Source organism: Scyliorhinus canicula, chromosome 8 (genome assembly GCF_902713615.1).
Source record: "Scyliorhinus canicula chromosome 8, sScyCan1.1, whole genome shotgun sequence".
NCBI lineage: Eukaryota > Metazoa > Chordata > Chondrichthyes > Carcharhiniformes > Scyliorhinidae > Scyliorhinus > Scyliorhinus canicula.
The window spans coordinates 158209276-158270223 of NC_052153.1; the positions used below are offsets into that span (position 1 = coordinate 158209276).

The window sequence follows — 60948 nt, forward strand, 5'->3', positions numbered from 1 at the left end:
CTGTGATTTAGATTCCCCAACAGGAGAAATATCCTCTCAGCATCAATCCTGTCAAACCCCCTCGGAAGCTTGTGTCAATAAGATCACCTCCCATTCGTCTCAATTCCAATTAGTATAGGCCCGCCCATACTCAATATTTCCTCATTAGATAAACTTCTCAACCCAGGAACCAGCCCAGTGAAAATTCTCAGAACTGCTCCATGGGAACACAGGAACAGGAGTAGGCCATTCAGCCCCTCAAGCCTGTCCCACCATTCAGATCATGGCTGATCTGTGGTCTAACTCCATGTACCTGCCTTTGGCCCATATCCCTTAATATCTTTGCTGAACAAAAATCGATCTCAGACACAGCTGATCTAGCCTCAACTGCTGTTTGTGGGAGAGAGTTCAAACCTCTAGCACATTTTCAGTCAAGATGTGTTTCCTAACATCTCTCCTGAACGGTCTAGCCCTAATTTTTAGACTATGCCCCCTAGTTTTAGACTCCCCAACTAGTGGAAATAGTTTATCTTTGTCTACCCTGCCTTTTCCTGTTAATATCTTGAAGACTTTGATCTGATCGCCCCTTAAACTTCTATATTCTAATGAAAAAAGGGTGATTTGTATAATCTTTCCTTGTAACTCAACACCTGTAATCCAGATATTGTTTTGTAAACTTACGTTACGCTCCCTCCAAGACCAATATATCCTTCCCAGAACTGCTCACAATACTCCAAGTGAGTGAGGTCTAACCAGGGTTTTGTATAACTGCAGGATATCCTCTGTGTCTTTATATTCCAATTCTCTAGATATAAAGGTTAGCATTCCATTAGCCTTTATCATTATTTTCTGCACTTTATGAGGCATTTTAAAGATCTATGCACCTGAGCCTCCAAGTCTCGTTGGATATCCACTGGATAAGCTCACATTTGCTTACACTGAATTCCATTTGGCAAAACTTTGCCCATTCACCTAGTCTGTCAATAGCTCCTTGCAATTTTATGTTATCTTCTAGACTGTCTACAATGCCGCCTTACTTTGCATCATCAGCAAATTAGGATTTTTGACTTTCTAAACCATTATCCAAGTTGTTAAGAATAATGTGAATCAACATTTGTAGTTTGGTGGGGAGGGTGAAAGCTGTTATGGCAAGGTGGGATGGTCGCCCTCTGTTACTGGCGGGTCGGGTACAGGTGGTTAAAATAAATGTCTTTCAAACCCCAAAGTGAAGGGGCATACCCGTGTGGCGGCCGCACAGCGGGCGATCATGGCAGGGGGCCCCCTGGGCAAAGGGAAGCCCAGGAGCGCAGGGGCTCGACCGCATGGACAGAGCAGTGACAGCGGCCATCCTGGACGGCCCCCTAACAAAGGGAAACCCCAGAGGGCAGGGGCGCATACACCAGGTGAATATGGTTAATCCCACAGGGGCGAGGGGACAGAAGCACCCCCCCCACCAGGATAGTCACCTGGAACGTAAGGGGACTCAACGGCCCAGTGAAAAGATCCAGAGTCCTCAACTACCTAAGAAACATGAAGGCCGACATAATCTTCCTTCAAGAGACGCACCTGAGAGAGCAGGACCGACTGTGGGTAAGAAAGGTTGGGTGGGACAGACCTACCATTCCTGCTATGGGACAAGGGCCAGGGGGGTGGCAATACTGATCAGCAAATGGACGATGTTTAGGGTGACAAAGACGGTTGCGGACCCAGGGGGACGGTACGTCATGGTTAGCGGGACCCTGGATGGGGCACTGGTCGTACTAGTTAACATGTACGCGGCCAACTGGGATGACACAAGCTTCATCAAGAAGACCGTAGCAGAAATCCCTGACATAGCGACGCACCGGCTAATCATCGGGGGGGTGACTTCAACTGTGTACAGGATCCAACGACTGACAGATCAAACCCCAAGGTGGGGAAAACCGCAAACATGGCAAAGGAACTCAGTCACTTTATGGAACAGATGGGAGCGGTGGGCCCCTGGAGGTTCACCCACCCAGGGGAGAAGGAGTTTTCCTTTTGCCACATGGAGGTTGGATGTTGCCCTACTAGCTGACAAGGCTTTCAATGAAAAGATATCGCGGGCCATAGCAGAATGCACGGAGAACAATCAGAACGGGGAGGTCTCACCCTCCACATTCTGGGAAGCACTAAAGGCCGTACTAAGAGGGGAAATCATCACTTTCAAAACGCAAAGAGATAGTGAGGAAAGGGCGGCTAGGCAGCAGCTGGTTGACTCCATACTGGAGGTAGACCGTAAATACTCCGCGGCCCCGACCATAGAGCTCCTGGCGGAGAGGAAAGAGCTACAAAGGAACTTTGATCTGCTCTCCACTAGGAAATCAGTGCTTCAACTCCGCCAAGCATGTGGGACCCTATACGAACACAGAGACAAAGCCAGCCGCCTGCTGGCACACCAGCTGAGAAAGCAGGCAGCCACCAAAGATATTGCGCAAATCAGGGATACTAGAGGCGCATTACAAACAGAGTCAGAAAAGATCAACGAGGCATTCAGGGCCTTTTACCAAGCGCTGTACACCTCAGAGCCCCCAATGGGGGAGGCCGAGATGAAACGGTCCCTTGATGGACTGGACATTCCAGTTGTGGGGGAGGGCAGAAAACAGGGCCTGGAAGCACCACTAGTACTGGGAGAGATCATGGACAGCATAAGCTCCATGCAGGCGGGGAAGGCACCGGGACCGGACGGATTCCCGGCGGACTTCTACAAAAGATTTGTGACAGCACTGGCCCCGGACCTGCGGGGGATGTTCACAGACTCGCTAGCTAGGGGCACACTGCCACCCACGCTAGCACAGGCCTCAATCTCGCTGATAACTAAGAAAGATAAAGACCCAATGGAATGTGGGTCATACAGACCCATCTCACTGCTGAATGCAGATGTCAAAATACTGGCCAAGGTTCCAGCCAAAGGGCTAGAAGACTGCATGCCAGAGGTGGTTGCAGAAGACCAGACGGGCTTTGTCAAAGGTAGACAGCTTACCTCCAACATCAGGCGCCTGCTGAATGTGATAATGACCCTCTCCGGGGAGAGAACACCAGAGGTGATCGTCTCCCTAGACGCAGAGAAGGCCTTCGACAGAGTTGAATGGAAATACCTCAGAGGTACTGGAGCGGTTCGGGCTTGGAACAGGATTCACCTCCTTGGTAAAGCTCCTATACAACGCTCCCATGGTGAGCGTACGGACAAACAACACCAACTCCCAATACTTCCAGCTGCACAGGGGCACCAGACAAGGATGCCCACTGTCCCCGCTGCTGTTCGCCCTAGCGATCGAGCCACTAGCAATTGCACTCAGAGGGACAAAAAGCTGGAGGGGGATCCGAAGGGGAGGCAGAGAGCACAGAGTCGCACTCTATGCGGATGACCTGCTCCTCTACATCTCGGACCCACAGAGCAGCCTGAACGGAATCATCGCGCTCCTGAAAGAGTTTGGCGCCTTCTCGTGCTACAAACTCAACATGAGCAAAAGTGAGATCTTCCCGGTACACCCACAAGTAGGAGAGGCAGCACTAATGGGGCTGCCGTTTAAACAAGCCCGCCATAAATTCCGCTTCCTGGAAATCCAAATAGTTCACGACTGGAAAGGGATCCACAAAAGGAACCTCACCAGTCTGACAGAGGAAGTAAAAAAGGACCTGCAAAGATGGAACACACTCCCACATCTCCCTTGATGATCAAAGTGAACGTGCTGCCCAGGTACCTCTTCCTATTCAGAGCCATCCTGATCTACATCCCCAAGGCCTTTGTCCAAACAGTAGACAAACTAATCATGGTGTTCGTATTGGGGGGGGGGGGGGGGGAGAATGCTAGGATCACAAAGCTAGCCCTCCCAAACCTACAATTCTACCGCTGGGTGGCGACGGCCAAGCGAATAAGGGGATGGATCAAGGAGCCAGAAGCCCGGGTGGGTGCGCATGGAGGAGGCCTCCTGTAAGGGGACCTCCGTCCAGGCCCTCGCCACAACGGCACTCCCATCCCCACCTAAAAAACATTCCAGCAGCCCAGTGGTGATAGCCACCCTCCAGTCCTGGAACCAGCTATGGCAGCAATTTGGCCTGACCAAAATGTCAGACAAAGCTCCCATCTGCAACAACCATATGTTCCCACCAGCACTGACTGATGCCACCTTCAAAAGGTGGAGACAGGACGAGGGGACACTGACAGTCAGGGACCTATACACCGACGGCAGGGTTGCGACACTGGACGAACTGACGGAGAAATTCCAGCTGGCCAGGGGGAACGAGCTAAGGTACCTGCAGCTCAGAAACTTCCTACGAAAGGAGACAAGGACTTACCCACAACCGCCACAACAGACATTACTGGAAGAGTTACTGGATGCAAGCAGAGAGAGGAAACTGTAACGACATGTACGACTGACTGGTAGAAGGGGCTGACACCATACTGGTCGCAACAAGAAGGAAATGGGAGGAGGACCTGGGGATGGAGATAGGGTGGGGACTCTGGAGCGAAGCACTGCATAGGGTCAACTCCACCTCCACGTGTGCAAGGCTCAGCCTGACGCAACTAAAAGTGGTACATAGAGCCCACTTAACAGGAACCCGTATGAGTAGGTTCTTCCCGGAGGTGGAGGATAGATGTGAACGGTGCCAAGGAGGCCCGGCCAACCACGCCCACATGTTCTGGTCCTGCCCCAGACTTGTGGAGTACTGGATTGCCTTCTTCGAGGCAATGTCCAAAGTGGTGGGGATGAGGGTGGAGCCATGCCCGAAAGTGGTGGTCTTCGGTGTTTCAGACCAGCCAGATCTATTTCTGGGGAGGAGGGCGGACGCCCTTGCCTTTGCCTCCCTGATCGCCCGCCGTAGAATCCTGTTTGGCTGGCGGTCAGCAGCACCGCCCAGAGCTGCAGACTGGCTGTCCGACCTCTCAGAATCTCTCCAAATGGAGAAAATTAAATTTGCCATCCGAGGGTCAGACGACGGCTTCCACAGAACGTGGGAGCCATTCACCTTTCTGGGATTTGTTTGTGGCCAACAAACAAGTGGAAGAATAGCCAGGAACCAAGGGAAAGCAGCCAAAGCATGAGAGGGAGAGATAGAAGGGGAGGGGGGTGGGAGGGAGGACAACTCATTCTAAGAGGAAGAAAAGGCGAACCACGGGGGGGGGGGGGGGGGGGGGGGGGGAATCGATAACCAACTGACATCCACAGGAACAGAGAAAAAGGAGAACGTAGGCGGAGGACGGGAGGGCCGGATGAAGCGGCAGCATGCACGGGAAGACAATGGCGGCAAAATCCGACCGGGAGAAGCGAGGGGCAATGCCGGCACCAGACCCACTCAAGGGTTGCCCTCCGGAAGTGCCTCGCCGGCACGAACGGATGCCGATTTATGTATATATACATATATCATATCCTGTCTAAATAACGACAAAATATACTCTGCAAAAATCCAATAAAAAACATTTTATAAAGATGAATGTGTTTCCGCGATTACTGGTTATTTTCCAATGCCTGCCGATTTTCCTGCCAAAATTATTTTTTAGAGAGATTGAAGGGATGATTACCTCGTTCATATGGGTGGGAAGGTGGCCAGAACTAAAAAGGTGCTACTACAGAGAGGAAGGCAGGCAGGGGGTTTGGGGCTTCCGAACCTGATGGATTATTACTGGGCGGCGAATGTGGAGCAGGTACGGAGCTGGGTCAGAGGGGTTGACTCCCAATGGGTCAGAATAGAGGAGAGTTTGTGTAGGGGGTCGGGATTGAAGGCGCTAGCAACAGCTCTGTTCCCGATAGCTCCGGGGAAATACTCAGGGAGTCCAGTAGTAATAGCTTCGTTGAGAATTTGGAGGCAGTTTTGACAGCACTTCGGGTTGGGGGCAGGGTCAAGAGAAATGCCGATTCGGGGGAACCATAGATTTGAGCCAGGGAAGTGGGACGGAAATTTTCAGAGATGGGAGGAGTAAGGAATTAGGGCACTAAAAGATTTGTTTCTTGGGGTCGGTTTGCAGGATTGAAGGAGCTGGGAGTGAAGTATGGGTTGGAGCAGGGGGAAAGGTTTAGATACATGCAGGTTCGAGACTTTGCCAGAAAGGAGAAACAGGGCTTCCCAGTAGAACTGGCTTCCAGATTGCTGGAGGAGGTGCTGACGACAGGGGGACTGGAGAAGGTGGTAGTATCGAAGGTTTACGGTGCTATTTTGGAAGAGGGGAAGGCGCCGCTGGAAGGGATCAAGGCAAAGTGGGAGGAAGAGTTGGGAGAGGGTATGGAGGAGGGGTTCTGGTGTGAGGTGCTCTGGAGGGTGAACACCTCCAGCTCGTGTGCGAGGTTGGGGCTGGTACAGCTGAAGGTGGTATATAGAGTGCGCCTTACAAGGGCGAAATGAGCCGACTCTTTGAGGGGGTAGAAGATGTGTGAACGTTGTCGGGAGGGGGGGGTGGCGCAACTCACGTTCATATGTTTTGGTCCTGCCCAAAGCTGGCGGATTACTGGAAGAAGGTGTTTAGGGTAATCTCTAAAGTGGTCCACGTGAAACTGGACCCGGCCCCTCGGGAGGCCATTTTCGGGGTGTCGGACCAGCCGGGGTTGGAAATGGGTGCGGAGACAGGTGTTGTAGCCTTTGTCCCGTTGATCGCCCGAAGCGGATCCTGTTAGGAGATCCATCCTGTACTCTGGCATGGCGAGGGGACCTGTTGGAATTCTTGACTCTTGAAAAGGTCAAATTTGAACTGAAGGGAAGGGTGGAGGGGTTCTACAATTCATGGCCGTTATTCATTATGCACTTTCGAGAATTGGATTACATCGAACATTTGGGTGGGGGGGGGGGGGGGGGGGGGCTGGGAGGGTTGGGGGGAGGGGGACTGTATGTGTTAATGGTGACTATGGAAGATTCCTGATTCCTTTTTGTTTATGTTAACATGTGGGCTAATGTTTGGGGGTTTGGTGGAAGGATGGCATCGTTGTTATTGATATGGGGATTGACATTGCATTCGTTACTGATTATTGTTTATTGTTGGGTGTAAATTTGGGAGAAAGTGTGAAAAAGGAGAATACAAATTTTTTTTTTTTAAAGAATAATATGAATTATTGAGGCACCCGTGGTACACCACTAGTCACATCGTGCCAATTAGCCCCACTCTTTGTTGCTTGCCACTTAACCAATTTCCTAAACATGTCAATAATTTGCCCTCCAACTCCATGGGCTTCCACCTTCGTTAACGGTCTTATTTGAGACTTTATCAAATGCCTCCTTGAAGTCCTTATAAATAACATCCATAGACATTCATTACCCTGTGATAGTATTTCTAATCCGTAAGGCTACTCCACCCCCTCTGCCATCTTTCCTGTCTCTCCTGTAAATTTTATAACCAGGTATATTTAGTTCCCATTCTTCAATGCAATGTCCCTCTTCAAGTGAGTTGACCAAAACTGCATACAGTACTCTAGGTGCGATCTCACCAATGCCCTAAACAGTTGTAGCAAGACCTCCCTACTTTTATACTTCATCCCCTTTATGATCAAAGCCATTTGCCTTCCTAATTTCCTGCTGTACCTGTGAGTTGAACTTTTATACATCGGGGACAAAGATATCCAAGCGCACCTGTACTGTAGAATTCTATAGTCTCTCTCCATTAAAATGCTATTCTACATTTCTATTCTTCCTGGACAAAGTGGACAACCCCACACTTTCCCCAATTACTTAACCTGTCTATATCCCTTAACAGACACTTTGGCCGAGATTCTCCGATACAGGTGCGCCCCACCACCGCTGCCAGCGAGAACGGAGGATTTGGCGGTCAACTTAAACTCCGCAGTGGCGCAGTGGTTAGGGTTAGCATTGCTGCCTCACTGCGCTGAGGTCCCAGGTCCGATCCCGGCTCTGGGTCACTAAATGTGTGGAGTTTGCACATTCTCCCCGTGTTTGCGTGGGTTTCGCCCCCACACCCCAATGATGTTAAAGGTAGGTGGATCGAACACGTTAAATTGCCCCTTAATTGGAAAAAATGAATTTGGTACTCTAAATTTATTTTTTAAAACGTTGCACTCGAGAAATATGATGCCTCTGGCACTTTCCTCTGCAATGCGGGCCAACCTCCAAACCACTGCCCTCCCCCCCCCCCCCCCCCCCCCCCCCCTCCCCCCCCCCCCCCCGGGCACACCACGTGCAGGTAATGGGTGTGAGTGAGCAATTGGCAGATAGGCAGGAGTCAGAATATGGCATATATTGAGGAGCATCAGCACTCAGCTCCCAGCAGGTTATCATCACCCTTCTGCCCTCGACAGTGACCCGCTAACAGTGCCAACAGAGTCCCATCATCCTGGAGGGATGTTACACAGAGCCTGGAAGGGTGGAACAGGGTTTGTGGGCAGTGGGGGAAATGGAGGGGAAGAGGGGGTGGGAGGGGAAATAGAGAGGGATGGGGCAAGGAGAGGGGAGGGTGAGGGAGGGGAGGGGGATGGAGGGAGGGGGAGGGAGGGAAGGAGAGGAAGGGTGAGGGAAGGAGGTGTGGTTGAGGGGTGGGATGAGGCCACGTCCTATGTGAAGTGGGTAAGGATGACGGCCTTCCTGGCCCTCATGGGCTTGCCAGACTGTTACCTCTGCCACCTGTCCTCCATCCTCCGGCTGGTCCTGCCGCTTTGCCCTGGGCTCATCCTCCAGTCCCTCCTGGTCCGGTGCCTCCTCATCCTCCTCCTTGGAGGTGGCCACATATTCCTCTCTCTCCACCCCCAGCACATCGCTCTTCTGCTATGCCATGTTGTGGTGGGAGCAGCAGACCATCACAAAGCAGGAAACCCAGTGCGCCAGCGGAGTGGTCGAGGCATTGGAAGCACATTTTGAGGAGTCTGATACCACACTGAGTGACAGCCCGGATTGTCTCATGGGTCTCGTTGTATCGGGTCTCTCCATCTGTCATTGGCCTCCACACTGGCGCCATTAGTCAGCAGGTATCCCTCATTCCCCAAGAGCCTACTAGCCATCCTGGGGTGGTCCTCGGAGAGGCTGGGAATGTCCGACTGCCCCAGGATGTAGCTGCCATGCACAATCCCTGGGAAGTGTGCACACACAATCATGATATTGAAGTGGTCGCACACAAGGTGGACGTTCAGGGACTGCTGTGGGAAAAATGTGAAGACTTTAGAGAGGATGCAGAAAAGATTCATGGGAATGGTTCTAAGGATAAAGGACTTCAGAGTTACTTGGATAGATTGGAGGAATTGGCATTTTTCTCTGTAGAGAGGAGAAGGTTGGAAGGTTATTTGATATAAGTTTTCAAAAGTGTTCGGGGTCTGGGATTGATCAACAAATGCTGACCTTGCCAACGACACATCCCATGAAAGAATTTAAAAAGGGAGATAGTGAGGATCTGTTCTCAATGGAATTGTTGTGAACCAGATGAATGGCGATATGAGGAAAACCTTTTTTGTGCGGCGAGTAGTGGATCGCACTACCTGTGGTTATGATGGAGGCAATTATAATTTTGGCTTTTAAAAGGAAATTTGATAAGCATCTGATGGGGGTTAGGGAAATGCATGCCGAAGAGGAAAGACGGCGGTGTGGAACTAACTAAGCTACTCTTACAGCGAGCTGACATGGATACGATGGGCCAAATAGCCTCCTTCTACATAAGAGATGAGAAATAGGAGCAGGAAAAGGCCATATGGTCACTTGAACCTGCTCCACCATTCAATAAGATCATGGCTGATATGTACCCGACTCCAGTTACTTACCTGTTCCCCATAACCCTCGAGTCCACTCTAATTCACAAATCTGTCTTTTAGAACAGTACAGCACAGAACAGGCCCTTCAGCCCTTGATGTTGTGCCGAGCAATGATCACCCTACTCAAACCCACCCTATACCCGTAACCCAACAAACCCCCCCCTTAACCTTACTTTTTAGGACACTACGGGCAATTTAGCATGGCCAATCCACCTAACCCGCACATCTTTGGACTGTGGGAGGAAACCGGAGCACCCGGAGGAAACCCACGCACACACGGGGAGGACGTGCAGACTCCACACAGACAGTGACCCAGCCGGGAACCAAACCGGGGACCCTGGAGCTGTGAAGCATTTATGCTAACCACCATGCTACCGTGCTGCCCCACCATCTATCTCAACCTTGAATATATTCAATGGTTCTTTCTTCACAGCTCTCTGAAATAGATAATTCTAAACACTTACAACTCTCTGAGAGAAAGAATTCCTCATCATCTCCATCTTAAATGGGTGACTCCTTATTTTGAAACTGTGCCCCAATACTAGATTTTCCTAACTGCAGGGAAGCTCCTGAGAATACGCGGATCATAAGATCCCCAACCTGTTCGGCCATTCCTCATAAGACAAGCCCTTCATCTAAAGAATAAACCTAGTGAATCTCTCTGAACTGCCTCCAATGCAAGTATATCCCTCCTCAAATAAGCAAACCAAAATTATGCAGGTGTGGTCTCAATAATTCCCTGTAACTATTCTGTTCTATAACCATATAGGTGTCATATGGCTAAGAAAGTTTGGTCCTGATTAGTCATTCTTCCATGTCTGACATCCCCTCTCTTCATGCAGCCGTCCTCCAGTTATTAAGCAATTAATTACTTTTAGAAGTACAGCTTCTGTCAGCAATTATAATAGTCAGATAGCTCACAGCAAACTCCCACAAATAGAAATGGGATAAATGGCCATTTTATTTTTTTGATAATGATGGTTGAGAATAAATGTTAGCTAGGATTCCATGGGAAGTAAACAAGGATATGGGAGCCCTAGTTTGACACATTCACCCAAAAGAGGCCACAGTGCAGTGCTTCCTCATTATTGATTGAAAGAAGTAATCACAGGTATTTGAATATTGAAATTTTTTTATACTTCTGTTATTGCATCATATATCCAAACTTGTTCTGAAACAAACAAATCATAAATTATAATCTTGAATTAACTGCCTTGGAAGTTTGATGGTTCAATCAGGACATTCAAGGGCAAAGGATTATTTGAATAGAAGCAAAGTGCAGCGTTACAGGGAAAAGGCAGCGGAATGGCATTGCCATCATCTGGAACTCTCCAGCAGTTCATGCCAGCAGGATTCCCTGGTCCTGCCAGCAGCGTACCACCTCCCACGGGTTTCCCGGCAGTGTGGGGTGTCTTCAGTGGGAATTCCTATTGACAGCAGCAGGAGCTGAGAATCCCTCTGCCAGTGAGTGACGCACCATCTGACACTGAAAAGACTATCAGTCTAAAATCCTGGCGGTTGCATTCATTGAACTTCATTGGTTCCGTGTGCATTAAGCAACTGCTGCAACTATCCAAATGGCAACAGTGACTGCCAATAGTTGCCAGTGGAGCAATATGGGACATCTTGGAAGATGTTATAAGGTCTTTCTTCAATTGGTGTCAAACATTTTTTTTTTAAAGACTTGTTTGCCTTGTCCGTGGCCTTTGATCTTGTTAAGAGCAGCAAGGTAATGTGGTGGTTATTAAAATTCTGCTGAATGATCTGCAGCAGAATTTCATCCAATATGAGTGGCACGGTGGTTCGCACTGCTGCCTCACAGCGCCGAGGGTCCAGGTTCAATCCTGACCCCGGGTCACTGTCCGTGTGGAGTTTGCACATTCTCCCCGTCTCTGCGTGGGTTCCACCCCCACAACCCAAACATGTGCAGGGTAGGTGGATAGGTTACGCTAAAATCGCCACTTAATTAGAAACAAAAAAACAGAATTGGGTAATTTAAATTTATTCTAAGAAAGAATTTCATCCAACAATGTGGCAGAAGAGTTGCTAGCATCACATTGTTGCCTAGGACCCTGCTCAGATACTTCTTACCAGTGCGAGTTACTCTGGTGCGACCTCAGTTGTTCAAGTGTCCCTCAATCAGATGATATCAATACGGCCCACATAATCAGTTAATTGTTTCACCTAATTTGTTGCAACCAATACCAAAAATCCAGCGATAAACTACAAAGAACTGTTCATTGTATTATTACTCAAAGATCTAAATAATCTTTCTGTGTTTATTTTCAGTTTATAAATGATTCTTTAGTATTCCGAGGATTTTGAGTGTACGTTTCTTAAACTGATGAAATAGTAACCTGTGTAACTGAATAGAAATGCGTTAGCCTCAGTGGATTAAAGACATAATCAGGCTCCTTAGCTATTAGAATAATGGGCTCCATCTTCACACCATGTTACATTTTTGAATTTAATTTATTTTACTTTAGCTCTCGCCGCCTGTTGGTAAAAAGGCTGCAAACAGAATGAAAAGGAGAACATTTCGATAAAGATGTTAGTAATCACATTTGCTTTTATTTTCCTGCAGCTGTTCTGCTGCTTTGTGTTCACACACAGCATGTCAAATTGCCCCCAAAAAAACAAATTCTACAGCAGTAGAGAGGCATTCACACTTCACTGACTATTGATTTATTTCATTTATTGACACAAGATGGACTTGAGGTAAGCACTTAGTTCCTCCATTTCCACTAGTCTCCAAGCAGCGGTTCCGAGTAATCAGAGCAGTATTCCTAAACACATCGGGTCAACATTTGCTATGGTTCCCTCATCACTGTGTGAAAAATTACCTAATGAAGAATAGGTTGCACAGACCTAACAAATTAATTGGTTGGGGCGAGACTGAAACTAATTGTTGGAGTTATATAATATAATTCTGCACCTGTTTACGTGCAACCCGAAGCTAGTGCAAGCAGAAAAGCCACTAGCTTGGATTTTAAAATAAGAATAATGCTGATGATATCTGCACCCACTGTTACTGAGGAAAACAATCGGACAACACTTCCTGGGGTCTGCACATGCGCAGTTAAATATGGAGATCAGGAATATTGCTGTCCACTTTGCCCTGCTCTTCCACAAGCTTTACTACACCAATACCTCACCAAGACTTGTGGTATTCAAACACATGATAAGTGCACATTTGCTGTGTTTAACCACTGTTACATTATTTTTAAAAGTCTGAGTGACTACCCAATTGAATATGACTTTAATAGAGTGATTGTGGAATGCAGCGGTACAGTGGGATCTGGATGGCCTTGCACATTGATAACAAAATGTCAGTCTGCAGGTACAACAATTAATTAGGAAGGTGTATGGAATGTTGGCCTTCATTGCGAAAGGGTTGGAGTATAGAAGTAGGAAAGTCATACAGCTGTACAGGGCATTGGTGAGGTCACATTTCGAGTAATGTGCCTAGTTTGGGCTTCCTTATTTAAAGAGAGGTTTAATTACATTAGAAGCAGTTCAGGGAAAGTTCTCGCGGCCAATTCTTGAGATGAAAGTGTTGTTTTATGAGGAAAGGTTGAGTCTGTACTCATTGGAGTCTAGAAGAATGAGGAGTATAACCTTATTGAACTATGTAAGGGTCTGAGAGATTTGACAAGGTGGATGCCAAGAGGATATTTCTGCTTGTGAAGAAAGCTAGAACTAAGGGGCAGAGTTTCAAATTGAGGGGCCTCCCATTTAAGATGGGAATGAGGAGGAGTTTCACTGAGTCATAGAACAGAGAACATATAGTGCAGAAGGAGGCCATTCAGCCCATTGAGTCTGCACCAACCATTTAAGCCCTCACTTCCACCCTATCCTCGTAACCCAGTAACCCCTCCTAACCTTTGTGGTCACTAAGGGCAATTTACCATGGCCAATCCACCTAACCTGCACGTCTGTGGACTGTGGGAGTGTTATAACCTGCCTGCTTACCGTTGGCTGGGGACTAATGGCAATCCCATAATCCACTGGGAGTATGAGCTTCCCAATGAGGGGGCAGAGAAATCATTAGCAGATTCCCTGCATAAATAAAGCTGGCGAGTTTGGAACTGGCTAGAGAGGAGTGAGCAGCAAGTGAAGCTGCTGCTGCTGCGGCGTGGCCCTCACAAAACTGGCGATGAGGGTTAAAGTGAATAGCTGTCTACACTGCTGAAGCCACCTCACTAGATTTTTGTTGGATACAGGTTGGAAGTTGTTTTCTATCACACCATGACTCTGTATGGACGTGTGGATGTTTTTGATGCTGCGCTGGAAAGCTGGAACCAGTACGCACAATGGATGTGTTACTATTTCCGGGCAAACACCATCACCGAAAACGAGCGCCAGGTGGTGATATTGCTCACCGCCTGCGGCCCGCATACATTTGGGGTGATTAGGATCCTTACATACCCAGCTGCACCGGACACCAAAACGTTTGATGAACTTGTGAACTTAGTGGGGCAACATTTTAACCCAACCCTGTCCACGATAGACCAGCGTTACCGGTTTAATACCTCTGAGAGGACCCCAGGAGAATCCCTTATAGAGTTTATATCCAGGCTACGCAGGATTGGGGAGACCTTATCAGAAATGTTACGTGACCATTTGGTTTGCGGTATTAACAATGCGGCCAGAGAAAGTTGTTAGCTGAGTCAACATTGACTTTTCAACAGGCCATTCAGATAGTATTGTCCCGAGAGAGCGCAGAACAGGGAGTGCAGGAGCTACAGGGAATGGAGGTGCATGCCTTGAGGTGCAACCCCTTCCGTCCGAAAGCGTCCCCCTGCACCCCTGCGGAGGCGACGTCCGGATCGATGCCAGTGGCCGTCTGACATTCCTCCCCGAAGGGAGCCTTCTCCAGAACCAATGAATGAGGATCCATGTCCGTGTCAGACTTGTGGGCGCCGACCCCGTCGCGGACGCCGGTCCTGGGTGCGCCAGACAGAGGCGCCGTCGTTCCGACCGTAACTGGGGCCAGCCCAGGGGCCGTACCTTTCATTTGGATGAACCTGCGGTGACTACTCCCGAGGATGTGGAGACGGAGGACGACTGCCTGCAGCTGCATAGTGTGGCAGCTCCCCGTGTGGCCCCCATTAAAGTGACAGTAAGGGTCAATGGTCACCTACTTGAAATGGAGTTGGACACTGGCGCAGCGGTCTCCGTGATCAGCCAGAGGATATTCGACCGCATCAAGCAGGGTATACAGACCCTTACATTAACCGACACACAGGCCAGGTTGGCCACCTACACAGGGGAGCTATTGGACATTGCAGGAACTACGATGACCCCTGTTGTTTATGGACGCCAGGAGGGGCGTTTCCCACTTATCATGGTGCGCGGCCACAGGCCCAGCCTGTTGGGTCGGGACTGGTTGCGCCATTTGTGGCTGCAGTGGCAGCACATCCTCCAAACAGGTTCTGGAGGGTTGACTAAAGTGCGAGGATGATACCCAGATGTATTTCAGCCTGGTTTGGGGAAAATAAAAGGGGCTGTAGCCCGTATCCAAGTCGAACCAGGAGCCACGCCGCACTATTTCCGGGTGCGCTCGGTGCCTTACGCCTTGCTCGAGAAGGGGAGCTCACTCGTTTGGAGATTTTGGGTATTATCAGGCCTGTCCATTTCGCTGACTGGGCAGCACCAATCGTACCTGTAATGAAGCCAGGTGCCACAGTTCGCTTGTGCGGCGACTATAAACTTACAGTGAATACGGCTTCCTGACTCGACCGATATCCAATGCCTCGCATAGAGGATCTCTACGCGAAGCTTGCAGGTGGACTCTTGTTCACAAAATTAGATATGAGTCACGCCAACCTACAGTTGGAGCTGGATCCTGCCTCCCGGCCATATGTAATGATTAATACACACCGGGGCCTGTATGAATATACACGTTTGCCCTTTGGAGTATCCTCTGCCTGCGCTATTTCTCAACGCGTCATGGAGGGCATTTTAAGAGGTTTACTGCATGCCTCTGTCTACTAAGATGATGTTTTGATTACAGGGACGTCGGAGCAGGAACATTTGGAAATTTTGGATCCTCTCCTTAGACGTTTTTGGGAGGCTGGAGTCCGTTTATGTCGCACAAAATGCGTCTTTCAGGTGAAGGAAGTAGTCTACCTGGGTTATCGGGTGGACCGCGAAGGTTTGCACCCCGTCGCAGAGAAGGTGCCCGCAATTCAACAGGCCCCCGCCCCGACTGACACTTCGCATCTTTGTTCTTTTCTCGGCCTCGTAAACTATTTCGGGAAGTTCCTCCCCAATTTGGCAACTACGCTGGCCCCGTTGCACCTTCTGCTAAAGAAGAATCACACCTGGGTTTGGGGTCAGCCGCAAGAAACCGCTTTCCAGAGGGTAAAACAACAATTGTCGTCGTCGTCGTCTGGGTTACTAACCCACTATGATCCTGGAAAGCCTTTGCTCATCACATGTGATGCATCCCCGTATGGTATTGGGGCCGTCCTGTCCCACAAGATGGAAAACGGGGCCGAGCGGCCGATAGCTTTCGCCTCCCGCACATTGACTGCAGCGGAAAAAAAGTATGCGCAGATCGAGAAGGAGGGCCTGGCAGTGGTCTTTGCGGTGAAACGTTTCCACCAGTACGTATATGGCCGCCACTTCACTATCGTTACTGATCATAAGCCTCTGCTGGGACTTTTCCGAGAGGATAAGCCAATATCGCCCATTGCTTCCATACGGATCCAGCGCTGGGCTTTGTTGCTCGCTGCATATGAGTATTCTCTGGAGCACAAACCAGGAACCCAGATAGGGAATGCCGACACACTGAGCCGATTGCCTTTATCGATCGGCCCCATGTCGACCTCCACAACCGGTGAGGTGGTTGCAATCCTAAATTTTATGGACACCTTGCCTGTCGCGGCATCACAGATCCGTGAGTGGACCCAGACGGAGCCAGTCCTGTCAAAGGTTCGGCACATAGTCCTGTATGGTGGGCAGCATAGACAGCTCCCAGGCGAGTTGTGGGCATTTTTCTCCAAGCTGTCAGAATTCAGCGTGGAAGACGGCATCCTTTTGTGGGGGACGCGTGTGAGTGTCCCGGAAAAAGGACAGGAGCTGATACTGAGAGACTTGCACAATGGGCATCCAGGTGTGACCAAAATGAAAATGTTGGCCCGGAGTTATGTCTGGTGGCCAGGCCTCGACACCAACATTGAGAAGGTGGCCCAAAACTGCTCCATTTGCCAGGAGCATCAGAAGCTTCCGCTGGTCGTGCCCTTACATCACTGGGAATGGCCAGGGCGGCCTTGGGCGCGCTTACATGCGGATTTCGAAGGCCCTTTTCAAGGATTCATGTTCCTTCTATTAATCAATGCCCAGTCTAAATGGCTAGAGGAACATAAGATGACAGGCACAACGTCCAGCGCAACAATCGAGAAGATGCGTTTGTCTTTCAGTACGCATGGCCTCCCCGAGGTGCTGGTCACGGACAACGGCACTCCATTCACAAGTGAGGACTTTGCGAGATTCATGAAGATGAACGGCATAAGCCATATCCACACTGCCCCTTACCACCCGGCTTCAAATGGGTTGGCGGAGCGCGCAGTGCAGACATTCAAACGAGGCCTAAAGAAGCAGTCTTCCCGGTCGATGGACACGAGACTGGCTCGTTTTTTTGTTTTCATATAGGACCACCCCACATGCAGTGACTGGGATAGCTCCCGCAGAACTCCTAATGGGCTGGAGACTTTACACCCGCCTTAGCATGGTTTTTCCGGACATTGGCGCAAACGTACGGCGCACACAAGAACGGCAGGGACATGGATTTTCTCAGCTTCGGCCGATTTCGCAGTTTGCGCCCGGTGACCCAGTGTTCGTTCGGAATTTTGCTGGTGGTGCCCAGTGGGTCGCAGCTGTAATTTTTCACCAAACGGGCCCTATCTCTTACCAGGTGCAAGCCCAGGGCCGTCTCCAGCGCAAGCATGTAGACCACGTTCTGTCCAGAAGACCATCCCTTCAAAAATTCCCCGCCCCTGGAGCTCATTTCTACAGCCACAAAGACCAGACACAGTGGAAAGTATTCCTCACAATCTTCCTCTGCTGCCTCACTCAAAGCCTGCGCAGGTCATTGCAGAACCGCGTGGAGATAGAGACGCCGAGATGATGGAGGCAGCGGACTCCGACTCCGAGATGGAGACACAGGACGTCTCAGAGGGGGAATCCTCAGGCCCACGGGCCGTGGATGTACAACCGTTATGCCGTCATTCACGGAAGCGTCGTTCTCCATCTCGTTACACGCCGCCCGATCAGCGCCTCGTACACATGTACTGCAGCAAAACGAGCCCGACGCCCTCCTTCGCCAGGGTCTTCGGTGGATTCCTTGGATTTTGGGGGGGAGGGATGTCATAACCTGCCTGCTTACCACTGGCTGGGGACTAATGGCAATCCCACAATCCAGGTATGTGTGTGTGCGTTTATAAATAAATGTTATTTCTTTCCATCCTTCAACTCTTGCTGGATTCTTCGTGGCCCTCACAAAAGGGAGGAAACAAGAGTATCCGGAGGAAACCCATGCAGACACGGGAAGAATGTGTAAACTCTGCACAGACAGTGGCCCAGCAGGGAATCAAACCTGGGACCCTGGCACTATGAAGCCACAGTGCTATCCACTTGTGCTACCGTGCTGCCCTTTAACCTTTGTAATTCTTTACCCTAGAGAGCAGTGGATGCTGGGTTATTGATTATATTTGAGGTTTAATTAGACAGAACTTGATCTACAATGGAGTTAGGGTCAGAGGGAACAGCGAAGAAAATGGAATAAACATCACAATCAGATAAGATTTGACAAAGGGTCATCTGGGCTCGAAACGTTAGCTCTTTTCTCTCCCTACAGATGCTGCCAGACCTGCTGAGATTTTCCAATTTCGCTTTGGTTTCAGATAATTATGATATTGTTGGGCAAGCTGATAAGGCCAAATAGCCTACTTCTGTTTCTATTTCTTTCTTAAGTGGTGTTTTAATGATGCAGTAACTGTAAGTCTTAATTACTGCCAAACTGAAAATTTACTTGGGCACTGAAAATTTACTTTCATAAATATGCAATCTATGGCAGCACAGAGGTGCAGTGGTTAGCACTGCTGTCTCACGGTGCTGAAGACCCGGGTTCGATCCCAGCCCTGGGTCACTGTCCATGTGGAGTTTGCACATTCTCCCCATGTCTGCGTGGGTCTCAGTCCCATAATCCAAAGATGTGCAGCATAGTGGATTTGCCACAATAAATTATGCCTTAATTGTAAAGAAAATGAATTGGCTACTATAAATTTATAAATTTAATAAAAAATAAACGTGCAATCTCATTCCTTAGCATTTTAGTTATTTTTGGAGATGTGAAAACAAAATTTCACTTCATTTTCTGTCTCTTTTATCACTCACTCCCTTAATCCCAGTTTTCTTTCTTTCTCTTTATTTCCCTTTGTGTAAGTTGTTTTACATTCAATTATATATCTAACTTGCACTTCCTGGTTTAGATTCTGCGTGCCTCAGTAAGGATTCTTCATTCTGATTGGTGAGGAGATGCACCATTGTTAGCCGGGTTCTCACAGGTACCAGGTTTTCTGTACAAATGCTGCCTGGTGTCAAACTCTCAATGACTGTAACTTGCTACTTAAAAGCCCACAAATACTCTTTAGGCAGCTTTAAGCACAATGAATGGTGAGCATAGGTAGCTTCAAAATCCAGGTCATTATTATTCAATCATTGCTAACTGGAATACCTGAATCCTATTGTGTAGCTATTATTTGCAACAGGGGTTACCCATTAAACAAGCCTTTAAATTAGTTTTATTGCAAAGTCCTCAACAATTTAATAAACTTCAGTAAACTTAATACATTTTGACTGTTCATAACAGGCAAAGTACTGACCATACGCAACCAGCCTGTGCTGTTCTCAAATCTCAAAGTCTTCAACACTGGATGTGATTCTACGATTGGAGAACACTTGCTAAACAATCTTGATCATGTTAATAAATACACAAAAAACCAAGTTAAGATTGTGTCAGGCTCACGAGATGGCTCACTTACACATGATCGAAGCCACATATATTCACACATGGAGCCTGTCCTTTGCAGACAGAAGGAATATGTCCACATTTTGTGTCTTTTTCAATGGAACAAAAGCTTGGGGGCAGCCATTCCCTGGTTCATGGCAATGACTTTACCAATCAGAGTCGACCTGCCTGGTTTGAATTTGAACAAAAGCTTGGCCACTAACTGTTCTCTGCTGCTTTCTCCATGGCAATGACTTTACCAATCAGAGTCCACTTGCAACGATCAACACTCTCTTCTCATGCAGTGTAAATTATTGTTCTGTTTACTGTTGGCTTATCTTGTGAGCTGTCCTGATGAGTGCAAGATAAAAAAACTTTTTTTTCAGCAATATTCAAGTCCTGTACTACCAACTATTCAAAAACTTTATTGTGCATGATACTGACAAATGGTGGGAAGTGGTATTCCACTGGGATTGGTACACAGACAACTTTTCTTCAATTATATTATAAAGGAACACAGGAATCAGAGTACAGTACATTTGGGGTTGGCATCAAATTGGGAGCTGTAGTCAACACAGAGGAAGACTAATAAATTCCAAGAAGATGTTAATAAACTTGCAGAATGGGAGTACAACTGGGAAATTTCAATGTTGATTACTATGAGATGGTGCATTCTTGGAGGAAGAGTTAGAAGAACAAATGCTCTTGGAAAAGAAATCTAAATGAGGTAGAGCATAAAAGGAGCTGGGGCATAGGTACACAGATCAGTATACTTAGCAATGTACAGTATTCATTCGACCATAAAAATCCATGTGGATTCCTTTCTAGAAATTAGAACTGAAATGCAGAGAGGTTATGTTAAATCTAGAAAGAACTTTAGTTAGATCAAGTCCAGTTCACAGTTCTGGTCTCCATTTTATAAAAAGGATTAAAGAGACATTGAGGAAGAGGCAAAAATGATGTATAATATCTGAATTGAGAAGATATACATGTCAAACATTCTTGAACAGGCTGAGATTCTTTTCTCAAGAGAAGGATGAGGGATGACCCGATAGAGATCTTTAAGATTATGAAAGGGTTTGATAGGGTAGACATGGAAAAGATATTTCCATTGTGAGGGTCCAATGCTAGGGGGGAGCTATAAAGTTATTAATAAATACAACAGGAATTTCTTACTCAGAGTGGTTACAATGTGGATGTTTCTATCACAAAGAGTAATGGAGGTGAATTATATAAATGCATTTAAAGGGCAGCTAGATAAACAAGGGGAAAGGGGTGGATGGATATATTGATGGAGTTAAGTGAAGTAGGATGGCCAGAAGCTCATGTGAAGTATAAACATTGACATGGATCAGTTAAGCCAAATTACCTGTCATTTTATTTAATATTGTGGCTTAATCTTCAAAATATTTACAATCACACCGTATAATTTGTCAGTATTTTAGTGTTGTCATGGCATGCTGGCTTATTTTGAAGCTGCCTGTTAGGAACTGGGAAGAGAAATGGTTCCACAAAAAGGCATTTTCAAAAACGAGAGGTAATTAAAATATGGCAAACTGTGATGTCCAATATTTGGAGTAGTACAATTAATGTGGTGAAGATTTCTGTTAAGAATCCTCTTAAATTAAAAAAGTGAGCACAGTAAAACACAGAACAAAATATATCATATCCTCATGATCCAACATACCTTGTACCATTTGCATTATCGTGGATCTCCAGCAAACATACTCATGAAGGAAGTGAATTAAAAGATGAAACTGTGTCTTCTCACTGATCCTGAAGGTAAAGTAATATAGGGCAGGGACAGCACTAGGCACAGTGGTTAGCACTGCTGACTCACAGCACCAGGGACCCGGGCTCATTCCAGCCTTGGGTGATTGTGTGGAGTTTGCACGGCCGCCCCATGTCCGAGTAGGTTTCCTCCTGGTGAAACATAGAAAATAAGGGCAGGAGGAGGTCATTCGGCCCTACGAGCCTACTCTGCCATTCATTATGATCATGGCTGATCATCCAACTCAATAGTCTCACTCTACCTCCCCCCACCCATCCTTTGATTCCCTTCGCCCCAAGCATCATATCTAACTCCTTCTTGAAAACATACACTATGTGGGGCTCAATTGTTTTCTGTGTAGCGAATTCCAGAGGCCGAAAACTCTCTGAGTGAAGAAATTTCTCTTCATCTCAGTCCTAAATGGTCAATCCTGTATCCTCAGACTGTGACCCTGGTTCTGCACACCCCCACCATCAGGAAGGTCCTTCCTGCATCCAGTCCTGTTCAAATTTTATAAGTTTCTGTGAGATTTTCCCTCATTCTTCTGAACTCCAGCAAATAGCTACCCTATTCAATTTCTCCTCATATGTCAGTCCTGCCATTCTAGGAATTGGTCTGGTAAACCTTCTCTGCACTCCCTCTATAGCAAGAACATTCTTCCTCAGATAAGGAGACCAAAACTGCACACAATACTCCAGATGTGGCCTCACCAAGGCCCTGTATAATTGCAGCAAGACATCCCTGCTCCTGAATTCGAATTCTCTAACTATGAAGGCCAACATACCATTTGTCTTCTTTACCCCTTGCTGTATCTGCATGCTTATCTTCAGCGACTGGTGTATGAGGACACCCAGGTCTTTCATTGCACATTCCCCTCTCCTAATTTATGAACATTCAAACAATAATCTGCCTTCCTGCTTTTGCGACCAAAGTGGATAAACTCACATTTATCCAAATTATACTGCATCTGCCGCTCATTTGCCCACTCACTCAACTTGTCAAAATCACAGTGAAGCATTTCTGCATCCTCCTCACAGCTCACCCTCCCACCCAGGGTGCTCCAGTTTCCTCCCACAGTCCAAAAATGTGCAGGTTAGATGGATTGGCCATGTTAACTTGCCCCTTAGTGGCCAGGGATTACGGGGATGGGGGGAGCGGGCCTAGACAGGATGCTTTTTCAGAGGGTCGGTGTAGACTTGATGGACCAAATGGCCTACTTCTGTAGGGATTCTATGACCTATGAACTTTTTTCATGCCCTATTCAAGTACAGTTTTTACCATGAATGACCCCTCTAATTGTACTGTCCTCCCCAGATTTCAGAGCTCTACAGCATATCCCCTCAAATTCTTTCTTTCCAAAGTTGGGTATTTCTACTATATTGATTCTATTTTCCATTCCTTTTTTTTAAATAATTTAAAATGCCAAATTATTTTTTTCCAATTAAGGAGCAATTTAGTGTGGCATATCCACCTACCCTGCACATCTTTGGGTTGTGGGGCTGAGACCCACGCAGACACAGGGAGAATGTGCAAACTCCACAGGGACACTGACCCAAGGCCGGGATTCGAACCTGGGACCTCGGTGCCGTGAGGTATCAGTGCAAACTACTACGTCACCGTGCTACCCAATTTTAAATTCCAACATATTAGGCTGGATTCTCTGCCACTCTGCGCCATATTTCCGTTTCACCCTGCCAACTGGATGCTCAGTTACACCGGCTGGTCAATGAGGTTTCCCATTGTGGGACAGCCCCAGGCCTTCGAGAAACCTTCGGGCTGCCAGCAAAAAGGAGCATCCCGTCGGCGGAGAATCAAGCCCATTGTAATTACTATCAGCAAGGTTTCCATGCCTCTGACCGACTCTGCTATCTTCTAGTTATTATTTAATAACAAATCCACTATTTCCTTGGCTAAGGTGGTTTCCTTAACCATTCACTTCATATTAAATACATTAGTAATGCAATTGCACGTATTAGTGAGGTATAATTGGAACATGATTCTGACAGGAGATACACAAATTTGTAGAAACCAGGATCCACTAGGTTCGCAATCTTTTGTTTTTGAAGAGTACAAAGGGCACCCTTCAAGGCCACAGATGCTTTTGATGGCAGTTTAAGTAGATTTTACTTAGAGTATTCTTATAGACTCAGACTCAGTTGGACCTTTGTTAAAATCCCAGACCAGACCCCAACATTTGTTAGTATATCTTTCAAGAACCCAAAGATGTGCGGGTTAGGTGGATTGGCCATGCTAAATTGCCCGTAGTGTCCTAAAAAGTAAGGTTAAGGGGGAGTTGTTGGGTTACGGGTATAGGGTGGATACGTGGGTTTGAGTAGGGTGATCATTGCTCGGCACAACATCGAGGGCCGAAGGGCCTGTTCTGTGCTGTACTGTTCTAAAAAAAAACCCCAAACACACTTTTTCAATTGTTAAAACTGTAAGTAAAGAATTCTTCATTCCAAGAGGATTCCACTGATCCATAGGTATATGGCATATTAAAACTAACATTATTAACACAGGATTAAACTACATTAACATCACAGAAATTAGCTTTTCAATTAATAGTTAAACAATTCTTAAAATAAAAGGAAACCCTTTTTTCTACTAATCTATACATTCTCTATATCCAGTTAAGCAAAGCCCATCACAGGTCAAAAGCCACTTACAAATAAAACTAGCAAACACAGTGTTACCTGCTGTACATTGGTCTAGAGATTTCTTGGAAAGATGACTTGAAGAGAGATGGAGAGTCCCCTTCAGCGGTCAGCCTGAATATCCTTGTCTTTGTCAGACTACTGCTCATCCTGACAACTGCTGTTCAGCTTCAAATTCCTAGCAGACTGCAAAACCCAAATCAAACTGTAAAATGAAAGACAGACTTGACTCCTCCTATTAGTTATATCAAAATTATCCCACTCATATTCCATAACCTACTTACTTAATTATGAACACAATGGGCTGGATTCTCCGCTGTCGCGATTCTCCGTTACGTCGGCAGCACACCCACGCCAGGGATTTCCCAATGGCGTGGGGCTGCCCCCAATGGGAAATCCCATTGGCTGGCAGGTGGGACAGAGTATCCCGTTGCCGGCTGGGGCGTGCCACACCACAAAACGGGTGCGGCGGGACGGGGAATCCCGCCCAATGTCTCAAAATATCTACTCTCCAGGGAATCTTCAGCAATCATAACAAAACTCCATTTGGCCTATCTTTATAAACAAACACCTGGGGCGGGTCGGAGAATCGCCCAGGGCCGGCGTCAATCCCGCCCCCGCTGTGCCCCAAATTCTCCGCCACCCGAGATTCGGCGGGGGTGGGAATCGCGCCACGCCGGTCAGCGGGCCCTCCACAGCGATTCTCCAGCCCATGATGGGCCGAAGTCCCGCCGCTGACATGCCTCTCCTGCTGGCAGGAATCAAAACACCTACCTGACTGGCAGGATTGGCAGCGAGGGCGGGCGTCGGGGTCCGGGGGGGGGGCACGTGGGGTGATATGACTCCGGGGGTGCCCCCATGGTGGCCTGGCCCGCGATCAGGGCCCTCCGATCGGCGGGCAGGCCTGTGCCGTGGGCGCACTCTTTTGCTTCCGCCTTCGCCATGGTCTTCACCCCCTCCTTGCCGCTGATGCTCCGGCACATGCGCGGATTTACACCAGCCGGCGAAGTCCTTTCGGCCCCGGCTGGCATGGCGCAAAGGCCGTTCACGCCAGCCGGCGGAGCAGAAACACTCTGGCGCGGGCCTAGCCCCTCAATGTGAGGGCTTGGCCCCTAAAGGTGCGGAGACCTCCGCGCCTTTGGGGTGGCCCGACGCCAGAGTGGTTCACGTGACTCCAACACGCCGGGACCCCCCGCCCCGGCGGGTAGGGGAGAATCCCGGCCCTGGTTTGGAATGAAAGATGATCTCACTTTTATAACATCTGTAGATTTAAAAAAATATTACTGAAACAGATATGTGTACCTTACCCCAGGATTTTAATAACATTACTGCAACAGGTATATATAAAATCTAATTGATATAAAAATTTCCTACATTCATCACACCTATATCTGCTGAAAACATGCATGGGTCTTGTTGGTGATCAATTCCAGGAAAATCAATCCCATTTCTTCACTATCCCCTTCTGCCTGCTACCTGAAACTTGACAAAGCTTGTGTTTCTATTTCTTCAGCTGCTTCCAGGTCTTGGGTTCTCCCTTGCAAAATGGTCATGTGCAGCTCTGAGAAATGCCACTGTCATAGGGTGACTGCCTTTGTTGTGCTGCTCTAAGTACACACACTCACTCCAATTACATAAATGACTCTGACCCTGTGATTTGTGATGGGGCCATGGCTTTCTACCCCCGTCCTGGTCCAGAATTCCCTTTTATTGTTTACTAGATCACTGCAATCAACATGTATCAGTCATGTAGATTAATGAATCAGAGAAGGTTGGATATTTGCCAAGTTAAAGGCAAATTGATATTGTCAATCTTCGTGCAGCACAAGTGGCAGTAAACATGAACGCTGCGCTCAATTTCTCTGCTACTGACTCATTTCACACTTACCCAGGTAGCATTGCAGGCATCAGTTGGTCTCTTCCATCCAACAATATTACCCAGGTAACAGTTGCTTTTCTTTTATTCGTTCTTGGAGTGTGGGTGTCACTGGAAAAGCCAGAATTTATTGTCCATCCCAACCTGCTTTTGCGAAAGTTAAAAGAGAAGGTGCACTCTCTGTTTTCCCAGAGCGTGCAATAATTTAAAACAACATAGATTTTATACCAGTGCACGGTTTCAGAGAATGGATTTGCAAAATTAATCACACTCTGAAATGCAGCGGAAGGGTTTCATTTTATGGATGTCAGAGTTTGTGATGTAAAATACTACACCATCCATCTCCCTGGGATTTTAATATCATAATGTTGCCTAAACTAAACATTTTATATTAATAGAGTACAAGACGCAGAAACCGTTATAGATAGAATGGGGAGGTTAAAACAACTGTTCTGATTGACACCTAGATCAAACCTGAGAATGAGCCGGTGCAGACATGATGGGCCGAATGGCTCATAACCATAACAATTTTGTGATTCTATGAATCAAAATTTTACAGAGCTGGGATATAAATGTTTATAGCAGCTAGAACAATTGATTTGGAGGGCGTATTACTAGTTCAGAATGATTTGAACGTTAGTGAAAGAGGTGCCTATTCTGGGAGGAGAGGCAAGGACGGATGTAAATAATATTTTGGGAGCCGTGCAAGGGAATGTTTGCAGTCTAATTCAATATTAAACTAGTGACTTCCATTATCTCTATTTCCCAGTAGAATTTCGTTCCATTTACAACAAAGGTTGTATCTGGAACTTCCACCCCAAAAAGTTACTGAGGTCAATGGAAACGTTCAAAACTGAGATGGATAGATTTTTGTTAGACATTGTCATTTAGGGTAATGGAACCAAACGGGTAGATGGAGTTAAGATACAGACCAACTATGATCGAAGTAAATGGCAGAAAAAGCTCAAGGTGCTGAGTGGCCTACTCCTGTTTCAATGTTCGAAAGTAAAAGACCGTTTGTTCCATCATGCACATGCCAATGTTAATTTTAATCTGGAGTTGCCTGCTGCAATCCCATTTCCCAGTCCTCTCCCTCACCCTATTATATTGTTTCATTCCAAATAGCTAATTCAATTTTCGATGTTGCTAGTGTCTTTGGCTCAGTAGTCACTTGGGGTATAGGATTCCAACTCCTAATGACCCTCTGTTTGAAAACAATCTTCTATAAAACCCTTTACTGATCTCATGATGGGGTGAGCATTACAACATTGCTTTGAGGATGAAAGTCACTGGCATTTTCCAGCAAGCTGCTGTGGCCACTGGGTTCCAGTTGTGGAAGTGGAGAAAGTTTACTTCACTTAGTATAACAAGTACTGTTCCACTATTCGCAACTCTCAAGGGTGGTGGTTTGAATTAGCTTTCTGCCCATTGAATCTACAAGTGTGGTCCACAACCTGATGATTGTTGCCTGTCATTTTCAGATGCCTAGAGAATTTTCTTTACGAAAAGGAGGCAAAATAAACATGGTTCGATCACGGCAGGTGCTGGGAATGAGGGGGTGGGCATGGAGGAAATCATTACTCCAAAGAAGAGGTGAACCATCTGAGAACACAAAGTGTTCAGGGAAGATAGGGAAGGAAAGAAAGGTTGGGGGCACTGTGGGGGTGCAGGGGTGTGGTGGTGGGGGAGCATGGTGACAATAACGATTCAGGTGAATATTACAGTGTTGAAGAGAGAGGGTGTCCTAAAGGAGCCAAGGACAGAATCTATTTGGTTATAGTCACAGAGAGTTACGGTACCATTACATTGCCAAGTGTATTCTATAGGCTGCCAACTAGTGGAAAGGTACAGGGGAGTAAACTTGCATGGAAATTACAGAGAGGTGCAAGACGTGTAGTGTAGTTATAGTGTGGGATATCAAATGTCCTAATATAGACTGGGAGAGTAGCAATGTAAGCCTCAAAGAGGGAGAAGAGTGTCTGAAGTGTATTCAAAAATTCATGTTGACTCTCATGCAGTTCCGGGGGAATGCTGCACTGTAAGAGGTGCCGGGTGTCAGATGAGACATTAGCCCAAACACTGTTTGCTCTCTTAGATTTATGTAAAAGATCCCAAGCACTATTTCAAAGAAGAGAAGAGGCGTTATCCACGGTAACTTGGTCAACATGTATCTCCCAATCAACGAGACAGAAACCTGATTATTATCACATTGTTGTTTGTGGGAATCTGGGCAGCATGGTAGCTTAGTGGTTAGCACAATTACTTTACAGCTCCAGGGTCCCAGGTTCGATTCCCGGCTTGGGAGTCCGCACGTTCTCCCCATGTCTGCATGTGTTTCCTCCGGGTGCTCCGGTTTCTTCCCACAGTCCAAAGATGTGCAGGTTAGGTGGATTGCCCGTGCTAAATTGCCGTTAGTGCCCAGAATTGCCCTTAGTGTTGGGTTGGGTTACTAGGTTATGGGGATAGGGTGGAGGTGTGGGCTTGGGTAGGGTGCTCTTTCCAAGAGCCGGTGCAGACTCGATGGGCCGAATGGCCTCCTTCTGCACTGTAAATTCTATGATGATTCTATGAGATTGGCTGCCAAACTTCTTAGAGTATAACCATGACTATGCTTCAGAAATACTTAATTTGCTGTAAAGTGTAAGGAAATTACAGAAAAGTGCAAGATTGATAGAGGAGTTATGATAGGGAACTTTAATTAACCCAGTCTATATGACGATAATTATAGTGCAAAGAGCAGAGGGATGAGAGTGTTCAGGAGTAAAGATGTTTTGTTTTGGGTTTTGAAAGCATGGGCTAGTTAATGCCTATTGCAAATAGCCATTGAACTATGTTGTTAGATGTGATCAGCCAATTGTTTGGACATATGGAGCTGGATTCTCCACTCCGCCATGCCACATTTCTGCCTTGACCCGGCAGCGGGATTCTCCGTTACGCTGGCGAGTCAATGGGGTTTCCCATTGTGGGGCAGCCTCACACCGTCGGAAAACCCCCGGGCGCTGACAAAACGGAAAGTCCCGCCGGCGGAGAATCCAGCCCATGACCTATGTACCTTGCATTGGCATAGACACTGAAATTCATACACAACATTGCTTAATTGTGTGGTAGGCAATAAAATGTTTACTGTTAAATGTGGTTCCATGATTGGGCAGTAATTGCTGAACAATCCTAAGTGTGCTAAAATCTCACTGGTGGGTCGGGTACAGGCGGTTAAAATGAACATGTTGCTGCGATTTCTGTTTATTTTCCAATGCCTGCCGATTTTCCTGCCAAAGGCAGAGAGATTGAAGGAATGATTACCTCGTTCATATGGGGAGGGAAGGTGGCCAGAGTTAGAAAGGTGCTTCTACAGAGGGGAAGGCAGGCAGGGGGTTTGGGTCTCCCGAACCTGATGTACTACTACTGGGCGGCGAATGTGGCGAAGGTGCGGAGCTGGGTCAGAGGGATTGATTCCCAGTGGGTCAGAATGGAGGAGAGTTTGTGTAGAGGATCGGGATTGAAGGCACTGGCCACAGCACCGCTCCAAATGGCTCAGGGGAAATACTCAGGGAGCCCGGTAATAATAGCTTCATTGAGAATTTGGAGGCAGTTTCGCCAACACTTCGGTGAAGTAAAATGCCGATTCGGAGGAACCACAGATTTGAGCCAGGGAAGTGGAACGGAAATTTTTTGAAATGGGAGGAGAAGGGGATTAAGACACTAAAAGATTTGTTTCTTGGGGGTCGGTTTACAGGATTGAAGGAGCTGGAAGTGAAGTATCGGCTGGAGCGGGGGAAATGTTTAGATACATGCAGGTTCGAGATTTTGCCAGAAAGGAAATACAGATCTTCCCAGTGGAGCCGGCCTCCACATTGCTGGAGGAGGTGCTGACGACAGGGGGACTGGAGAAGGGGGTAGTGTCGGCGGTTTACGGGGCTATTTTGAAAGAGGAGAAGGTACCACAGGAAGGGGTCAAAGCAAAGTGGGATCAAGAATTGGGAGAGGGGATGTAGGAGGGGTTCTGGTGTGAGGTGCTCCGGAGAGTGAACGCCTCCACCTCGTGTGCGAGGTTGGGGCTGATACAGCTGAAGGTGGTATATAAAGCACATCTCACAAGGGTGAGGATGAGCTGGCTCTTTGAGGGGGTAGAAGGTCTGTGTGACCATTGCAGGGGTAGGGGGGCTCCACAAATCACGTTCATATGTTTTGGTCCTGTCCAAAGCTGGAGGATTACTGGAAGGAGGTTTTTAGGGTAATCTCTGAAGTGGTGCACGTGAAACTGGACCCGGGCCATTGGGAGGCCATATTCGGGGTGTCGGACCAGCCGGGGTTGGAAACAGGTGCGAGCCTTTGCCTCATTGATTGCCCAAAGGCGGATCCTGTTGGGATGGAGAGCAACCTCTCCACTCTGTGACCTGGCGTGGCGGGGGGACCTGTTGAAATTCTTAACTCTTGAGAAGGTTAAGTTTGAACTGAGGCCGTTATTCATTATTCACTTTCAAGAATTGGATAACATCGAACATTAGGTGGGGTGTTGAGAGAATTGAGGGAAAGGGGACTGTATGTGTTAATGGTGACTGTGGGTGATTCCAGATTCCTTTTTGTTATTTGTTTATTTTACCATGCGGGCTGCTGTTTGGGGGTCTGGTGGGAGGATAGGATTGTTGTTGTTGATATGGGGATTGACATTGTATTTGTTACTGCTTATTTTTTATTGTTGGTGGGTGTAAATTTGGGAGAAAATGTGAAAAAGGAGAATAAAAATATTTTAAACAAAAAAGTGTGCTAAAATCTACTCTTACACATGCTAGAACTGACATACATTTGTACAGAGGGATCCATTCCCCGCAAACAAAAATAATATGTTCAAGCCTTGTGCCTTTTTTGAATTACCCAGAAATTTGGGGACCCTATAGATCCACATTGCTTTCTCCATGCCAACACCTCGACCAATCAGAGTTGACTTGCCAACCAATCAGCATCCTTTTCTCCTGTTATGATGTGAAATTTGCCATATTTGTGTTTCTGCCGTTGAGTGCCATCAAAGAGCTTCAACAACATGTCCTTCTTTTCAGCAGTACACAGTTTACTGTTTTTAAGTGAAAACCTTGAGACTTTCCAGGATGGATGTTGATAGAGTGCCAGTGAAATATTGACCAAGTGTCTCAGGAAGTCTCCCAATGTGTTTAGGAAGTCATCTTCAAACCTCCAGCAGCAAGTTAACATTTAACGGTATTATATAAGATGTGCTGTACATCTCAGCAATCTCTTGTTTAGTTGGTCACTATTAGGAGAAATGGTTCGGTCAAACATAACACGATGGTGGCGTAGTGGTAATGTTGCTAGCCAGAGGCTGAGGCTAATGTTCTGGCTTCAAAGTCCCACCATGGCAGCTTGTGGAATTTAAATTTAATTGGCAAATCTGGAAGATAATTTCTTTATGGAGGGGAATCTGTCATCCTTACCTAGTCTGGCCTACATGTGGCTCCTAGCCTGCAGCAATGGGGTTGACTCGTGACTGCCCATTAATGTGCACTAGCTGGGGATTTAAATGACAATCCACCCCTGAAGATCCCCCAGGCAGCCATTCCTAATGGACGCTTCAACTCTTTTACTGAGATGTCATCTTCAGGTAAAAGTGGGCTAAAGCAGCATTTCAGCTCACCACCCCACCTTGGCCACTTTTGAAGCTCTAAAGCACCTGAAGTATCTATCCAAGTAAAATCACCACTACTATGTTTAAGGCTTTTATTATTATTTTTATTTGTTCTTGAGATGTAGGTGCCATTGATTAGACCAACATTTATTGCCCATCCCTAATTGCCCTTGAGAAACGGTAGCACGGTGGTTAGCATAAATGCTTCACAGCTCCAGGGTCCCAGGTTCAGTTCCCGGCTGGGTCACTGTCTGTGCGGAGTCTGCACGTCCTCCCCGTGTGTGCGTGGGTTTCCTCCGGGTGCTCCGGTTTCCCACAGTCCAAAGATGTGCGGGTTAGATATAGAAGATATAGATATAGAATTTACAGTGCAGAAGGAGGCCATTTGGCCCATCGAGTCTGCACTGGCTCTTGGAACGAGCACCCTACCCCCTACCCAAGGTCAACACCTCCACCCTATCCCCATAACTCAGTAACCCCACCCAACACTAACGGCAATTTTGTACACTAAGGGTAATTTATCATGGCCAATCCACCTAACCCGCACATCTTTGGACTGTGGGAGGAAACCGGAGCACCCGGAGGAAACCCACGCACACACGGGGAGGATGTGCAGACTCCGTACAGACAGTGACCCAAGCCGGAATCAAACCTGGGACCCTGGAGCTGTGAAGCGATTGTGCTATCCACAATGCTACCGTGCTGCCCTGTTAGGTTAGGTGGATTGGGTTAGGTGGATTGGCCATGCTAAATTGCCTGTAATGTCCTAAAAAAGTAAGGTTGGGGGGGGGGGGGGTGGTTGTTGGGTTACGGGTATAGGGTGGATACGTGGGTTTGAGTGGGGTGATCATTGCTCGGCACAACATCGAGGGCCGAAGGGCCTGTTCTGTGCTGTACTGTTCTATTAAAAAAAAGTGGTGGCGTGCTGCCATCTTGAATCACAGAAGTTGATGTGGTGTAGGAACACCAACAGTGTTGTTAGGAAGAGAGTTCCAGGACTTTGACCCAATTATTCAACACCAGCAAGATATGGAAGAAATGTATGTCATGTTTACCTACTTTTCTTGGCCTAGGTTTCTTGTTCATAATGCTGATGGTAATCTATTCGTTCCAAATGGATTAACATTAGCGTTAGGAATGGAAAATCTAGAGGTCAATAACTCGCAGATATATAAGACAGGTTTGCCCAGTCGAGAATGTGTAAATGTTTCATTCAAACAGTCTTCATACTCAAAATCTGTAGTCAGAATTTTGATCAAAACGTTTAGTTCAGTGTGTGCTTACATAACAATTAGAATGATCTAAGATACAGTTCACTGTATTCTGATTTCAATGTGTTAAAGTTGTTTGGGGTGAGGTACAGGACAATGCTGATGATGGACGCAATGATGCTCCATGTATTGGCAGGCCTGACATAGAGGCTGTTGTCATTGTCAAAGAGTAGGGAGGTACCCAGCTCCAGTGTTAGACAGGACTTCATACAGCCCATCCTTCCCAGTGTGGAGTCCAGTATGAAAGTGGTAGCTAACTTGATAGCACTTGTGAACCCATCTGTGAAGGAGCATCTGGTCACCAATGTCTCAGCTTCCATTGCGACATGGGCAGAAGCCATTCAGTGTCTGAGTGCTGCAGCAAATGCTCAGACTGAGGTCATGAGCTCCAACCTGTTGACATGCATGTCTAGTTTGTTGCCATGCAGGCTCAAGCTGCCACCATCATGGTTCTGGATACCAATGATCAAGGCAGCTTGCAGGCTCTCACAGCACTCCAGCCAACTGTCCTCCTCCAGATTACTGAGAGCAACACCCCAGGAAATGGCATTAAGTCTGACGTGCGCAAGCCTGCTGTCCTCTCGCAGGCTGACAACAGTCATGCTTCCACCATTGCCACACTACCACTGCCCTTGCTGTTGCCTGTCAGCCAGCCAGCATAGGTTGCTGATGCCCGTGCTGAGATGGTGCTGTCTGGAGCCAAGCCCTCCAGACCCAGAGTTGCTTAAGGACATCCTGTGAAGCCACCTGTACTCTCCCCATCTGAAAGTCAGCACTGTACCACTGTCAGCTGTGCTGCAGCCTAGCAAAGGCACCCATCAGACCGGGACTAACAGAATGTAGAAAGGTGAATAGATTAGTTTTCTAACTAATTGGAAACGTTGTTGGATAAAGTTGTTATGGCATGGTGTTTGGGGTATCCTTTATTTCAGGATGGTAGCTAAGAGGGCTCCATGATTTTAGCGGATCCCAAATCTGATTAGCCGTTCACAGTCTGAGCGATGGAGTCCTGCATGTCTCCTCTCTTCTTCTTCGTCCTCCTCAGCCCCATCCTCCTCCTTGTCTTCATCCTACTCCCAAGGTCCTCGCCAAATGCTTGGTGACCCTAGCTGCACCTCATAAGAGCCTGATGGTGCAGCATGCAGCAAACTGTGACAAATACCCCAGTGAGAACTGAGTGTTCAAGCCAGTGGAACTATTGTTTGAGTGTTCCTGTGGTTTTGCTGCACCATGCTGCTGGTGGCAGTATGGCTCACATGTAAATTATACTATCAATGTGTATTCAGGAAATGGAGGGCATCCATGAGCCAGGTGCAGAGTGAACAGTACTTACCATTAAGCAGTCGGCCCTCTCTTCCAGTGTGGTGGCTCAAATATGGTGGAAATGACTGACTGTCACAGGGTGAAAGCATCGCGACTTCTACCAGGATAGCAAACATTGACCAGCTTAATGTTCTGTGCATGATCAAACACCAACTAGTATATCTCCCTGTTGACGTATGGCACCTCTAGAGCATCATGTGTGCATATGATGAAGTACTCTCCTTCGTACAGGGCTCTGTTATCTCTCTGAGGTGTAGAAATTGAGTGCCATCAAGATCTTCATGGCCATTGGCAGCACTCTCCTCACCCTGGTCAGCAGCTGCAGGTCCAGTTGTTGAAGGTGTACAGTTCAGTGACCGGTTCAGTGGTCTTGGTAATGCTAGCCCCCTCAGGCACTGTTCCTGATTCCAGTGACGGTAAGAGAATCGCTCACTGAATGCCGTAGATGGTTACATCATTCTCCTCCTCCTCACTCAGTACACAATGTCTCCCCTCTGCTGCCTGAATACCATCTCCCTGTCATGTTACAGACCAAGAGGGACTACAATTCCCGCCCTGTGAGGATGGTAGGGGTCATGCCAGCAGGCCTTCAAATTCCACTGAACTCCTGATAAAACTTCAGCACCACTCTCTCTAGCCTCAGCAACTTTCCTGGAATCCTCCAACATCACAGTACTTCCAGTACTGCAGTAGGAAAGGTCAAAAGCCCCTCACTTTAAAGTTCCAAGCTGATGATTTTAAATAGTATCATTTTGGGGTCCCTCATGCAACTGAACACATGCTCAACTGGGAGTGTTTAAAAAAGAGACTGTTAACAGGACCTGTGACATCTGAAAGGGAAGGACGGACACCAAATCAGCATCAGATGCTGAGTGAGACTTCTGGACATGCACTGTGTCTATGCTAATGCTCTTCCAAGTATAGCATGCCGGGAGGACTGTGCCGTAAGTGGCCAGTCATAGAACAAGTGCTATTTTTGAGTCTACAGACTCCAATGGTGCTAACACCAATGCTGCTATGGTGCTGCATTTTGGAGAAAGAGTCCAGATGGAGCTTCATTGGCAGGAGGGCCAGTGTATAAAGCTCTACTTCGATATACCTTATGGTCTTTATGAATGATATAGAATGACAAAATGCAGATGCAACAACCGTCATATTCTTAGAATAGGCGCAGGAGTCTTGCTTAAGTGTTGACAGTGTCTGTGACGCTGCTTCAGTCGTGATCTTAGAGTCCTGACAGTTTGGTCTTTTTTTTGCAGTTGACCAGAATCTCTTTAGCTAAGTCAGCGACAGAAGCATAAAGTAATCTGTCTAAATTATGTATTGCAACTTTCAGTCCTTTTAAATTCTACCCCATGCAACAATACTGAGAAACCGATAACAATGTGGATCTTTTTTGGCTCGGAATGAGATTTTATACTGTCTTTGGATACTATTGCAGGTCATTCAGTCCTCTTGCTGATTTAGAAATCTAGACATTGATCTATCTGGCCTGTGTATCATTACCAGAAATGCAATTTCCATTTGAATACTGACCTATTCTTAATATACCTGCATTACCAAACAATAATTAAATGAAGGTTTCACCTTTTTATTTAAGATAAATAGAGAAGAGTTTTTCCCCCATGCTGGTATATTAATTTTATTAATTGCCCTTTTCAGATTACACATACATAGATTTATTTTACTAAACTTACATTGGACTCATTTACAGAGCTTCACCTATATAACTTATTTGTGCTGTGTAATTACAATATATTTAAGTGAAGAATTAGCACTCCCACAGTAAGAATCAGAATGCTTATTTTCAGTAGTGCTATGCCTTATTTTTATTCCAGATAGGAGGTGGAGAGACATTCTATTTGGAGTATTTACTCTTTCACTTTCATGGCTGTTACTGTGCCACACAGATCTGAGGTTGTGACATAGTGGCACTGTCACTACATCCTTTGTTCAGAAACCCAGGCTAATGCTCTGGGTTCAAATCCCACTATGTTAAGTGGTAAAATTTAAATTCAATAAAAAGCAAGATGTTTTTTACCAATCTAATAATGACCATGAAACCATTGTCATCCTTACCTGGTCTGGCCGACGTGTGACTCCAGACCCACAGCAGTGTGGTTGACTCTTAAATGGCAGAGCAAGCCACTCAGTTCAAGGGAAATTAGGGATGGGCAAAAAATGCTGGCCCAGTCAGCAACACTGACATCCCATGAATGAATAAAAAATATACTATCTCTTGGACATAAAATAAGATTGTTAAGGCTTTGACTCCTACTGAAGATAAAATATTTCACATTAAGAACATTTTCTACTCTATAGTATAGAATCTGACAGTACTTCATTACCAGGGCTCATTGGGCTTCTTGGAACTCGTAGATTTAAAAGTGGTAACAACAATGGATTGAATTTGTATGGTACCTGTTAATTGGAGTGAAATACCTCATGGCCCTTAAAAGATGAGGAAAAGGAAACTGATGCACAGTCAGGAAGAGGGAGATCAGAAGGAATTTCTGAAAACTTGGTTGAATATATAAGGTTTGAAAAAGAGATTGGGAAGTGGAAAGAATTTAAGGAGAGATCCAGAAATTAGGATAAGATGGCTGAAGGCTCTTGTGAGGAATAACAGTGAAGAGGCTGAACTGAAGCCCAGTCTTGGATGAACATCAAATTCAAGAAAGCTGAAGAAAGAAAGTGTTGCATTTTGATGGTTCCTTTCATGTCTTCAGGATATTCTGAATAGCTTCATAGCCAATGAACTGCTCTGAAATCATATAGAAATTCCAACATGAGAACAGGTCTAGCCAATTCCTGTGAATTCAGTGCTCCATCTATGCAGTAGTTCTAGTCCCATGCGGAGAGTCTCTATTTATTCCCACCTTTCTTTCAGCCTCCTACCTTACCTATTCTTATATGTTGACATGACCTCTGCGTCGGACAATCTGGCAATGCGCTGCAGACCCTCCTCAAATGGGAGTTCTCCTTTGGCCCTACAACCTTCAATTATGGACTCTTGAGCATCGCTAATATTGATCACTCCACTATTCCCAGTTGTACCTGAACTCTAATCTTTGGAATTCACTCCCTAATCCCCTCCACCTCTCACATTGATGACCAAACCGTTGATCATTTTCAATAATATCTCCCTTCTGGCTCTGTGTCAGATGTTGTTTGATAATACATCTGGGAAGTGCCTTCGGGCATTTTACTATGTTGCAGGTGCGTAGGAATGCATTGGCTATATGGTAGAGAAACACAGCATTTGGCCCAACAGATCCATGCAAGTGTTTATGCTTCAATCAAGTCTCCTCCTATCTCTTCTCATCTAAATCTACCATTGTAAGATTCCCATCTCCGTCAAATGTTTCTCTACTTTTGTTGCTGCTACTATGTCTCTTATATTTAGATTAATGGCTGTGGTTCCTTATTCAACTACTGGATGCAGTCTGAAGGGAATATTTAAATTCATTGGGAGGATGGAGGGTTAAGATGGGTGACATAGAATCAGCTGTCGTTTATACAGGACAAAGAGGCAGGAATGTCTTCTTCTTCGGTAATCACGTGATAACGAGTATGATTATTGACTTAAGAAATACTGTGTGCGGTTTCCTCTAGGTAGATGCCTGTTGAGGGATATCATTTCTCGTGGGTATGTCGATGCACAGCAACAGACATGCAATCCTTGACAGAGGGTGAGTCCAGTTCCAGTTGCAAGGGAACCTTGACAATTAGGGTTCTCCCTACTGCAGCACCCTTCATCCATGATCTCTGCTGTTGATACCATATGAGTATCATCTGCCGATGCGCCATTGAGGACTTGTTTTAATTACACTTTGTCTGGCTCCTCCCCTCCGACATTACCATCATGGGTGATCCTGCCAGGAACTTAAGACTGCCAATGGTATTGGTCTCGGGATCACCGGAATGTTCAAATCTCTCCACCACCTATCCAAAGTGGCAATCCAAGGAAAGGGGCAGGAATATAATAAGCAGCCAGTCCAACAACACTTGTTTTACAATCCACTGAAATTGAAAGTTCTGGGTGTCTGTTTCTACTTTGTCCCTTTTTTTTACATTTTAAATACCTTCTAATCTCTTCTATTCCAACAGTAGGCATTTCATTTTTAAAGTCATTCTTCATATTTGTATTTTCTCATCCTAGCGATTTGTTCTTTATCAGCAAACACATTTTTAAAATCTTTATTAGTGTCGTTACTGTGAAAATCCCCTAGTCACCACACTACAGTGCCTGTTTGGGTACACTGAGGGAGAATTCAAAATGTCCAATTCACCTAACAGCATGGGCGCGATTCTCCCAAACAGGGAGAAATCGTAAGGCTGGCGTCAAAAGCGGGCGGGTTTGACGCCAGCCCCCCCCCCCCCCCCCCCCCCCCGACCAGGAACCGATTCTGGTCCCCGGTCGGGGCTAGCATGCCGCGGCCGTGAACTCCGGCATCGCGGGCTTAACGAATTTCATTAAGCCCGCTTGCCAGAGTTTGCGACGGCTGACGCGTCATATGACGTCAGCCGCGCATGCACGGATGACGTCATCACGCATTTGCGCGAAACCCGCGCATGCGCGGGCCGGGATACCCCTCAGCCGCCCCGCGAATGGATACAGCGGGGCGGCGGAAGGACAAAGAGTGTGCGGGAATCGGACCCGCTGCACGCGATCGGTGGGCACCGATCGCGGGCCCATGGCACCCTTGGCACGGCCGTGGTACTGCCGTGCCAATCGGTGCCATGGTTGCCAAGATCGGAACTTTACGGCCGTTTTTACGAACAGCCAGACCAGGTGTGTTTGCCGTTTGTAAAAACGGCTGTAAAGGGCTTGGACTTCGGCCCATCGGCCAGCTGAGAATCGCTGCTCGCCGTAAAAAAACGGCGGCAGTGATTCGTGTCGGGAGTCGGGCGTGGGGGGATGGGAGAATAGCGGGAGGGCGTCAGACTAGCGTGGCCGTAAAAATTTACGACCCCCGCTATTCTCCGCACCGTCGTGAGTGCGGAGAATTGCGCCCCATGTCTTTCGGCACTTGTGGGAGGAAACCAGAGCTCCTGGAGGAAATGCATGCAGACATGTGGAGAACATGCAGACTCCGCACAGACAGTGATCCAAGCAGGAATCGAACCTGCGTTCCTGGTGCTGTAAAGCAACAGTGCTAAGCACTGTGCTACCATGCCGCTCCAATTTATCAGCAAACACGATTTGCCTACTTGAGGTTCCATAATAGCAATGAGGTAAAGCACAATTACGTTATGATGCCGTGCTTTGAGGTTTGTGTGGTACTACACTGCGTTCATCATGCTACATATTCAGTCACATTGAGTTTATTTTTCTTTAAAATTAAGACATTCTACAAGAGGTGGTTTGAGAAGTGGACTGGTTTCAATGCATATGTGACAAAGCAAACTTTAATCACCCTGGTACAAAATATACAAATGCTTAGAATGTGCAATAAATCAAAGTCATTGGTTTTCTGCACATGCACAGACCAGTGTGAATGTGCAGACAGGTATCAGTGGCCATCTTGCATGGCCATGTTGCATTGGCAGGAGACTCAGTGTGAGGTAAATGACAAGTTAAACTATTTTAGTAGCGCCAATTGGGGGATAAATGTTGTGTTGGACATTAGGAAAACTTTCTTACTAATTTCCTAATTCAAATAGTGCCAAATGAGCTTAGAACCAACAGCAATCTAGCGTTGAGGCCAGAGGGCTACCACTCAAGTAAAGCTAATAAATAGAGCTGTAGTCTGCAGAGATGGAGGAGGAGAAATGTCCGTGGTTGTGAAGGAGGAGGATGTTTTTTACATACCTTATTTTTCTGTCTCCTATCTTATCCATGTTCTGCTTCCTCTTTCTAATTCTTTATTTCTGTTTCTTCACTTTGTAACTTATGTCCTACATTATGATCACCTTTATATTCTTTAAAGTCAGGTAATTTGTAATCTTGTCATTCTATGGCTGCCATTAGCACTTTCTGTTATTATAACTCGTAATATTTTATCAGTTAGACCCATGATTGAGTTGTTACTTCTTAAATTGTCTTTCAATGCAACCAATGTCAATCAACATTTTTATATGTTTATCAAGAGTTTGCCGACTTATGTAAGAGCTTGGCACTACACAGGGTGATACCCTCTCCTGTCTGCATCATGTGCCCTATTAAATGTGATCCTGACATTGGTTTATGACCATCAATAGTTCATTACTGAAAGTCATTCAGCCTCGCACATCAGTGGCAGATAACAAGTTGGGATCCGCCTAGGCAGAACGTGTTAATAGTTGATCCTTTATGTCTAGCAAATGAATGACATTTTTTGTGGTTTCATCTGCCCTATTTGATCAATTTTACTGACTGAGTTTAGCTCAGTCTGCTGAGCAACACTGTAGAAGTGCCTGTGATACCAAAACTCTGACTGGTTGCCTTCGAAGACAAGAATGCACCAGGGAAATGTGATTCTCCAAGCTGCTTCAACATTCTCCTGATTAAGCATCGAAGCAAGCCACAGATGACAACAAGCTTCACCTAAAATTGCAGACTGTCTAAGTACTCAGCTTATTGGATCTCCCTGTTAATTAATAATGCATATGTGCGTATTCTATATTCTGGAACTGGGTATAATGTATCGGGGGGGGGGGGGGGGGGGGGAGGAGGTAGGGATATGAATTTAGGGTGGTCACTTTTAACGCAGCTTCCTTCTGTGCAGCATTTGTGCCCATTTTTATTCCCAGAATAGCCAGGGATCTCTGAAGGAAAATAACACAACAGTGTGGTCAGCACAGCTTTTGTTTTCTCTATGACAAAGGACATGACACTCATTCTATCCACAGCACATAGAGGAGGTCACTAGAATTCCAACGTTAGGTCATTCTGATGCTAAAACTGATACCCAATGAAACTCAGCTAATGTAATACGCTAAACAGGCCATCTTCAATTCATACTATAGTACTCATGTACTTATGCAACAAGTCTGGATTTGAGAGAAAAAGTCACTGTCTACTTAGTTTGAGCAGCAGATCCTTTTGCTGTTGCTCTGCTGGTCACTGGTGAGGAGATATAACAAACCAGAGTCACAGACCAAATCACAGAAACATTAGAGGCGACACACTCTGACCAGACATAACAAACTTGTATCAAGATAAAGTTTGAAAAACATTAGGAACATTGACTCTGAAATATATTTTTATTAATCAGATTTGAAGAAAAACAGTGGATTAGTCATTGAAACAGTGAATCATATGGAATTTTCAATGGGATCAAATCTTGCAATTTATTTTAAATTGTAGGTGGTTGGTGTGTTAATTAAAATAAAGTGCTGGATCTTTCTAATGAATTACGAGAAATGTACAATTGTGCAATATAGTTTATAGGGGATCTTATAGAAACATTTAAAATTATGAAGGGAATAGATAGGATAGATGCGGGCAGGTTGTTTCCACTGGCGGGTGAAAGCAGAACTAGGGGACATAGCCTCAAAATAAGGGGAAGTAGATTTAGGACTGAGTTTAGGAGGAACTTCTTCACCCAAAGGGTTGTGAATCTATGGAATTCCTTGCCCAGTGAAGCAGTTGAGGCTCCTTCATTACGTGTTTTTAAGGTAAAGATAGATAGTTTTTTGAAGAATAAAGGGATTAAGGGTTATGGTGTTCGGGCCGGAAAGTGGAGCTGAGTCCACAAAAGATCAGCCATGATCTAATTGAATGGCAGAGCAGGCTCGAGGGGCCAGATGGCCTACTCCTGCTCCTAGTTCTTATGTTCTTATGTTCTTGGAATTAATGCGTTTCCTATTGTTGTTAACCTCAAGTGTGTTACTATACTGTGTAATTCAAGTCATCACAAACTATAAATTAACATTTTGTAATTAAATATAAGAAATACTATTCCTTGGCTTGGTAAATGTTTCTATCTATATTTTAAGTGTGGTTTAAAGTTGATCCCGTTGCATCAGGGTGAAATGTCCCTTGCACAGTACTCATCTAGTGAATAACCTTTGGGGCAGCATGGTAGCATAAGTGAATAGCACTGTGGCTTCACAGTGCCAGGTTCGATTCCCCGCTGGGTCACTGTCTGTGCAGAGTCTGCACATTCTCCCCATGTGTGTGTGGGTTTCCTCTGGGTGCTCCGGTTTCCTCCCACAGTCCAAAGACGTGCAGGTTAGGTGGATTGGCCATGATAAATTGCCCTTAGTGACAAAAAAAAGGTTAGGGGGGGTTATTGGGTTGCGGGGTTAGGGTGGAAGTGAGGGCTTAAGTGGGTCGGTGCAGACTCGATGGGCCGAATGGCCTCCTTCTGCACTGTATGTTCTATATTCTATGTTTAGTTCCAGTCCCCTCCTGTCATTCATGGTTTCTTGAATATACAACTGCCAAATCACTGTACCTCCCATTCTAAGAGATTCCAGAAGGTATTCCAAAAAGCAAAGCATTGTATTATAACTACTTAACAGGGGACAAGTGTATTTCTCTGCCTCCGACAATTGGTCAGCAGCTTCACCTGCACTGCCCCACTGGTCATTCACTCTACTACCTGGGCCTATTCTCGAGGAGACAGCCATCTTGGGTGATAAAGAGGCCCATAGATCCAGAAAGCGGCCCACGCGTTTCGAGCACTGACTCCACGGTGCAAGGAGGTAGGAAGGCTGCAAACTATCTGCCTGTAATTCCCAGCTCCTGCCTCGTCTCTCGTTTATTTCGAGGCCGAAATAAACAGTAACTGACCATGGCACGTGGCACTCTTACCGTCCGTAATTGTCACTAGGATCCTGATGTTCCTTAACGTGCTCGTGTTTGGCAAATGGTTGTGCCTTTTTATAATCATTGTCCCCAGATGTAGTTTTCTGGGGAGGGGAGACCCCTCGGACTCACTGCTCATCGGCTACATGGAATCAACTTTTCGGTGCGGACCGCACACATTGATATTAAACTGAATTTCAGCAAGATCTTCTGGTGCTAATTTGCAGTTTCCTCTATAGATTCGATCCAATTACCCCCCCCCCCCCCCCCCTCGCCCCCCTGTATTTTGCATTCCAAAAACCTGCATTTAATCCCTTGATTTAATTTGCCCACAAATCAATGGTCTGCTATTAAATAACAAATCATGCTAAAATACAATGACCTTTGGCTGCGAGTCACAGGGCGTGGAAGGTTCTTTGGCAAACAGATGAACCGACAGGTGATATCTGCACTCGTTACATAACATCTGGTTAATGGAATGGAGGGCGCACTAACATAAAACTTCACGTTGCTGTGTGCGTTTTGATTTTAAATGCTTTGTTCGACCCCGTCTTGTCACGTTTTGAAGGCAGCTGGTCGCCAAGTTTAAATTTCGCAAAGTTTACTTCAGAAATCAATGTATTCTCATTTGTACGTTGTCACTCCATCAGCAGCATGGTCCACTACTGTAGGCTTTCTGAACCCTACCTCTCGCCTGGGGTGTGGTGACTGACCCTCAGGTTAAATCACCACCAGTCACCTCTCCCTCCCTCAAAGGGGAAAGCAGCCTGTGGCCATCTGAGACTATGGACGTTATTTACTTTACACTGTGTGAAAACTGCTGAAAGCATGTCTGATGTTTAACTCCCTGATCATTGGATAGCAATTGTAAGTTTGTTCTGCTGAAGTGTCCAACCAGTTTCTTGCGCTGCTCATTCATAGTGACCTCTCACTGATGCAGAGTGCAGGGTGGAAATAGAACAGGGATGACCAGATATAAGGGGAATGGGGGGTTCCACTGTGGGGCGGGCAGTTACCTTGAACGCTTGTGAGCATTTAAGTACTGTAAAACTGTTAAACTCGAGCACTCTCGGGTTCTGATGGATGGACGCCATCGACCTGATCCCTATATTTCAGATTCCCAGCATCCGCGGCATTTTGCTTTTGTTTCCCTTTGTGATGCATGAGATTTTTTTTCCTACAACTGATGCGTCAATTCTTATTTTGACGCTAATAATAAGCAAAAAATTACACCGGGAAAAATAACCCGTGGATGTTCTGGGGCGCATGCACTGGGGCAGGGCGCAATTCATCTACGGATTTTAAACCCATTTAGCCATCGATCAAAGCATCCACCTGTGCTGCACGTTAAAATCTCCCTCGGTGTTGGCTTGTAGGTAACTGGAGAGAAATCAAATGAGGGGTACTGCAAGGGCCATTTTTATTAATGGCCATATAAAATTGGACACCAGCTTTCAGAACTTATTTGGTGAAGACAATCCGTGCAAAATCTTCAGAAGGCTGCAGATTGGGACAGAAAGTAACGGTGTAAAGAAAGCGATAGGTACAACTGTACAGAAAGTAGTTGAGGCCAAAACGTTGTGTAATTTCAAGAAGGAATTAGATATTGCTCTTGGGGCTAACGGGGTCAAGGGATGGGGGGGGGGGGGGGGGGGGGGGGGATCAGGATATTGAACTTGATCAGTCATGATCATAATGGATGGAGGAGCAGGCTCGAAGTGCCGAATGGCCTCCTCCTGCTTCTATTTTCTATGATTCTATCTAATGTTCGATGCGTTTGAAAGCAGCCAATGAAAAAACACTTCCAGTTCCTAAATACCACCCTCCCCTCACTCACTAGTGATTTCATGTTGACGGAGTATGTTGGCTGTCTATTCTTTGTAAAAAAAAAACTAATGTCACACGCTTTCCATCATTGGAACCATGACCGAATCCCCCCCCCCCCCCCCCCCCCGTCCCCCGTTATAGAAGACTCAGGAACAAGAATTTATCTCCTGCCATGATGTGGCGAGGTTTTTAAAAATGCCGTCTATTTTTCTGATTTGCACTCTCACTTATTGGCGAGTCAAACGTGAAAAGTTTTTTTGTGTGCAAAAAACTGTAAAGGCGAAACTTTGTTTTTTTTTCCTGCAATGCATTGCATTTGTTTTTATTCAATTCACTTATTGAATTTCCACAGATCGAGTTGCACTTTTTCTTAACGCGTCTGACATCTCTAAATACAAATAACTGTACATGAAATCATAGAGCTTTTCTTATAAATTTCGTTACAGGTTCAATACACATTGTGTATTAAAAACATCTGAAAATAATAACCATCACTTAGTTGCTAAATTGGGCAGTGATGAACGGGGAAAAATACATTCCTACACCTCTGTGCTGTTTTAACTGGATTATTCCCCATTGGACACTGAGTGCGTTGCAAGCCTAGACCACGAATAACCAGCACGCTGACTTTTTTTAAAAACCAGTTATGATTTGCCATGTATCAATTTGTCGTGGTTTGATAATAAACATAACTCTGCGATAGCTTTGCTAGTTCTAACACGTTAAACATCTCCAGTGCCTGTTCAGACTGCAGGTGACAGCTAAGAAGGCACAGAGCATAACGGCGTGCTCTCCGAAAGGGAATGTTAAGCCAAGATCACACACTCCGAAAATGTGAAGAGGATATTGTACATTACATATTCAAAAGGCGGGGTTCTTTTTTTATAATGAATATTTTTTTTAACCCAGCGCGAAAAAAAAATCGATAACAGATCAAACATTTATTAGGAAATCTATGTTCAATAAATAAGCACAGACAGTAAGTTAAAACATATCACAAATTGGCCAATATATAACCGGTATGGTTATTCTACACAAAAAACATCCTATATCACAGCTTTGATCATTTTGTTCACATGAAACTTCCGCCCAATAGTTAATTCTGACCAGTTCATGCAGATGAAGGTTGAGAATTTTGGAGTTTGTGTTTCCAGGGTTCGAAATACTCACGTTCACATCGCATGCTGGTGACTTTCCCCCCTCTGCATGCTGTGCAAGTGGCATTTTTGACTGAAGATTTTTTTTTTATACAGCATTTTAAAAAAAAAGAAAATCACCCAAATCATGAGCTACGACCAAGGAGAAAGAAGCCTTCCAAAGGCTTGAACATAGTGCATTGAGAAAATATTAGGAGTCAACAGGCGTTCTTGCATTCCCCACTCCATGTTGCCGGGGTCACTCTGGTGCAAGATGAGGCGCTTTCAGTCTCTACGTTGCAAACCATTTTGTCCAGCCAATTGTTAATGGTACAGTGGCAACATCGTACGGGCCGATATCCCAGTTCTTTTCGACATTGGCTGCCCAGCCACTTTAGAGATGCAACCGAGGGCCTTGAGTCTAAGTCAGTTGAAATGGTCAGAAAATTAGATGGGTTTTATTGTGTCGAGTGAAGGTGTTCAGGAATATGGAGCAAAAGTGGGCGAATGAAGTTGAGACACCGACCAGCCAGGATCTAATTGAGTGGCGGAACAGGCTAGAGGGGCTGAACGGTCCACTCCTGTTCCCTATGGCTTTAGGTAACCCCGAGGGAAATGGTTAAAAGAGGGTTATCGGCACCGGGAAACTGCACGGAAATGTAAGAGGGTGGCTTTGGGAAGTCTATCTATCCGGGTCATTACATAAGAATTATGTATATTAAGGATACAAGTATGCAGAAATCCAAAGCAAATCAAAAGAAAAAGATGGTCTAAAGTTGGTCAGAGCTCTTTCTTTGTGTGATTTCACGTGTTATTGCAACAGGTCAAGTCCAGTGATCTGGACATGTGATTGAGAGAGGAGCAGCTCAGAGTTCCACACCACAGTCACTGATAGGAGTTCCTGGAGTTGAGTCCTTGTTGGTGTTCGCGTTGTCCCTGGTGTCTCTAGTGTGTTCTTTACATATTAATGTTTTAAAGAGTTTGACCAACCGCCCTCTCCCTCCCACCTCCTACTTGCGTGTGGATACTGAAGGATGCATTTCAAACCCTGAGTCGGCTCCTTGGCTGCTGGAGAGAAGGGGGGAGGGATGCATTAAGTGAAGCTCATAGAGACTGTGTGCTCGAGTGCTTTGCGGCGCAAGGAGGCGATGCTGGTCCCCCGCCACACGTCGCTGTCCGGGGACGTGCAGAGCTGCGGGGAGCCGCTGGTCACGTTGCCAGGGCCGGCCAGAGAGGCGGGCACCATGCCAGGGAAAGTGGGCTGGTAAATGTGGGACTGCAGGCTCCCGCCGTTGGCGCCGGTGAGGCTGTTGGGGAGTCCCATGGAGTTGGGCGGCCCCCCGAGGCTGCACTGGGACAGGGACTGGGCCATGACCTGTTGCCTGCCCAGGGCCGGGGGCAGCTGCAGCTGCGAGACCCCCACGCCCGCCGTGGCCCAGCGGGTGTCGTTGGCGTGGAAAGAGCACAGGCCGTCGCCCATGCCAGCGCCTGGGAACTGGGGCAGACCGGGAGTGGGCAGCAGGGTACCGGGAGCACGGAACACATTGGTGGTCTTCTTCCGCTTCTTCCACTTGGCGCGTCTGTTCTGAAACCAGACCTGAAAAGCAAAGAGGAGGGGGGATTGCGATGAGACAGAATCGAAACAGAGACACACAATGTGCGTGAGCGACATTCCCGCCCTGAAGACAATACCTGCAGAGGGAGTGCCGAGGGAAAGCAAACTGGAATGGATCCACTTTACAGTTTAGGGAATATTCACATAACCTAGCCAGGGACTGAGAGCTCCCAGAAAGTCCTCATGAAGGAGGTAGAATTGTCCATTCAGAAAAATCCAGGCTGGGCTTTATTGGGATGGGGAGGGAGTAAAGGGGCCTGAGTGACCCCAACCCTTCACTTTCCTCTATGCACAGGGGCACCGATGAAGCCAAATTATCAAATGACATGAGGGCTGTCTCCAGCGGAAAAGTGAAGCTTCAAATCTTATTAACTGGGCACGGGGTGGGGGGGGGGAGGTTACCTGCCGCCAAAACAATTCAGCTGGTCTGGTGAGAAAGAGGTTATAGGAAGCACTGGATCTAGTCCGGCTGGGGAAATAAGAATTATAATTAAAAGAAATGTTTTAAAGACACAATTAGGTAGTCAGACACATGAAGTAGGGCAAATTAATTCCACCACGTTCAACAAAAAGCGTTTTTCTGGAGCCGGGGAAGTAATCACATCCGCTTCTCGTGGAAGGGTTGAGGAGTTTATTGAAGAACAAGAAGAGTCCTTCATCATCTATTATGAGCACTTTTAGAACTTTCACCAAGTTGCCTTGTAATTAATTGATATTCCGTTAGTGCATATAGTGCTCCACTTCAGCACAAATAGATATACAATTAACAGAGGATGAAATAAATGAATATTTTTTTAAAGCATTTCGCAATAGAAGGCTGAAATTCTGATTTGCAATTCCTATCGGGAAAGAGACACGAGACAGGAGAGTTTAACCGCTGCAAGAATTCGACTGTGTGGGAAGGGTTTGGAGTATAAAATGTCTTTAAGAAAGGCGAAACTTAACTTTCCAACATGGAGGGCGACATTCAACTCCGAGAAATGCACTCAACATTGAAAATTATTGCAACGAATGTACGAAATTGAAGTGGAGCAAACGGCGTGGAGCAAACAACAGATTTTTTTTGAAAGAGAAAAGGGGTATCTTAAATCATCGCATTTAAACCGTTAGAAAATCCTGGGCATTCAATGAGGCAGAACACAGCTTCGGGGATTGAAATACGATCAAGCTATATCTTGATTTAGAAAAGAGGAATTATTTCATTTAATAAGGAATGCAAGATGGGCAAGAAAATGAACCGTACAAATGATGCAAGATTAATTCATGCTAATTTTGCAGCAGCTACGAAATAATTTAGCACCAAGAATCCAATCGACAGTGCGGTTATTTATCACAATAACGCAAATAGTATCGAGAGAAGGGTCGACATGTTTTAGCCAATACCAAGTCTTACAGTGGGCGAAAATTAACAGTGAAATCATGGATAAATCAAATCATATTAAAGTCTGAGAAATAGATAGGTATTTATACCACAATAAAATCGTTATCGGTAAGAAGGATAGTTTGTGCAAAGAATTGATCGACACCAACCACAACACAGACATTCTAGCCGCCAATATTACAATCTGGCTGTCTGGCCTTTCATTTTTTTAAAGTAAAAGTTCCACATCTTTTCTTGTATTTTAACCCACAAGTATAAAAGCCAATACATGACACACTGTTTTAACAGATGTGAAGCGGCGTTCTTTCTTTTTTTTTTAAATACCGTGTCTCGAGTGTTAAATTTTCCAGGAAACTGTTGGGTTTATGAAGATTTCATTGTAATATTTGCGATGATTAATGCGGAGATTTTGTGTGAAATCTAAAGCTCTCATCTGCTCAGAGCACAGATTCATTCTGGCCAGCCAGCCGTGAAATCCCAGCGAAATTCATTACACTTTAATAGTGTTAGAGAAAATGCAATTTCTCATTCCATTAGAAAACTAGAAAATACTTTCAACTTGTCGCCTATTAAGACGTGGCAGGTGACGGGGCATTGCATTTCTACAATAGCGAAAGGCAGGTTATAGTGAGAATTAAAGCACATAATTAGGGCGAAAAGATGGGATATCAAGGATCACTGTGCAGCGGTTATTTCACTGATCTGGGTTTTATGTAAATAAAGTATTGGAAGCTAATTAATACATGCTGGAGACTAATGATTATGCTGATTATATTGCATAATTTGCATTATTTTCGCATTGCCATTTCAGACGACAGATGATTCAGAAAGGGGCTGCCAATAGTTGTTCCTGTGAAATATTTTAAATAAATAAATGTTGGTATTCGTGAGTCAGGAGTGTAAGCTTATGGATAAACAGCCTTTTCCTTTCTCGTGAATTAGAAACAGTGCGGGGTTAAGCACAATGTATGTGTGTGTGTGGGGTGGGGGGGGGGGGGGGGGGAGGGGGGGTGTTTGCATCGCGCTATTGTTCAGCGATTAATGTGTTGTCTGTGGAAATTGAATAAACTTTAGATAATGTTTCCTTTGTGGGAAATGACAGGAACGCACTTCATGACAAACGTTAAGAAAAAAACACAACACGTTAAACTAAACCAAGGGAGGTGACAGTTTAAAGAAGGGTTTAGCTGGCACACCATATGCAGGACCGCCGCATAAAATTCACATCCACCAACACAAATAAAGAACTGTCTCGCGTTAGGGAAAATTGACCTTGGCGCTAATTTACAATGGAAATATGTTGACATAGTTTTCAACAGAAATTTAACATTGACGACGTGTCCAGGTTTTCTGTAAAAAAAATCCGTCTAAATATGAAAGCGCATGTTTTCGTCTACAAATGAATGCACATGATCACAATCGATGCAAAAGCCTGCCTAAACTCGGGATTTAGATGTGCTAATCTCGCTGTACATAGTTGTCTAAACATATTGTGATCACTCTCTGGCGCCCGTCCACTTGCTGTTTAAACTTCAGTATGAGTTCACGGCTAATATTCTAATTTGACATCCCATGCACAAGCTATTGGGAATTAATTTCAAGCTGAAAACTGAAGGGTAACACGAGCAAATCTTCGTCATCCTGACTTTGTTTGCGACGTACGGGGGGGGGGGGGGTTGAACAAATTGTACTCTGTTTATTATGTCCAGGGCCCCCATAATTTGTTACTGGGAACTTTTCGCTTTGGAGGTTTGAGCCGCTTTACATCAGGTGTATTAGAAAGGCTGCAATTTTTTTTACACCGATTTAGACGTGAATTCTCAGCACCAAATATTGAAGACCCAATGCCGAAAATGGCCCATGGATGCACAGAGCCAGTACATTCGACCAATTTATATTTAGGTTAAACTGATATCAAATTTGCATATTCCTGTTTAATATTATTTGTTATATTTAACTTTATTAAAATCCTACATTTTGGAATTGAGTTGAAACAAGATCCTGAGATGATCCATTTCAATGTGGACCAAAGTGTTTGACTGCACTTGAATCCGTTCCCTTTCTTTTATTCGAAATATTGATCATTTTTAATGATTTCTGACTGTTGTTTAGATTGTGGCCCTTCTCTCCGGGCTTGTAAAGATTGGGGATTAAAAAGTGGGGATTCTGCTAGGATTTTGCATGCAGTCTTCTCGTTGAAAGGGAGGCTCCATAACTTTCAAGACACATTTATTTCCCAGTGTATTTATGGTGCACCCGTGCTTTTTTAAAGCAGCCTTCTCGGGGCAAGCACACAAAATGTTACCCTTTACGCTTTCCATTATCTGCTTTATCATCAGGTTATAATTACTATCGTTTTGAATCATTGACCAGCAGTTGTGATGGCCAATGTCAGCAGTAATTACACATAGCCGCTCCGGGTGATTTACTGGCCAAACCTTTCAGCAAAATCCGGACATCTCATACCGGTTTTCAAACCACACAGGTTGCTCCTGCAGTCACCGTTCACACGGGTCGGTACGGGAGATTAGCCTCATTGGTTTCCGTTAGCTAAGAAAGCGCAGGATACCTGTGGACATTAGTAATTCTTAACAACATCCCCATAGGTAGGAATGCATGTTGAGGAGCTCCTTCAACTTATGAAAATACTGAGTTCTGATCTGGAACCCCGTGCTTTATGTAGTGAAGCTACCTGCCTCCGGTTTAATCATAAATTTGCATTAGCTACATAATTAGCGTTCATCCTCATTCTAAAATGTCTCTTCACAAGTGTTACGTTTTGTGACCTCGGATTTCAACTTTGTGCGATGTGTCACTTTGGTTTCAATTAGATTTCCACATTGACATCAATCTTTACCTCCCAACTTTTAACATTTCGTGCCATTTGCGATTCGTCATCGAAGACTGAATATTTAAATTCCTCCCCTGACAATGCTTCTGCAAAGGAAATGTATCATGACCACTACAAAAAAGGCGAGAAACTGCAGGATGAAGTTTAGAAAAGTAAGTGCGTCCCAATTGTTAATCCATTCATTCAAGGTTTATCATGGTCTAAAAAGAGTTTTCTCTTTTTTTAATGTATATTTTTGTTGTAGTAACAATCACATACTCATGTGACACCACAACATGTACACATACACTGGAGTATAGTAACCCAATTCCTTTCTATTTCAGATTTTAAAAGACGCCGTCCCCAGTTAGAATATGTGGAAACTGACTAAAACATTGCCCCAGATCTGTTGCTGTGTTTTGTTTGTTCAGCAACTGGGTACCTTCCAACTTCTATTTATTTTCTGGAACCAATCTTCATACTGCCTTGATGACGGGTTGTTAATTAGCCGAAACCTTGTCAAATTCTGCTGTCATTTCTTCTGTCCTATGTTCCCCGAAATTGCATGAAAACTTGTCATTTCACCCGTGTTATCGAAACGCTTTACATTTCAGCAGTCGCTGCCTTTATGTCTCTTCACCTTTTCGACTTTTACTCTCTAACAGAAAGTCTGCAAGCTCCTGGCCCCGAAGCAAAATTAAAGAAAATGTGACAAACGAGGAGATTAATTTGTTCGCGCGCGCGATGGCAGTCACGGAATAAAAGTTACAAACGGTACATTTACGCACGAGAAAATAAAATCCCAATGCAGTTAAATAGTGGAGTTTAAAATATTCCGTTATTCCCCGACTGCTTACAGGATATGTTGCCCTCAAACGCACAGGGTCACAGTTTCCAAGTGAGTGAAGATTGCTTCCACCTATTCAACCTCGTTTAAGAAAACCTGGAGGGTTTTCAAACTTCCTACATAATTTTCGTTCACCTTTTGGAAATGGGGTTGTACCCCCACCCCTCCCACACCCCTGTGCCTGCCCCCCCCCCCCCCCCCCCGCCTCCACCCCACCTGGATTGCTGGTGGGAGATGTGGTTGGCATTTCCATACCTGCACTCTGGACTCGGTGAGGCCGATGCGCAGAGCCAGTTCCTCTCTCATGAAGATGTCTGGATAGTGGGTCTTGGCGAAGCTCCTTTCCAGTTCGTTGAGCTGAGCCGGGGTGAAGCGGGTCCGGTGCCTCTTCTGTTTCTGCTGCTGCTGCTGCTGCTGTTGCTGTTGTTGCTTGTCCGAGTCCTTGCCGCTGCCCGAGCCTCCTCCTCCACCTCCTCCTCCTCCCGGGTTCGATCCGGCCGAGGTGATGCTGTCCCCCGGAAGGAGGGTCGCACCTTCCACCGTGTCCGAGCCCGGAGGGCAATCGCCTGGGTGACCCGAATCGGAGCCCCCGGGCCCCATCCGGCACTTCACCGCCTCCCGGTGCCCCAGCAATTCAGCCGCCGCATCTTTCATTCCTGGGTAAAAGAGAGAGAAAAAACACACAAAATAAATACAAACAAGTTCCTAATACCCCAGAAGAAGAAAAAAAGAAACAGAAAAAAAAACTTTCCACCAGTTGTTAAAATCAGTGATAGATTTTCCGAACTCAAATAACAAGCACAATTCCATTAGATTGATTCTAAATCAAATTATTGCAGTAATTTGAAACTAAAATAATTACTTTTAGATAGAATTAACTAATTTTGCTGCATTACAGTGGAGTAACGAGCAGCCTGGAAGTGGGATTGCCATCCAGCAGCCCCCGGTGATTCGTTCCCAGACACAGGGATATATTTGGGGGTTTGGAGCGGTGTTTTGCGCAAACACTCACCCAGGCGAGCGTCCAGGAGGTCGGCGTGGGAGAGCATGGCGCAGCGCTCCAGGGTGAAATCGCCCCGAAAAACCGGAGAGGTTTTTTAAAAAATACAAAAAAAAAACTACAAATGTCTGTTTGTTGTAAAAGGGGGTCTCTTGCATTATAATCTCCTTTAGAGGGACGGGGTGGTGCTTAACACTTGAATGAGCCCATGAGCAACTCCAAATCAGGGCCAATCAAAACTCGCCGCTGTAAATGTCAACGCAAAGTGAGACTCCATTACGCATGCCTCAAGGCAGCTCTCCCCAACCACTCACAAGCCACTCAGAACATTTACAATTCTATTTCTGCTTTCCAAATCTGATTTATTAGCTTTCAACGTCAAATATTATGCCTTTAAATGACCTGTTCTAATTTGGATAATAGATACAAACCAAACATAATAAAGCCAATATTACAGGAATTATATTTATCTGACTATACCTTATCTGCTCACTTCCCTTTCCAATGCCTTAATGTGATCTATTATGATTCTGAGTTTAAATATTGATGTTACCGCAATTTTCTAACAGATCGGACCTCTACACTTATTGAATGGCTGGAATACCCCCCCCCCCCCCCCCCCCTCCCTCGCCCACAGTTGAAACTTATACATTTTCTAATCATAAAACTCCGGGTGGAGGAATTCAACTCTTTTTCAAAGTCGATTCGTAACCAAAAATAAGGTTTTTTTGTTTTAATTGTTTCCGTTTTGTAGCATTTTGTCCTTTTTCTGAGCGCACTAACGCAATTATTTCCCACCGTGGAAAGATTTGGGGTCGTCGCGGGCATGTTTGCAATCCAACACTACTTCACCAATGTTGTACCCGAGGAATATCTCTGAAAAGTTATGCACGGGGAACAGAATCGAGTCCCCTTGTGTTTGGGGAGGGGGTGGGTGGGCAGGGCGATTATCAATAATATGGATTTGAACAACTTTGTCACTGCTTCAACAGTTTCCAGAACTGTAAAAACAGGTGAAGCCATCCGTCTCTAATCTTGTGATTTCCAAAATCAGTCAACAACAAAGTTTCTGTTAGTAATATATTTCAAACCAGACTAATTTTCAAGATCATTAGGCATTTATCTAATTAGTGCCAAATCTATAAGCTTTTATTACGATTATTAAAATAAAATCAGTATAAATGTGTACTAATTTGCCACTGGTTTAGACTTGGCTGTCAATTGAAAGACTGTTGTTGTGAATGATATCAGTGGAAATCGAGAGCAGGTTACAGTGCTGATGTAATGGGTGTAGGAACCAGTCCATTCAAATAACGTTTGTACTGGAGAGCTTGTATCTCCTAAAACATTTAGCTTAACACAAGAAAACAATGCTTAAGAAGGGTAATAAGGTAGAATTGAGACTGATGTACTTCATTGATACAATTCATCTCGACTGTGATTGATTTTTTAAAACAAAATTGATGCAATTAAGAGAATTTATTAAGTGGTAATAAAAGTACAAAACTGGTGTTATATAAAGTCTGTTAAAATCAGGTACAATAGGCTAATTGTGCAGCAATTTAATGACTCTCACCAAACATTAGGACAGCCTAAAAGCAGATGCAAGAGTGAGCTTTTAAAACGCTCTGTATAGTGAGGAGCAGACAAAGGAGGCGGCGAGGCGGCGATTGTGCATTTTTGTTCTTTTCTTCTGGAACTTGGCTAGATTTATTCAATTCTGCTTTTAGACACGTCAGCCCTCAGAATGAATGTGAGTGTCGATCGCATCCACTGCGGAGCGTTTGCATCCTGATCTCGGGCAGACATCCCCCAGGCTCCAGCCTCCAGCTTGCTACCTGCTCCTTTCAGCCCATTTGGGGTGGACTCTGAACTCTTCGTGTGCATGTATGTACGTCAATAATATTAGAAAACCAAGGTGAACTGGGACCTGGGAAAAGAAGAGCAATCTACTGTTAGAGAGACAGAGAGAAATAACAGCAGCTTCACCAGAAGCTCCAAATGCAAAAAAGAAAGCATGGAGTCAGTTCTGCAAAAGGCTGCTGCGTCCTCATTGAAGAGAAAGACTCGGGTGTTGAGCAGATCCTGGTTAAAAGTATTCTTATCGTTGCATTGTTTAAAAAAACGTCCATGATGGGCTAGAATGTTAGAAATGTGGGTTTTGCTTTAATTCTGTAATAGCGTCTTGACGATTACCTGTGTATTTACTTTCCTATCCGCCTTTCTGTTCAAATTGAGATGATACATGGTTATTAAAATGTATCGACTTTGCGCTACAGTTAAGTATATTTTGTATTATAGAGAGATCATTGGTTTTATTATTCGCTGTTTACTGCCGACTGGTAATGGCAGCCGAGTGATTGATAGATAAGCTGCTGCATTTATGACTTCTTACACTGCTGTGCTCTCTCATGTCGGCACAGAGGGATACTTGTGCAGGTTTGTACACTTCCGACCTGGTCCAAGGAGAAAGGGGTTGGGAAGCCGAGGCGGAGGGGGAAATGGGGGTGGGGGGTGGGGGGGAGAACAACTGTTGGGAAACTTTGATCACGATGTGACGAATGGAGAGAGCAAAGTGTAGGGATAAGAAAATAGCATAATTAACATTTGCTGGGAGATTAAGTTTAAATGAAGACAAACTATCCTTATTTAAAAATGCCTCCGGGTATAGAGGACGGATAAAAAGTCCCGACTAAAGAAATAATGGGGTTCTCGCTCACTCTCATTCCACTTTCTGCTGGATTTCTGTTTCAATCTGAGCCCACGGCAAAGTGAGCAGAAATACATTTGCAAACTGTCACACCCGCAGCCGCAGTCAAAATAAGCACAGGGGCAGCGATTGTCTGCGAAAAATACATTCCACAAGCAAATGGTTTTGGGGCAGGTGTTGAGGCGGGGAGAAAGACAACCAAACTTACCGAGTGGGTGCACTGGAGCGGAGATCCGTCCACTGTAGAATTGACAGCGTTCGGGAGGCCTGGAAGCTTCTTCTGAAGCAACATTTTTAGCCAGGCGCCGGAGCAAAGTCAAAGTGTGTTTTGTTTTTGGTCTCGGAATCGAGTCCAGAGAAGAGCCGGACAAAACAGAGGGTTATTTATGGAAGCGATCGGTACCATTTTAAATAGCTTTCAGATTGTTGCTCACCCCGAAGGCAGCGGCGAAAGAGCTGCCTGGAAACATATTGGTTGCCCGTAATGTAATTTATTTATTGAGTTTGTTTCTTGTGGAACGCAAAGATTCAATTGTATACAAACACAACCCGGTTAGAAGGCAAACTGGAGATAGGAGAGTAGCGCAGAACACTGTCTCTCGAAGTTGTTTTTAACGTTAAGGTGTGGAAACTGGGCGTTTGGGATTTTTATTTTTCTGATTTCTGTAATATTTCCATTTACTGGCGTCGCTGTCGGCTGACGAGAAACTGGCTTTGTTTATTTTTATTTAAAAGAACAAATGCCGCTACAACTGGGTTATTTTTTTTTAGCGACCACTCCTGAAATCTAAAAGTCTGAAAATTCCAACCAACTCAATTTGGAAAAGCGTAAAGTCTGCAGAGCGATACAAGACAAAATTAATTGTAAATATTATACCTTTCAGTAAAACGTAAAGTAGGCAGCAAAACCCTCCAAATACTGGCCATGCACACGTTGGAAACAATTGATTTATGTTAAATATCATTGGCCATATGAAATTGGAAGAAAAAAAAAGTCTTGGGAATGAAAGGACTTGAGTCCAAATATGTTGACCGTGGTATAACCGTGTGCTGTGTATAATTCCTGACTGAATGAACGCATTAGCTGTCTTACTGATAAATGGCCCCACAAAAATTCACACTAATAAACGGATTATAAACCGTTGTAAGAGTTCCAGAATTCGCCCATGCATTCAGTCAGATATTCAGCTATTTCTTCATCTGCTTTGCCATTCGCCTGGTTTGATTCCGTGTTTGTTGTTGTTTCTTAAAAAAAAACAATGCTTATCCCGACCCCTGGCGTTTGTAATGAAGAGTCCACTACAATAATTAACGATCGCACATTTTCTTATTTTCTTGCCTGATGAGAAGAATCAATTTTAATTCGTCGGCAAATTAGAGCAATGCTTTTCTGTGTCATTCAGTTACATAAAACAAGCCAGTGATTGGGGGCTTTTATTTATTTTATGCAAAAAAAAACATGAGAGTAAACACCCACACAGAAATCCATCAGGATTTAAAAAACATACTTTTTCAAATTATATATATATATTTTAAACTTTAATTAGGCAAAACCTCAAGGAAGCGCCGACAGCGCCCTTTCTCTCTCCATTTGGATTTTAACAAGATACCGATAATAAGAACACATCAATCTTTTCCCCCAAATAAATAAAAATAGACAAACAAACAAATTCGCCTCGAACAAGTTAATGCGGTGTATCTGAGTGGAAAGTAGATATTTTCACGCACTCTGGAGATGAGGAGAGACTTTTAATAAATATCACAAGAAAACAAATGTAATTCCAGCAATTCTCAGCTCGGTTAGTTAGTATTCTCACACCGTGCGCAGCACTGCTTTTTAAAACCCAGTTAGTTCCAGAATATGACTGTCATTCAATCAGGGACCTTTCGATCCGCGTTCGTTTATTATTTGGCTATTCCAGAGGTAATATGGCTTATTTTACAAGGATGATTTTTGTTGACTTTTTTTTCCAACCGAGCTAATTCGGGCGTCTATATTCACTCAATTAGAGAATTCTGAAGAGAAAATCGATCTTCCATCTACAGAAATGCCAGGTTAACAAATTAGATTCTTGTTTCGTGCAGGTGATTTTGTGAGAGCGCAGACAGTTCATGAATTAGAAGTAATAAGTTGTTTGTGTGGATGTTTCTCTCTCTCTCTCTCTCTCTCTGTGTCGAGGCCAGGAGAATGGGGCTGGAAGGCAGGTTGCTTTGCCAGATCAGACACTCGCAAACCTCCGCCTCGCCCCGCATGCAGCCCATCGCTAAATCTTCGCAGCAGCCTTCAATTAAGGGGCGCTCTGCCCCTGAACGCGTGCTCTATTAAATCGTGATTCAGCCAAAAGAAATATAATTATGGCTCCAAATAAAATAATCAGCATTGAAGAGCGATTTCGTTAATGAGATGGAGCGGCTGCGTGTCACGGAGTACGGGGGTCTCATTAAACGCTGGTAATGAGCCTGGGTCTGTGGATGAGGCAGAACAGGAGGGGAGGATGAGAGAGGGGGGGGGGGGGGGGGATCTGTTTTGTTTTGTAAAATGAAAATCCAACGTTTAAGTGAGGGAGTCGGGCAAAGGCGAAACAAAATACATCCCGCTTTCAGAAACGTTGGCACTCGATGTGATGTGACAGGCTTTATACTGAAGGGGTTTCAAGCTCAAATTTCTCATGCCCGGAAATTCAGCCGCTGGAACTTGGTGTCAGTGCTAGGCTGTGCGCGCATACGGGGTCTTGGGTGAAACTCAGGCTACAACCAACCTGTACAATCTCTGGCACTCCTTAAATTGAATCTTGCTGCTCTGAACATCTTGCCTTTAGGGTTGGCTCCGGTGTTGATTTGTAGGGACTGAGTTAATTTGCTTGCTTTTGTCCAAACCGACCCTACCGCCTCCTGACTCTGGCCCAAGAATTTGGTTCTATTTGTGTCCGCGTTTTGGACGCAGTTTGATTTTGCAGGGCCAAATGTCTCATTGGTCAGAATTCTCAGGTCACCAAAGGCAGCTGCCAAAGTCTGTTTCCAAGCCTCCAATAAACTGTGCACGCCATTGAGAAACACCAAATATTACCAACCTCATCAACTTGCACCGATACAGGAAAATGCCCCAAAGTCCTTCGCCGGTGCATTGTCAAACTCAACCGGACACATATTAGGACAAACCAAAAAGCTAGTTCAAAGAGTAGATTTTAAGAGCAAATTAATGGATAGAGAGATGGTTAGGTTCAAATGGTAGTTAGAGGGGCGGAGACGTTTCAAGGGTAGAGAACTGTAGGAGTTTAAAGAGACATGGAGAGATTTAAAGGATAGCTAAATAAGAGGTTTAAAGGATAAATAGAGGGATGGAAGAGTTTAAGTATAGAGAGGTTTAAAGGAGAGAGGTGGACAAATTTAAAAGGCAGAGAGAAATGAAGTGAAGGTAGATAGAGAGGTGGAGGGGTTGAATGGACAGATAGCGACGTGGAGAGGTTTAAAGGATAGAGAAGCGGAGAACGTTAAAGGACACAGAGGTGGAGGAGTAGAACGGATAGAAAAGTGGAGTAGTTTATAGGATAGATAGAGGTGAAGAGGTTTAAAGGGTAGAGTGGTGGAGGTCTAAAGGGATAGAGAAAAATGGTAGGGTTGAACGGATATATAGAGGTGGTGTGATTTAAAGGATTGAGAGAGAGGTTGGGGGGGGGGGGGGGGGGGGGTTTAAAAGGTAGAGATGTGGAAATGTTAAAAGGTCAGATAGAGAGGTGGAGTAATTTAAAGGATATATAGAGAGGTAGACAGTGTTAAAGGATAGATAGGCAGGTGAAGAAGTTTGAAGGATAAGGCGGTGGAGAGGTTTAAATGATAGAAGGATGAAGAAGTTTGAAGGATGGAGAGGTTTAAAGACAGATAGAGAGGTGGAGTGGATTAAAGGATAGACGAGGAGTTTGAAGGATCAATAGAGAGATGGAAAGATTTAAAGGATAGAAAGAGGTGAAGAGGTTTAAAAGATAGAGTGGTGGAGACGTTTACAGGATAGAGTGGTTCAAAGAACAGTTAGAGTGGTGGAGAGGTTTACAGGATAGAGAGGTGGAGAGGTTCAAAGAATAGATAGAGAGGTGGAGAGGTTTACAGGATACCGAGAGAGGTGGAGAGATTTAAATGATAGAGGTGGAAGGGGTTTAAAGGATAGAAAGTGAGGTGAGGAGGTATAAAGGTAGATATAGAGGTGAAGAGATTTAAATAATAGAAAAAGTAGAGGTTGAAATAATAGAGAGGTGGAAGGTTTAAAGGATAGAAAAATAAGTGAAGAGGTTTAAAGGATAGATAGAGAGGTGAAGAGGTTTAAAGGGTAGATAGAGAGATTTAAAGGGTAGATAGAGAGGCGGAGAGGTTTAAAGGGTAGATAGAGAGGCGGAGAGGTTTAAAGGGTAGATAGAAAGGCAGAGAGGTTTAAAGAGTAGATAGAGAGGCAGAGAGATTTAAAGGGTAGATAGAGAGGCAGAGAGATTTAAAGGGTAGATAGAGAGGCAGAGAGATTTAAAGAGTAGATAGAGAGGCGGAGAGGTTTAAAGGATAGAGAGGCGGAGAGGTTTAAAGGGTAGATAGAGGCACGGAGAGGTTTAAAGGGTAGAGAGAGAGTTGAAGAGGTTCAAAGGATATATAAAGAGGTGAAA

General features: G+C 45.4%; 1 protein-coding gene across 2 annotated transcripts; it reads right to left on the reverse strand.

Moving 5' to 3' along the window:
• Window positions 1-45420: 45420 nt before the first annotated feature.
• Window positions 45421-55887, reverse strand: otpa (orthopedia homeobox a). Of its 2 annotated transcripts, none has more exons than XM_038805545.1 (3): window positions 55169-55887; window positions 52848-53248; window positions 45421-47516 (listed from the first exon to the last, which is right to left on the reverse strand). In XM_038805545.1, the coding sequence occupies exons 1-3, from the start codon at window positions 55173-55175 to the stop codon at window positions 47013-47015; spliced, it is 912 nt and encodes a 303-aa protein (XP_038661473.1). In that variant the 5' UTR covers window positions 55176-55887; the 3' UTR covers window positions 45421-47012. The 2 variants fall into 2 exon arrangements, with proteins under 2 accessions (XP_038661473.1, XP_038661472.1); XM_038805544.1 differs by lacking the exon at window positions 55169-55887 and adding an exon at window positions 53605-53769.
• Between the last annotated feature and the right edge of the window lie 5061 nt (window positions 55888-60948).

What these genes read in the sequence shown, in the direction of transcription:
- otpa (XM_038805544.1), bottom strand. Translation starts at nt 53,641, where the DNA reads ATGCTCTCCCACGCCGACCTCCTGGACGCTCGCCTGG. An exon ending in CCTCCTGGACGCTCGCCTGG is followed by an intron (nt 53,249 to 53,604) that starts GTGAGTGTTTGC and finishes TCTTTTACCCAG; the next exon opens with GAATGAAAGATGCGGCGGCT. An exon ending in TCACCGAGTCCAGAGTGCAG is followed by an intron (nt 47,517 to 52,847) that starts GTATGGAAATGC and finishes TTTGCTTTTCAG; the next exon opens with GTCTGGTTTCAGAACAGACG.